Source organism: Perca flavescens, chromosome 5 (assembly GCF_004354835.1).
Source record: "Perca flavescens isolate YP-PL-M2 chromosome 5, PFLA_1.0, whole genome shotgun sequence".
Taxonomy (NCBI): Eukaryota; Metazoa; Chordata; class Actinopteri; order Perciformes; family Percidae; genus Perca; species Perca flavescens.
This window is the reverse complement of record NC_041335.1, coordinates 4,614,715-4,685,538: the sequence shown is the minus strand read 5'-3', so window position 1 is coordinate 4,685,538 and position 70,824 is coordinate 4,614,715. Positions and strand designations below refer to the sequence as shown.

General features: G+C 42.4%; 4 protein-coding genes and 1 non-coding gene across 10 annotated transcripts in view; 3 read left to right on the top strand and 2 right to left on the bottom strand.

Moving 5' to 3' along the window:
* The window catches only part of LOC114556042 (mothers against decapentaplegic homolog 2), a 13,896-nt gene extending 11,359 nt beyond the window's left edge, over positions 1-2,537 (bottom strand). Inside the window, exons 1-2 of one of the 3 annotated variants that reach the window (XM_028578873.1) lie at positions 2,483-2,537; positions 474-887 (exon numbers count right to left, since the gene is read on the bottom strand). In XM_028578873.1, the coding sequence (XP_028434674.1) occupies positions 474-709 (236 nt within the window). In that variant the 5' untranslated portion in view covers positions 710-887; positions 2,483-2,537. Of the gene's footprint in view, positions 1-473; positions 888-1,993; positions 2,311-2,482 lie in introns of those variants that run through there. The other 2 variants (XM_028578874.1, XM_028578871.1) reach the window with 2 other exon arrangements.
* Positions 2,538-2,586: 49 nt separating this feature from the next.
* Positions 2,587-20,996, top strand: lrp13 (low-density lipoprotein receptor related-protein 13). Of its 4 annotated transcripts, none has more exons than XM_028578867.1 (21): positions 2,587-2,731; positions 2,909-3,055; positions 4,140-4,355; positions 4,462-4,680; positions 5,177-5,392; positions 5,484-5,713; positions 6,874-7,003; positions 9,365-9,555; positions 10,319-10,505; positions 11,639-11,851; positions 12,425-12,608; positions 13,250-13,451; positions 13,937-14,101; positions 14,462-14,662; positions 15,436-15,985; positions 16,132-16,266; positions 16,805-16,912; positions 17,099-17,332; positions 17,465-17,846; positions 20,604-20,787; positions 20,923-20,996. In XM_028578867.1, exons 1-20 carry the CDS (start codon positions 2,665-2,667, stop codon positions 20,782-20,784), a joined length of 4,158 nt encoding a protein of 1,385 aa, XP_028434668.1. In that variant the 5' UTR covers positions 2,587-2,664; the 3' UTR covers positions 20,785-20,787; positions 20,923-20,996. The 4 variants fall into 4 exon arrangements, with proteins under 4 accessions (XP_028434668.1, XP_028434671.1, XP_028434669.1 ...); XM_028578870.1 differs by having other exon boundaries at positions 2,588-2,731; positions 16,132-16,251; XM_028578868.1 differs by having other exon boundaries at positions 2,588-2,731; positions 20,604-20,754.
* A 9,633-nt stretch (positions 20,997-30,629) lies between these two features.
* On the bottom strand, positions 30,630-36,603 carry rchy1 (ring finger and CHY zinc finger domain containing 1). The gene is made up of 9 exons (XM_028577646.1): positions 36,324-36,603; positions 33,581-33,700; positions 33,308-33,423; positions 32,830-32,908; positions 32,669-32,713; positions 32,501-32,559; positions 32,065-32,094; positions 31,184-31,304; positions 30,630-30,980 (listed from the first exon to the last, which is right to left on the bottom strand). Exons 1-9 carry the CDS (start codon positions 36,372-36,374, stop codon positions 30,630-30,632), a joined length of 972 nt encoding a protein of 323 aa, XP_028433447.1. The 5' UTR covers positions 36,375-36,603.
* Positions 36,604-37,208: 605 nt separating this feature from the next.
* On the top strand, positions 37,209-37,279 carry trnag-ccc (transfer RNA glycine (anticodon CCC)). The gene has a single exon. It is a non-coding gene; the product is annotated as a tRNA-Gly (tRNA).
* A 329-nt stretch (positions 37,280-37,608) lies between these two features.
* LOC114555562 (nucleolysin TIA-1) lies at positions 37,609-50,742 on the top strand. Its single transcript, XM_028578047.1, has 12 exons — positions 37,609-37,889; positions 38,658-38,754; positions 39,002-39,100; positions 42,500-42,554; positions 43,187-43,274; positions 43,893-43,968; positions 44,398-44,506; positions 44,602-44,697; positions 46,416-46,500; positions 47,501-47,639; positions 48,694-48,848; positions 50,439-50,742. Exons 1-12 carry the CDS (start codon positions 37,861-37,863, stop codon positions 50,575-50,577), a joined length of 1,167 nt encoding a protein of 388 aa, XP_028433848.1. The 5' UTR covers positions 37,609-37,860; the 3' UTR covers positions 50,578-50,742.
* Positions 50,743-70,824: the final 20,082 nt, after the last annotated feature.

Here is a 70,824-nt window from a genome sequence, read left to right as displayed (position 1 = left end):
TGGTACTTGGCGGCACATCAGTAAGGAATTAATCTGTTAACACAGTGTTCCCACTGAACATGAGTCTGGGCCATCAAGGCCGGCTGGCTGATAAAGAGAACATCTTCTCTCACTCTTTTGAATGTCTCTCTCCCCTTGTGCGTAATACACAAATCTAACTGCAAGTACAGTTGTAAACAAACAGGGAATTGATTCATTATTAGCTCTTCTGTAATGAGCAACTCATGTTTTAATATTTCGCATCCCTGGAAAACATTTAAGTATTGTCATCAGGTTTGCATGTCAGAATTGCAGAATTATGAGAACAGAATTAAAAATAGAGAAGTGCAAGATCAGCATCTGCCATCAGCCCAAGGTTTCACTGTGTTATATGACACAGAGGTCTCAACTAAGCACACTTGCAGAGACATGTAACAGCAGCAGCCTTTTCTCTGAGCCTAGTTTGAACAGCAATCAAGTGTTGGGAGGTATACCTGGGGATGGTGACACACTTGGTGTTGCAGTTCTGTGTGGTGATAGCTTTCTCCAGCTCATCTAGCTGGCCTGTCTTCTTTAGCTTCTTCACTAAGCTCTTTACAGCCTTCTCGCACCATTTCTCCTCTTGCCCGTTCTGTTCCCCACCGCCTGCTCCACCGGGGCCACTAGTAGACTTCTTCCAGCCCAACAGCCTCTTCACCACAGGAGGGGTGAACGGCAAGATGGAGGACATCTTAGCTGGACAAGCCGGGAGTCTCCAGAGGACTCAACACAAGATCTCACACGCACACAGACAAGAAGGTACCTGGAGCTACAGTTTGGGCCCTTGCTCTGATGGGGCCCCTCTAGTGACCAATGAGTCACAGGGTGGAAGCCAGTGCTAGCAGGGTATACTCAAAAGAGATGGACACCTTGGGAGAGAGTCAGACACACACACACACACACACACACAAACACAAAGTACATCGTTACAAACAAAATATGGCACAGAAAAACAATTATATCTAGCCTCATCAAAATAATAAAAAAGGCATTGTGTTTATAATTCAATGAAACTTCGAATATTAAATCAAATAGTAATACGGTTTTGACAGCAGCGTCGTTAACGTTACATAGCGATAGTTGCCACTTGTGTGAAGTTAAGCATTTGGTGAGTTGAACAAGCAGGGATGTCCACTTGACGTTAGCTTGTCATAAAAAAAAAAAAAACACTGCTCGACATCCAAGCTAGCTAGCATGCAAACTTATAAAGTTACCACACGGGGCGTGCCACATACTGTCGCATTCCGCGCACGGAAGCAATCACGACCAGCTACTAAAGAACGTAATGAATAATACAGTGAACGCTATCTAATGAACATGAATAAGGAGAGTATTTTGTGACAACCCCCCTCAGAGCTAACACCAACTGGCTTGGGAAGGCCGGCTGCTAGCTACCTGGAGGGGGGGGCCTGCTTGACTCAAATCACAACAATAAGTTCACTAGCGTTAGCTTGCGGAGTGTTTTACAGCAAAATGCTGAAATAGTCTTGGCTAAAAACGTAAAGTGAAAAACTATAGTTAACGTAAGTAAGCAGATCAGAGGTAAATCACGGAGAAGCCCTCATCTAGCTAGCTAGGTCAGCTAACGTTAGCTAGCTTAACTGAGCTAGCTGCCAGCTTGTTATCAAAAATCCTTTTGTTGTGATCCACAAAAAACCTCCTATGCGCAACAGTCAAGTCGCGCTACTTTGCTACCTAACGTCAGCTTGTCCGGGCTATAATTAAAAGAACAACACAAAATGTCACTTCATGAATTTGCAAACATTATAATGTTTTATATCAACGTAGCTAGCTATTGAGTGTTTATGCCTTTTATTAAAATACAGACACGGCGACAAAATGAGTTAGCATCTTGGACGAACTCTTCCAAACTGAGCCCTGGCTCCCGCTGGCTAACGGACCTGACGTTACATCTCTCACACAAAACAACATGCTTCAAAGTCGAGAAAACAGCTAAAAACATTTCAATATTTACCCCAGTTTTTAAGAGTCCAAAGCTCCGCTTTTTGAGAAAAAGATTTGCGCAGCCCTCTAAGCACCTTGTTGACAAAAAAATGCCTACACTTTATTGTACTGCAGCTAATTTTTGACAAGGCTTGTGGGCTCTTCTCAAGTTGCTACCAGTGCTACTCGGTGCTACTGGAGCTAGTTTGCTAGGTTAGGTAGACCGGAACAACAAAACAAACCTAATGGCTACGTACAAGCGCTTAATCCCTCCTATTCAAAGAAAACTGATTGGAGGATTATAAAAAGACATACTCTGGATACTGGCTGGCTGAGGTCCTTATCAATCCTTATTGTTTATTTGACAGCACGGCGTCATATTTATCATTTAGAGAGATTTGGAGGCAAAAGCTTTTTTTATATAGCATATTCACAGGATATTAAATCATTCACATTTTCGAAAAAATACAACAGTAGATTAAGAGCAAAAAATGAAATAAAGAATGTCACAATTACTTACAGCTATTTATTATTTGAAGAGGTCTAGTATGAGTTTTCATGTTTTTACTTCTGCGCAGGATATGTCAAGAATCAAGCTCCGCCCTTCACTCAGGTGTGTCATTAGGTTGTATTGGGCTCACCTGGTACCATTATAAAATGCTACACTTCGGAACATTCGTTCGTTTTATTTAATCTGTGGCGATGGGAGGATGTTGGCTTGTTTGTGCCATCTTAGTGCAGTTGTCATGGCCCTTGCAAGGTGAGCCAGGTATACCAAAACTGTTTTTGCACCTACATCTACAAAAATATACTGATTAAACTGTACGCATTCTAATTTATTCAGAGTTTTGTTTCTCAGTTCAGACACAGAGTGAGAGATGCATTATTAGCTGTAATTGTAACTTTAGCAGTAAGTGACATTTTGTGATCCAAACGGTTGTTTTAGCTGGAACAAATCCTTTGAGCTGTGGATTGGGCTTTACACAGTGCAAGTGGGACTCAGAGTGTGTCCTCTACAACCATGTGTGTGATGGTAAGCCGGACTGCAAGGATGGTTCAGATGAAGAGGACTGTGCATTAGAATGCAATACAGGTAGGCTTACTGGACTGGAAGTCCTACTACTTGGTATTACTTTCTGAAGTTTGCTTTGACCTAAGACAGATAAATAGTGTGTGCCACTTACAGTTCTGTGAATTACTAAAATGTATTGCTGTTATGACAGTTTGGAAATCAGATTAAATGTGACCATTGGAGTTGGCATAATGTCTTGTATGATATTGATAAATGCAACCCTTCACAAAATAAGCAAATTACTTAGAATCAAAATCGGATGTAATCTCTGGGTTTCTCATGTTTAAGAACCTATCAGATTTAAACGGGGCAAAAACACTCAGTTGCCAGTTTATTAGGTACACCTTACTAAAACTAATGCAATAAAGCCCACCTTTTTTAATGTTTAGTTTTTGTAATACCATTGCGGGTAGGCTCTCTGTATTATGCAATACAGTTCAACAGCACTCCAGCCTGCAAAATGATCATACAGTTGACTCAACAACTCTCTAAAACATTAGGACCTTCAAGAAGGTATTAGGATTTCTTGCAAGATTTTTGTATCAGACTGCATTAGTTTTAGCTACAGTGGCTTGCATAAGTTTACACATCCATGCTAAAGTTGACTAAAAAGAGGAATAAAAAAATTTATCTTGACCTAGAGATTGGCATGGTTTTATTTCAGTTAGCCTAATAGCTGGTTTGATTTGCATTGAGAGATGATTTTATGGAAAGTACCCCATGCCAATCTCTAGGTATGGTGAAGGGTATGTGGGTCTATTTTAATTCCAAAGGCCAAGGGAACTTTATCAGGATGCATAGTATCCTGGATCCATGAAATAAATGGCCTTTAAAAATCTGCCTGCCTCTATGGGAATTTAAAATGGGGGAGTTTATCATGCTTTTATAGTCAACTTTAGCATGGGTGTGTAAACTTGTGCAAGCCACTGTAGGTGTACCTAAAACAAATTGGCACCTGATTTTCCATTATCACATTATGTCATTAAGTCGGTTTCACAGTTTCCATATTCTATTTGGCATCCAGTCAAACATAGGAGTAATTTAAATGCAAGCAAACCATAACTTGTCTTTTAACAGTAAAATTTCAAATGCCTCAAATGAACAGATCAGTTCCAGTGTGCTCATGGGAAAAAGTGTCTACCAAAGGACCAGATGTGTGATGGTGTAACTCAGTGTCAGGACCGTTCTGATGAAATGCATTGTACGGAGCGAACTGACGACTGTGTTCACCACTGTGACGGCAAGAGTCGCTGCTTACCTGCAAACCTGATCTGTGATGGAGAGCGGGACTGTTTAGACGGCACAGATGAAGCCAACTGTGGTAGGTTGAAATGATTCTGAGAATCTCATGCCCACATTTGACACGTGCATAGTATGCAGTCTTGCATTATTGAGGTTTACCCATTTTTATTTGGCACCTGCATCAGAGGACCAAGAGGAAGACGGATATGAAAAGGAAGAAGGGGCTAGTACAACCTCTGTGCCCGCTTCCTCTGTTGGCTCACCTACGCCCATCAAGTGTTCTTTGGGCTCCAAACCCTGCAAGGACAACACAGAGTGTGTCCTTTACAACCATGTGTGTGATGGAGAAGCAGACTGCAGGGATGGCTCGGATGAGAAAGAATGTGTATCAGCGTGTGAAACAGGTAATGTGGTTGTTTAAGGTGTCTGTGTGGTATTCTGTTTCTGGGTTAAGAATATTACTTTATACTGCCCTCCAGTGGTTAGTTTATTTTATGTTGAGTACATCAGTCAAATACATTTTCTTCCAAATGCATTAAATGTTCTGTTTGTGCAGAGACGGTTAGCAATTTGGCTTCACACTATGTATTGACATTCATTGAGGATCATTGGTAAATGTAACCATATTGAACTCGAATGTGGTCGAAACACATGGGTCTGAAGGGACATTGCATTGTCACTGCAAAGAAATGTAATAGCAAATTATTAAAACCAATAGCATTATGCATATCAACAAAGAGTAAATGTAATGTATAGAGGAAGAGTCCAGATATATGAGGTATGTTAACAGGATTATTTATGGAGAACCTTAAAATCCACAAAAGCTGGGAACCAGTTTAGACAATTTTAAAGCCCAATTATAACCCCAGCATCCCGATTTATGCCATGTGTACTCTGCAGACCAGTTCCAGTGTGCGCATGGAAAGAAGTGCATAGCGCAGGGCCAGGTGTGCGACGGTGTGCCTCAGTGTCAGGACCGCTCGGATGAGCTGGGATGTGCCAAGCTGATGGAGGGCTGCGTGCACCAGTGTGATAACAAGAGCCGCTGCATTCCCAGCAGCTTCCTCTGTGACGGGGATAGGGACTGTGTGGACGGCAGTGACGAAAAAAACTGTGGTAGGTTGTCTGATCTTAATCTAGTCCCAATAATCTGCTCTGCTTGTATAGGACATCTTTTTGTGACAAAATCTTTGGCCCCCCCCTGTAGTTGACGAAGGCTGCAGTGCCATAGAGTTCAAGTGTGGTAATGGCCAGTGTGTGTCGGCCACAATGCTTTGTGATGGCCACCCAGACTGCTTGGACCGCTCCGATGAGGAGAGCTGCAGCGAGGCACCGGTCTGCGCCACCAAACACCGCTGCCCCCAGAGCAAGGAGTGTCTGGTGCAGGAGTGGTTCTGTGATGGAGATCAGGACTGCAAAGATGGCACGGATGAGAAGGTGTATGTTGGGCCAAAGTAGACATAAAAGTGGACAGATTTGTGTTGAACCCTATTCATGGGACCGTATTTACTTTGATCGATCTAATGTATGTGGAAAATTGGGGGTGAAACAACTGTACATCACCGAAAAGGGATTTTGACATGGCTGTGTATACATTTCTTCTCATACCCCTCTGCCACACGGACAAATAAAAGGCCAGTCACAAATCCAGCCCAAGGATGTATAAACACCTTGGGACAGATGTAGGGTTGGACATCGTTTGGATTTTAACAATTCAGATTCTACCTTTCGATTCCGACTCTTTTAGGGGTGGAGTTGAAATGGGTCACATGCCTATTTTCACAAATAAGAGAACTTTTTTATTTTTTTATTATTATGATTCAATGGTGGCTTCCAGTTTTACAGGGCTTTTGCAATGTAAAATAAAGCCACACTAGAGCGCTGCTTACTGTGCTCCAAGGCTGCAAAACAACAAATGCCTGGCCACTTCGGAAACCAAAACTTGTGCATGTTAAATTAGGAAGCGATGATCAGATTTGAAACCAAATCCTCTAAACGATTCCAATGAAACAATTCTACTGGAATCGTAATTTTTGGAACCATTCCAAGTAGGAATCTGTTCTCGATGCCCAATCCTAGACATATACATAGATTCAGGACTAAAACTGTGCAAGCTAGTGTTGCCACAATACCAAAATTATGACTGATACAATACCCTGCCTAAATATCTCAATACTGAAACAGTACCATGGCAAAAACCTAAAACGTCTGGAGAAGTAATAATGGATGATAGAACAATGCCTTTTTTTTTGAATTTTTCTTTTTAAATATTTTCTTTTTTTTAATATTTACATGCTAATAATCAGTCCCCTATACTTAAGTCTTTGATGGCTAACCAGATATCACTTACAGTGTTTCTTAAGACATATATATTTTTCTTTTGTGAAACGATGCCCCCACCAAAGGTCAGAACAGTAGTCACGGAGCTGGCAGTTTTCAGTTCAGCAAACCCTTGATAACATGGTGGTTTACAGCCACGCTCTCTAATGGTCTAAACGTATACGTGGCCTCCCTGTTGCCTCGATTTCCAAATCAAAAGTTGAATTTGTGAAGTACCAGTTAGGATGGCAGTGAAATAATACATTGGCTCCCCTTAGGATTGTCCTGTGGCTCCAATGAGCTGTGGGGAGTTCCAGTGGTCGTGTACATCCAAGACAAAGTGTATCCCTATATCCTGGAGGTGTGACCGCATGAAGGACTGTGACGATGGCAGTGACGAGACTGAATGTGAGTACATTATGTATAACTGAAAAAGGTGGTGTCGTTCATCCATTGAAAAGAAATTAAACAATGTTTGATTTTAAGTGGAATTAAGTTGTCGTAGCCTAGTAACTGCACATCTCTGGTCCGAATCCAGCCGGGGGGCTATTATTGCATGTAATCTCCTCTTTGAGCCTTTGTGTAAGGGTCTCTGTAATATCTAATGGAAGTCAAATGTCGAAAGTAATCTTAAGTGATGAGTATAGTGTGGAAACTGAAACGGCTGAAGATCAAAATGAAACCCATAAGAGGGGAACAGTTGAATAGCTGGAGCACCGGTCTCTTGAAGCCCCCCCTCTTGAAAAAAGCCCAGTCTGCTCTGATTGGCCAGCGTGTTTCCTGGAATCTCCGCTGCAGTTTTGTTTCACTAGTAGCAGCTGGAGCTACTGCAATGAGAGTATATAGCTAAAACAAATGCTACACAACTGGACATGTCCCAGCATTAATGTGACCTGAAATTGGGGAGAAATTACCAGCATTGGCTGCCAAGATTAAAGCTATCTGGCATCAGCATGCAGCTACTTAATAGTTAGCAGTATAATAACGTTAGATTGTAATGGAAGCGGCACTTTTTACCCATCAAAAATAAAGGCTTGTGAACCAAATACTACATAACGAAAAATATTTCAGGAGTAATGACCCGGGGAGAATTTAACATTGGCAGCCAAGAGGACATATTTTACTGCCGTTGGCATGTAACTACATGCGACAATGTCAACCCTTGTGTTGTCTTCCATAGGACCATGCGCTTGTCAACGCTTTTTCTAGGCACTTTTTAAAAATGTTTTTTTTTTTTTTTTTTTTTTTTTTTTTGGGGAGTGTTTCTTTTGGTTTTCATGTATAAACACCACTAACACTGACTCATTATTAGTTTTACACTTTTAGGATTTCATGGTCAATAAACCTCATTTATTAAGGAAATTATGTATAATCCTTGAGTTTAAAAAAAGCTGAAATTATGAATTTAGACTAATATTGAAGTAAGGACAATCACAGAAGGGTCAACATTCAGTCAGGACTGTTTTCGAAACATTTTGTTTTTCGAACACAAGAATTTAACCAAACACTCCAAAAACAAGAAAGTAGAGATTGGATAACTATAATATATTTACAGTTTGAATTTTGTCACTTGTATCACAGCTATCCCAAGGTCTTACAAAGCTAACAGTTGTGTCCGATTTCAATTTAAGCTGTTTTTGTGAACGTGAGGGGTCTTGTTAGGAGGAGCAGCTAGCTAGCTAGGTGTCCCATTCAATACAATGGGAAAAGATCAATTTAATGCTTTTTTTCTTTTTTTTGTGAATGAGAGGTTTCGTCATGCTGCTAGTGTCCCTTCAATCCAATGGGTAAAGATGGCGGCTAGCTAGCTACACTTTCGGCATAACTATAGTATATTTACACTTTGAATTTCATCACGGCATGCATATCACAGCTACCAAAAGGTCTTACAAAGCTTAGCTAACACTTGTCCGATTTCAATTTAATGCATTTTTGTGCATTTCAGTCTCATTAGGAGGAGGCTAGCTAGCTCTCATGGATGGACTCCAGCTCCCCGCGGGCTCTATCAATGAGACTTGCGGACAAGAGGAGTTTATTTCCCTGATTGTTTGTTTAAATAACTCATCACACGTCCATTATAAGATTAACTGGAACCTGCGGTAAGAGATTGCGGGCGTAACAAGACTGGCCATTTAGCAGGAAGAGGGGAGGGAGAACAGCGAGCTGCAGGCCCTGGAGCTGTGTCAGGGCAGCGGCGTTTGGTAGTCCAACGTAGCAACCCAGGCAGCACCGGCCGCTGAACTCCGACACACATTGCAATTAGCCATACATTTTCGTAAAACGGCCCATATTTGAGCTTTACATAGTTGATTTCTCGCATAAAGTTTCAGAAGTAAATTTTGTAATGGAATAGCAGAGATCTGCGCGACCTAGATTCAGAAGACTACCTGATCTCAGGTCAGTTGTGTAGCCTATGTAAATGTTGGGGCATGACAAAGACTAGAGCCAAATGAGGAGGAGCCACAGAGTTGACATCAACTCAGTGGCTCATTGAGATTTGCCTGTTTTCAGAGGCCGTTTCAAATTGTGAGATTTGCAGAGGAAAGAAGTGTCAATGGGATTTTGAGGTTCTATGTATGTACTGTTTACCCACCAAACTGTCATTTTTCAACTATGACAAGGTAAAATCGGTTTTGCATTCTATCACCCCTTTAAACATTTGTTTTGTTAACTTTGAATAAAGGGATTTTACTTTTATGTAGCCTAGCTGAATACCTCTAACATTCTGTGTTTTAAAACCAAAAAACATGGTGTGTGTGTGTGTACTAGGTAGGGTGGTGACATGCCTTCCTCACCAGTTCCAGTGTGGCAGCCAGGAGTGCCTGGATCCATCCCTGGTGTGTAACGGCATTACCAACTGTGTCGACGGCTCCGACGAGGGAGGCAGCTGCCAGATAAGCTGTGCAGAGGCAGATAACAAGCACTGCTCCCAGAGCTGCTACAGCACGCCACAGGGAACGGTGAGCACCCTTGTATTTTCCAACTTTGTGTGCACTTGACGTTAACGAACAAGGCAGTCCGTCCGTGGCTTAAAATGGAAAAATAAAGGCTTGAGACGGTGGAAGATGTATTCAGTTCCTTTTTTACTTAACTAAAGGTGCTAATACCACAGTGTAAAAATACGGTTACAAGAAAAGCCCTGCATTGAAAATGTTACTTAAGTAAAAGTGTGTATCATCAGGAACATGTACCTGAAAGTATCAAAAGTAAAAGTACTCGATGCAAATAAATCTTTATTTTTAGAAACTGGAAACACTCTAAAAAGTTTGGTGTTTTTAATTGACTGATTTCAGCTGTACTTGTAGGCCTATATATTGTTACATAGTTTAATTTATAATAAAACATTGTATTGTGTTTTTGTGTGCAAGATGAATGTAGGAGTAAAATGTACAATATTTTTCTGAAATGTAGAAAGTGGCATGAAAAGACTCAAGTAAAGTACATGTAGCCTACCTCCAATTTGTATTGAAGTACAGTAGTACTTGAGTAAATGTACTTTATAACATTCCACCACTAGTAGAAGAAATGCAGTAGAAACTGAATTGTGACTGTAGCAGTGAATGTAAAGTTTCTGAAAGACCCTTCTGGATAAACGAGCATTTTTTTTTTCTTCTATCAACGAAAAGTGTGTTGTGTATCATGACTCTATGATGGCGTACCCTCTTAAGTGTGTAATGTGAATGTTGCAGCTCCTCTGACTAATGCTCTGTTCTTGCTGTGTAGCGTTGTGGCTGTGAGGCAGGCTTCCAGTTCACAGCGGACGGGCTGACCTGTGCCGATATCGACGAGTGTGAAGGCCGGAGCCCAGGCGTGTGCAGTCAGCTGTGCATCAACAATCAAGGCTCATACCAATGTGACTGTCACCCAGGCTACGTAAAAGAGGCAGATGGACACAGCTGCAAGATCACCGGTAAAGCCCTTTGGTATATCATTTAGTGGGCCATAGAACCGTGTTTTGGAGGGGACGCATTATGGAAACTTAAAGGAACACGCTGACTTACTGGGACGTTAGCTTATTCACCGTAACCCCCAGAGTTAGACAAGTCCATACATACCCTTCTCATCTCCGTGCGTGTTGTAACTCTGACGCCCCCACCGCTAGCTAAGCCTAGCACAGATCCTGGAGGTAACCGGTTCCAACTAGCCTACTGCTCCCAATAAGTGACAAAATAACGCCAACATTTTCCTATTTACAATTTGTGATTTGTATAGTCACAGGGTGTACAAATAACAAGGTCACTATGCTTTTACTATCTAGTAATTGTTGACTCTATTACTCAAACTGAGCGAACTCTCTGCTCCTCGCCACAGGGCTTCAGGTGCTGCGAGCAAATTACTCTGCCCAAGTAGCAGAGAGTAGCAGTGCTTCGCCTCTCTGAGAATATAGTTCCCAGTTTGTATACGTTAGAAGATGGCTGTGTCTCATGTGACCTTATTTCTTCACCCTGTGACTATGCAAATCGCAACATGTTAATGGGAACATGTTGCTGTTTTGTCACTTATTGGGAGCAGTAGGCTAGTTGGAGATGGTTACCTCCAGGATCTGTGCTAGGCTTAGCTAGCGCTGGGGACGTCAGACAGAGTTACAACACGCACGGACAGTGAATAAGCTGAAGTCTCAATAAATTGGCGTGTTCCTTTTTTTTTTTTTTTTTTTTTTTTTGTTTAAAGAATTAGTTTGACATTTTGGGAAATACTTTTCATACAATTCACTTTCTTGCAGAGAGTTGGATGAGAACACTTTTGCCAAGAAAGTAAATAAGGGCGTTTCCAAAAATGTTGGAACATTCCAACACACCCCCTTTTTTTTTTACTTGTATGAACATTTGTCCTGTATCTGCATGGTTACTTACTTACCTAAAAAGATGAAGACTGCAATAATGTTTATAAAACATATAGGAAATAAATCTAGGGTAACATTTTTGCAGTGTGGTTCAATAAATGCATCCACTCAGTAAGACCATCCTTCATTTAATCCATTTTTAACATTAATAGTCTATATCCATAGTCCTTTTTGATCATCATCCTTTTCTCACCCCTCAGGTGAACCCTTCCTGTTGTCGTCCGTCCAAACGGACCTCTTCTCGTTTGGCCTGCGCAGCCACAGCCTTGATGTGTTGTCCTCCTCTGCCAAGAAGGCCATCCTCTCCCTGGACTACGACTGGAGGAAGCAGAGGGTCTATTGGGTCAGTCTGGATGCTGAAAGCATCAGGTGGTCCTCACTGGACCAGAAGACCACAGGAACTCTGACTAAAGGTTGGGAGCCACGTGAGCCACACAGGCAATTATCCAAGTTTACAAGAAATGTACAGTCACTCAGAGTCCTGGCATCAATCGTTCAGGCCTCCTGTTTCCACTTTATCAGGTGCCGCTGAAAAAAAGAGCCGTGAGCGTCCTGTGCTCGTCCGCCATAAATCCGGGCGCGCCTGCAAGATATTATGTCATTTTGACGTCACGATGGCGCGCGCCACCTTGGATGCGGCTAGTATACTTATGTTTAAGGGTCCCTCCTCAAGACGTGACACAATTTCAATTTTATTGTCATCTGCACAATGTGCAGGCACATATGTAACGAAATCTAGGTCAGTGGCGTCCAACAAACGGTGCAGGTGGTGGGCACATACACAGCAGATTTTACAAAAACAACCAGAAATTAGACAATATTTATTAACATTATAAACAGTATTTACAGACTCAGAATTGTATTGATGATAAACTGTGCAAGTGAGGTAAGATATATCTAAGGAGTAGGAAAAGAAACCGGACAGCAGACGGGACTACTAACATGAGCAAATGACATATTATGAACCTGGGCAAATGTTTCCACAGGTGTCCGGGCTGATTCCATTGCCGTGGACTGGCTTGGGAGGAACCTGTACTGGATCGACGGAGTGAACAGTCAGATTGTTGCAGTCGGACTGTCCACAGCCACTGTGGAGTCCTCGGACCACAGCGTCATCCTGGATGAAGACCTGGAACAGCCTCGCTCTCTGGCACTGCTGCCACAAAAAGGGTCAGCATGATGATTTCACCCTCCAAACTCTACAATGTTTGTAAAAAGCCTTTTTTTTTTTTTTTTTTTTTTTTTTTTTTTTTTTTTTTTGGGTGCTCATTATGCTTTTTGGCTTTTTCCCTTTCCTTTATTGTGTTATGTATCTTTTTTTTTTTTTTTTTTTTTTTTTTGTGCACATTATAGGTTTACAAAGTGAAAAAGCCCAAAATCCACCCCAAAGGGACTTACCATCTCCAACAGAAAACACTGTTCACCAACTGCTCCAAACAGCTCTATTGTAGTCCAGCCTTTACTTCATAGACAAACGTGGTCACTTTGTAACACACGTTATAATGCTTGCCTAGCTGCTAGCGTGGCACGCCCTCATATTCTGCTTCTGACTGGCTAGTAGTCCTTACCTAGCTACTGTGCATGTGCGACTCCCAACAAAGATGGAACAGAAGTGAGATGCCTCACTCTTTAGCTAAAACGGAGAGCTCAACACAGGGTGAAAAGAGGAGCTGCAGTACAACAAAAATGTCTTTTGAAAATTAAACCATGTAAACCTATTCTGATATAACCCCCTTAATAAAATTTATGAACCTGATAATAAGCATAATATGAGCACTTTAAAGACCAGTTGAGTCTTGTTTTTCTACCAGGTTGATGTTCTGGACAGAGATTGGTACTGTAGTGAAGATAGAGCGCGCTGGCATGGACGGGTCCGAGAGGAAGGCAGTGGTAAACTCCAGTCTGGGCTGGCCGGGTGGTGTGGCTGTCGACCCAATCTCTGACAGGGTCTACTGGACAGATGAAAGGCTGAGGGCCATTGGCTCTGCAACACTGGATGGAGAGGACATTCGGGTAACTCTTTTTAAAAAGGGGATGTCATAGGGCTGGCCAATATATTGATATATGAGGCTAAATATCATCGATTTTGGATATCGTAATATGACAAGTGTTGCCTTTTCCTGTGTTTTTTTTTTTTTTTTTTTTTTTTTTTTTTTCCCAGGGTTACATTACAGTAAAGTGATGTGTATTTTCTGTTCAGTTTGCTTTTACCCACTTAAGTCATTATATTCCACTGATTATTTGTCACAAATGTCATTGTGTAAATACTTTGTGAAAGCCTCAATTGTCAACCCTACAATATCACCACAATATCCAGGTATTTGGCCAAATATCGTGATATCCTGCCCTCCTTTAACTAGGAGTACCCCACAAGTGACACTTAATGGGTTTGTTTTTCCAAAATGGCCTGAGCATAGATGATGGCTCATTTGAAAACGGTAAGACTCTAAAGTCACAGACCTGAATAAAACATGGGTCTATTTAAATGTAATTTTCAGATTCTACAGATGAAAGAGACCACCAACCCATTCTCCCTGGCACTGTTCAATGACATGCTCTACTGGTCTGATGCCAAAAAGCGAGTGGTGCTGACTGCTCATAAAATCTCTGGCAAAAACTGTCAAGTTCTCCTGAAAAGACTCCGACAACCTTTTGGTGTGAAGGTGAGTAAAATGTTGACTGAAGGATGTTGGGACACAGGTGGATATGGGGCTGGTATTTTATAATGGAGGAACTGTAACTACATTTTGGATCACTCCTTGTGTTCTTGAAGTGCTCTCAGCATATTGCCCGTGTACTGCTATGACACTGCATGTTTTAGCTTATGAAGATACTAACCGTTTTGGGAAATTATCAAAACCCCGGGGTCGTTGATGGAAATGATCCCGAACTGCTGTTAATGAAATTATACATTCCATGTGCTGAAAGGAATATTTCAATTTCTATTTTATTTTTATCAGCATGAATTGTAAGGTGCAAAAAGAGCATTATTAAAACCCTCTTGTTCGCTGCTTGGTTTGCAGGTCATCCACCCATTGCTCCAGATGGGCATTGATAGCCCCTGCGAGAACATGGACTGTTCCCACATGTGTGTGTTGGCCCTGGGACCCAAGGCTGTGTGCAAGTGTCCCTCTGGTCTCTTACTGGCTGAGGATGGCCTGACATGCTCCAGCCTTGTCAATTCAGCGTTCCTGCTGATGCTGTCTCCCTCCACAGTCACTCAGGTTTTGTAATAATGCATAGTTTCGCTTGGTCTAATTTGCCTTAAGGGCAGGGGTGCCAAACTCATTTTAGTTCATGGGGCCACATCGCCCTAATTTGATCTCAAGTAGGCCAGACCAGTAAACCACTCCAGACAAACTTTATCTGCCACAGCTTGATGTTGGCAAACGCAAGTTGCTTCTGCTACGACGGCGTTCTAAGGCCATTGCAGGAAACAAATTATGTTACGAACCTGGGAGAGAGGAGTAATATTCAGAGGAAAAAAAACTTAGATTTTTAAGATTTAAAGTTGTACATTTATGGAAAAATAACTCTTATATTCAGAGATTAAAGTGGTAAATTTGGAATTGGACTACTTCTCTGCAATTTTCACATTTTGCAAAGTCATCCAGTGGACCGGATTGGACACTTTGGCGGGCTGTTTCTGGCCCATGGGCTGTATGTTTGACACCCCTGCTTTAGGGTAACTTTTTCCAACCTGGACCCTATTTTTGGTGATTTCTGAGCAGTTTCTGGTGGGGAAAAAAAGGTATATCTCTCTTCTTAAAATAAATGATCTGAACCTTTTTTAGTGGACAAAATTCATGATTTTTCCCTATGATTACCTGGTTATAGTACATAGTTGCTTAATACTGGACTAATTTCAAAGATATTTGTTTACATTAGTCAAATAGACACCAATGCATGGGAAAAATAGGGTCAAAATTAAAAAATACCCTTTTAACAGAATGTAGGCCTAATTGTGTTGAGACCACTTTAATCTATTCTCTCATAGATCTACTTGCAGTCCCGACACACAGCAGGAGAGTTGAAGGGCTGGCCTGAACACGTGGCCCTGCAGGTACCCAGCGTCAATGAAGCAGCCATCATGGACTACTGCCTACGTGACCACACCCTGTTCTTGACGGACGACGGCACAACCTCACTAAGCTCCTTTAAGCTAAAGGACTCTGACTTGTCCTCTAAGGGCCAGCTTCTGAAACTCCTGGGCAACACCATCACCGCCATGGCTCTGGACTGGGTGACACTTAACATCTACTGGAGCAGCAACAAACAGCCCCGCCTGCAGGTCACCTCCAGCACCGGCGCACACACTGCCGTTCTCATAAAAGAAGGTATTGGGAGAGTGCGATCCATCGCCCTCCACCCTCCCAACGGAAGGGTTTGTTTTGCCAACATGGGCCAGCAGGGTACGAGTACCGTGGCTACTGTAGAGTGTGCCAACATGGACGGTGCTGGGCGGAGTGTGGTGTGCAAGGATGCTGTCCAGCCCACATCTCTGGTCTTCTCCAGTAATGGGGATACAATTTACTGGGCTGACACAGGTATGACTTATTACAAATTTTCGGTATAGTCGGGTAAGTTTTCTTAAAGATGTGTTTTTTTTTTTTTTTTAATGCATTGAAAGTAAATTATGTGGAATAAAAAATTTGTTTATAAAAGAAATAACCAAGCTTGGATTCTTGCCCAGGTTTAGGGACCATTGGCTCTGTCAAGCTTGATGGCTCTGGATACAGAGAGGTGAAGACAGGTGATGGCCTGGTTGCTGTGGCTCTGAGTGATGGCGCACTGCTCTGGATTACTGTCAGTGGTAATGGCTCATATAGTATGTACATACAAATTACATCTAATGCAATGTTGTGTGTACCAATTACCAGGATTTGGTGCTGTTCAGCAACATCATAACTATAGTGTTTGTTTGCTGCATAAGTTATCCAATACATCAGGAGTTCAAAACCTTCACAATTCACAAATGGGCAACTGGTAGCTAGTGGCGCTTCTAGACCATATCAAATGGAGGGGCCAGTCTGGGGGCCACAGGTGATTTTTTTTTTTTTTGCTGCATACCACCAACCCTCCATAGATTTGTTTCTATAAAAGACAACAAACACAACAATATTAATTCAGTGTTAACCTACAGTTTTATCACTGCACATAAATAATATCCCCTCTTTGGGGTTAAAGGTGGGGTTAAAATGTATGAATATTTGTCAGTTAGGGGGGCCAGAGGGGGGTTCGAGGCTTATTACGGGGGCACTAGAACAGCACTAGTAACATCCTATAGTGGATGGGTAAACATCTTGCAATGTTTCCTTGGATTTCTAATGTAGCTACATTTACTTTGTGTTGGCCCTTTTCTTCAGACAAGACGAGGCTCTGGTACAGAGATGAGCAACATCAAAACAAGTTGTGGTTTGAGGTCGACTCAGAAGTGATCAGCTTAAAGGCTTTCAGCAAGTCCAGTCAAATTGGTACGTAAGAATACACGCCATAACTGTTTTGATGGCAGTTTAGAGGGCTCCTCCAAATAAGAGCGTAATGAGGTGGTAAATGTTATCTCGCGGTGAATGTCGCAAACTCCAGTTGACTTATTATTATTATTATTATTATTATTATTATAATATAGATTATTATTATTTTTTTTTTTTTAAATACAGGGTCAAACGAGTGCACAGAAAACAACGGCCACTGCCAGCACTTATGCCTCGCCACCCCAAGAAGTCGGACATGCAAGTGTGCCCATGACCACATCCTTGTGAATTCCACCCACTGTAGCCCGGAGCAAAGCTGCCCCAGTGGCAGCAGGCCCTGCCTGGATCAATTCCAATGCCAGCCTGTTGAGAAGTTCTGTAACGGTCATGTTGACTGCTATGACCACTCAGATGAGAACTGTGAGTCTTTATTTTTTTTTTTTTTTTTTTTTTTTTTAAAGTAGTAAGAAATGGAAAATAGATGTAATGTCCTTGATCTAAAATAGCCCAGTTTTGTTAGTTTTTTTTGGCTGAAGTTGTCAATTTTCTTAGGTGTCCATCTGAAGCAGTTGTCAAAAGCCATTGTCCCAGCTTCCACCCAGCCCCGCTCCTCTTTTCCTCGTCCGTCCACTCTAACTCCTCTCTCTGGAGACGCTGGCCTGAACACCACCCTGAATGTAAACGGTCAGCTCAGTAACCTGGACGTCCAGCAGTGCAGCGAAAGACGCTGCAGTGGCAACGGGCACTGCGTGGAGACCGATGGAAAGCCTGCGTGTGTGTGTTCACTGGCCTACAGGGGGGAGTCCTGTCAAGATCATCTCCTGAAGACCATGAAGGGTCCCATTGTCTACGCTGCTGCGGGGCTCTGTGCAGTAGTGGTGTTGATTGCTGTGATGGCAGTGGTGATTAGGAGGAAGAAGAGTGCCAACCAAAGGTTTGTCTAATTTACTAATTAGAAGTAACCTTCCTGTACCAACATTAATAGATTTAGTCTTCAGCTTGCAAATTAAAATTTCTCTGCAAGACCTCAACATTACGGCCATGCTAGTTCCTCTGTGAGACTGTTCTTGGGCAGTAGCTTTGAACTAAATAACATGCTGACAGTGACAATGCTAGCATTTTAAGCTGGTGTAAATCGGTTCACAAGCTAACATTTGCTAATTGGGATTTTGAGATTAGAAGCATTCTGGTTTCCATTTGAGACCAGTCATGTCTAAGCGTGCTTTAGTTGCACGCAGGTTAGTCTAGATCCCGTAAGTAAATTTTTAGGATGGAGCCGGACATCCCTTTGCTTAGACTCTGTGTTGCTGTTCTCAAAATGCCTTCCCTACAAGAAACTACAGCCTTCGCTAGCAAGCACGCTGTTAATTTTGATCATGCAACAAGGCAGGGCTGCTTGGTTTTTTTCGGTGGATATTAGTAAATGCTGAAAGGCGATACACTGGTAATGTATACAGTGGGGAAAATAAGTATTTGATACACTGCATGATTTTGCAGGTTTTCCTACTTTACAAAGCATGTAGAGGTCTGTAATTTTTATCATACGTACACTTCAACTGTGACATGTATGATTTTGTTTTTTAAATAATTAATTTGCATTTTATTGCATGAAATAAGTATTTGATCACCTACCAACCAGTAAGAATTCCATCTCTCACAAACCTGTTAGTTTTTCGTTAAGAAGCCCTCCTGTTCTCCACTACCTTTATTAACTGCCCCCGTTTGAACTTGTTACCTGTATAAAAGATACCTGTCCACAAACTCGATCAGACTCCAACCTCTCCACAATGGCCAAGACCAGAGAGCTGTGTAAGGACATCAGGGATAAAATTGTAGACCTGCACAAGGCTGGGATGGGCTACAGGACAATAGGCAAGCAGCTTGGTGAGAAGGCAACAAATGATGATGCAATTATTAGAAAATGGAAGAAGTTCAAGATGATGGTCAATCTCCCTCGGTCTGGGGCACCATGTAAGCTCTCAACTTGTGGGGCATCAATGATGATGAGGAACATGAGGGATCAGCCCAGAACTACATGGCAGGACCTGCTCAATGACCTGAAGAGAGCTAGGACCACAGTCTGAAAGAAAACAATTAGTAACATACTACACAGTCATGGATTAAAATCCTGCAGCGCACGCAAGGTCCCCCTGCTCAAGCCAGCACATGTCCAGGCCCATCTGAAGTTTGCCAATGACCATCTGGATGATCTATGATCGTGAAGCATGGAGGTGGAAACATAATTTTTTGGGGATGCTTTTCTGCAAAGGGGACAGGACGACTGCACTGTATTGAGGGGAGGATGGATGGGGCCATGTATCGCGAGATCTTGGCCAACAACCTCCTTCCCTCAGTAAGAACATTGAATATGGGTCGTGGCTGGGTCTTCCAGCATGACAACAACCCAAAACACACAGCCAGGGCAACTAAAGAGTAAGAAGCATCTCAAGGTCCTGGAGTGGCCTAGCCAGTCTCCAGACCTGAACCAAATAGAAAATCTTTGGAGGGAGCTGAAAGTCTGTATTGCCCAGCGACCCAAAACCTGAAGGATCTGGAGAAGGTCTGTATGGAGGAGTGGGCCAAAATCCCTGCTGCAGTGTGCAAACCTGGTCAAGAACTACTAAGTTCTGCTTTTCTGATGTATCAAATACTTATGTCATGCAATAAAATGTAAATTAGTTATTTAAAAACCATACAATGTGATTTTTCTGGAATTTTGTTTGATTCCGTCACACACAGTTTAAGTGTACCTATGATAAAAATTACAGACTTCTACATGCTTTGTAAGTAGGAAAACCTGCAAAATCGGCAGTGTATCAAATACTTGTTCTCCCCACTGTACATAGTTAAATGTTAATTAAAATGGCTCATGCTACTGTATTGTGTGAACGGTTAACTTGTATTATGTACTAATATTTTATGTGGCATTTTCTTTTGCTGGGTGCAAATGTTCCATCAAAACAAGTTCCTTCCTGAGGCTGTTTTGCAGAGCCACCGTCGCGGAGTTGGGAGCTTGACACCGCAAAAGACTGATTGGTTTAAAGAAATGCAAACGACACAGAATGTTGTGTTTTTTTTTTTTTTTTTTCTTCTTTCACCTATCCCACAATGTATCAGTGGTGACTCATTGGCTATCATCTGATTTAATTTTTTTTTATTTTCACTTTATCTTCGATAATATGCAGATCTGTTTACAGAAATTAGCTGAAATTTTGTCTGGACCGCCTAAAAGTATCAACCTTGGACTGTAAACATTGACCCGGTGCACAGAGAGCAAGTCTTGGCCCGGATAAGAGTTATCTGCTGGCTACACCGGAACCCAAGACATATTAGCTGTTTTCCCCCAGGGACTAAATTGTTATCAGACAAATAGCCAATGGGTTCCCAGATTTAGGGACCACCGAAGCTTCTACCACTTATCCTGTTGGGACCATATGTGTCGGATCAAATTTAATGGCAATCCATCATAGTTGTTTCTTTGGTTAAAAACTAATTTCACAGTCATGATGGTGCCAAAGGAAAAGTCAGGACACAAATCCAGTATGCTTGGTCTTGGAGGACCAGGAAGACCATGAATACCTATCACTACATTTGGTGTCTGTGCAGATGGTGTTAAATGTGTTTGCCAAATCTCCACATATTGCAACAGTTGACGAGCACAGGCCTGCGGTTTTGTATTTCTGTCCTGCAGGAGAGCTAGACCAGTAGCATTAAAAGAAACTAGTATGACTGATCTGGAGAACGGAGCGAAGACCAGTGTAGAAAATGGAACTTCAACCGATCGGGAAAACGGAGCTGAGACCTGTACACAAACTGTCCCAGCCGACACAGACAAACCAGAGGTGAACCTCTCCAAAAACTCCACAAACTAGCAGGTTCCCAATTTATGTTTCTATGTTACTGTGCTTGTGGAATGGTCGGTCCTTCAAAAACTCCATAAACTAGCAGGTTCCCAATTTATCTTACTGTGCTTGTGGGATGGCCGTCTGACTTACTTTCTTTCTTTGCAGGAAGTGGCATCTTCGGTGGACTGAGGTTGCTTCCTATGCACACAATGTTTTAAATAAACAGTTTGCATTTTCCAGTTTCCTGTGAAGTTATTTCAGCACGTTTGTTTACTGTCAGTTAAACCACAGATGTTTAACTTCTAAGATAGACTAACAGATGGCTGCCTGAGTTATGGCACGGACTTGAACATTGTTCACTGATCAAAAGAACCTTTTCATGGTGGATACTAGTGTTGGAGGGTAACGAGAGGTTAGTGACCACCAGGTGGGCTCTCCTTTTTATGCTAATTTTCTGCTGATTGATTAATAAACCAATTGTTGCAGCTTCACAAAAGACAAATAAAAAAAAAAAATAAAAAAGCAATAAGTTATGATTCAGTCCTCTGCCTTGCTAGCAGCATGGCTCAAGTGATTGCAATGATGTCAGTTGGTCCAGACTGAAATATCTAAACAAATATTGGATGTATTGCATTCACACTTATTTTACTGTAGCACCAGCGTGGGATCACATATTTAAACTTCTGAATACCTTGGGTTTATACCTGCAAAAGTGACATTCCTATCTGCTGCATTTTCTGCTAAATGTTAGCATGCTAACAAGCTGAACTAAGGGAGTGAACATGGTAAACTTCACATCAGCATTGTCATTCTGAGCATATTAGCATGCTGATGCTAGCATGTAGTTCAAAGGGCTGTTGTGCAGCCTGGATTTATTTCAGTTACCCGGCTTCAACCAAACCTAACAAAAGCGGTCCCGCATAAGCTGTGTTACGATGGTGGTTAACAAGTTCAATCAACCCAGGGTTTCCCAATCCAGCGGTGCGCGTTCACATAACAGAGTCTGTGTTTGCACAGCACGACCAATCGCAAACATGGACCAGGCTACCATTCTACATAAGAGCAAACTATAATTCTACATAAATATGAAGAACACAGACACAATTTTAAAGGCAAAACGCAATACAGTTGCTGCTTCCTAACTCAGGAAGGAAAACTGGTAAAAAAAAAAAAACAGACGCTGTAAATGCGTGAATTACAATGCATATCAATATCCCTTCCCCATCAGTCAGGACCAAGATCTGACCATAATTACACTTGTGCTTTCCATAAACTGATTACTTTAGCCTATTATTTCAGTTTCATCCTTGGCACTGGTAAGTGATCGTGAGCGCAAATAAAAACATAATTAAAACCGACAAATAGCCTATATGTAATTCCCTCTGCTCAAAATGTCATAAAAATACCCATCAGGGAATATTAACAGGGTTGTCTGTCTCTAAATGTTTTAACTTTTCTGAGCGTACGTCTCTCTGCACACCAAGCTCCACATGATCTAAGAACGGTGACGCGGTTATCAATCGAGTATTGATTGGTCAGTAGGCAGTGCTTTAACACCGGTTGATCTCTAATCTCCAACGTAATCAGTTGGAGAGTCTGGTTTGTGATTGGTCATGCTGTGCAAACGCCGCCTCTTTTATGTGAACGCGCGTGCCGCTGGATTGGGAAACCCTGGGTTGATTGAACTAGTTGTTAACCACCGTCGTGACACAGCTTATGCGGGACTGTGGTTGTTAGGTTAGGTGAAGCCGGGTAACCGAAATAAATCCAGGGAATGTTGATCTTGATACGTAGTACAGGCCTCTAGCCTGGCTCTGCCCTCCTACGTACATCCGCTCAATTTTTATTTCCCTTCAGTACTCCGTCTGGGTTCGTGGTATAGTCTTGGGTTTTCTCTGGCCAAATATTTGGCTGTCCAATCAGCGAACGGAGGGAGTGGTTGAGAACGATGACGTTGAGGACGTGCGCTAGAAAGATGCGAGCGAAGCCATTCGTTCCGTTGTGGCAACGCTGCCGAATATCCAGAAGTTAAAGCCCGAGCAAGAACAATCTTTGCTGAGTTGTGTTGGTGGCCATGATGTTGTGGCCCTCCACCCCACGGGGGTTTGGGAACAGTTTGATTTTCCAGCTCGCTCCGTTAGTGGTGAAGGAGTTGGCTAAGGCTAACGCTAGCGATGCTAATGCTAAATATAAGCAGACAGTTGTCTGTCCATCCTCTTGTTGCACATGTGCATGACATACAGTACGTCACGACCAAACGTTAGCGATTGGTTACGGCAGATCCAATAGTTTTAAACTTCAACAGAGTACCCGCCTTCAAGGAAGTTAACACTTGTCAATGGTGAGTGGCCAGACTCTGGACAAATGAAATCAGTCCTTCCAGAAAAATTTTGAGTTTTTTTGTGATTGTTGCGGGCAAAAATCCTTGATTATACGGCACGTTTTCTTAAAAAATGCGATGGAATATGCAGGATTTTTATGCGCTGAAACTGCGGGAACTTGCAAAAACTACAGTTTGATGGAAAAGAGAGAAAAAAAAAGTGATCTCCCCAACACCCTGCTTTTCAATGATGTTCATGTCGCGTAATTACATCACTTCATAACGTTTCCATGGCAACAGGGGGAAATGGCTGCTGTAAACGCAACATTTTTCAACTTTCTACTAAGATATATGTGACTTTTTTGCAACGAAAATGTGGGGATTATGAAATCATGAAAAAAAATTGTGTTTTTCTGGAGGGACTGTGAAATGGACCAGTTTGCTAGGACCAGGCTAACAGGCCACTGCTATCGTAGCTGAAATCTTGAATTACTGCAGCTAACGCCAAAGTGCTGTGGCTGGAATGTAATTAAGTAAATTTTTATCAAGCACCAAATTAGTTTGAAGTATTGTCATTTTTTTCAACTTAATACTTCTACTAGATTTCAGAGGGAAATTCTACACTTCTTGTGCCATATTTGACAGCTTGTTACTTTGTTGATTAGTGTGGCCTGTTAGGCCTATAGATGAAACAAAGTAGTTAAAAGCTCCACCTCAAGGCAACCACAATATTAAAATGCTGCTTACATGTTGCAACAATAATCCCATGAATAGAGTAAGTACTTTTAAATACATATTGGTGGTATGAGTAATTTTACCCAAGGTTCTACACGCCTTATGTCCCCAAATTGCACATTTATCATTCTTATTAGGACATGGAGCTATGTAGAGTCTAAGCCACTATAATTGAAACAATTGTGTTGCCTTAAATCCACTGCTTTGTTGCTCATATTCTTGACTTGTAAATTTGGTGAAGAATGGTCTTTCTTGGCTGTTTTAACTGTAAATTATGAGAATAAATGTAGATATGGGGGCATGTAACTGGTGTGATTTCAGTAGGATATGTAGTAGTGGAAGTCCATATTCGTTTCTATTTCATATTTAACTTTGCTGGAAGAAATGCTATGAAATTAGTGTATACTTTGGCAGGATATTGAAGAAAAAAATATATCTCCCACCCCGAATAATGTAGCCTTTGTTGCAGTCACTGTAATGAGTAGCATTGACATTACCAAGAAATTCTGACATGTATTTAAAGTCTAAACCGGATTCTTCCCATTGTTCACACCCAAACCACAAAACACATGTTTGTGTACATATTCTTTTATTATCCTCTAAGAATTTTAGCACTCTCTAATTTAGCGGTGTCTGGGGTTATTTAATGATTTAGTTAGAATTGTTAGTGAGGCAGGGTTGGAGTTGAATAATGCTAACAACATAAGTCAGATGATGAATTATTGGTTTATTGTACCCACACATATCAACAGCCTTATAAAAAGATGTCCAATGCAAGAAGAAATGAGCATATCTGCTGTGTCCCTATTGTGTGCAGGAATAAGAGGATACTCAACATATCGAGGTAGGACTTGAAGCAGGAATGCTATATTATCCAAAATACTACAGCTTAAATAATCTACCATGTACTATTTCAAGTATGTTGATATTTCTTTGTAGCTCATGCCAAAGTTCTAGAATATTGTAAGAGAGGTCTTCATTTATTTAAAATGTGCTTTAGTTTGAAATAAAACATTTCAATTGAGCTGAGTGGTGGAATTAAAATCCCTACTTAAAATTCTGGTTTTATCTATATAAAGTATTGGGTAGTTTGATATGGAAAACCCTCAATGTTATACAGACATTTCTTTCTATAAATGAGTTACAATATTTCAACCTGAAAAAGTGGATTTTTTGAAAATTGTTGAAAAAACTATATTTACATTGAAAAGGTGTTGACATATTCTTACCCACCTGGCAGATTTTGGCAGAAAATACAAATTTCGACTCAATTCCGGACTAAAATTACTTTTCTCACCGAACAATGCATCATGTTTTAGGAGGGGATCATATGTTTTGTATAAAGAATAATCTGCAAAATAACTAGTAACTGGAGCGATCAGGTGAAGGTAATGAAGATAAAAGTACAACATTTCCCTCTTAAATGCAGTGGAATAGATGGAAAAACATACATTCCACCAATTTACCAATCTAGTGCTTACGGCTAGTTTGTTTCAGCGAATAAAGGAGAGACAGCAATGGCAATTCTGAGGACTACGCTTTGTGCTTTCCTCATGGTGACCGTGGCGTTGACCAAACCAGTGAGTAGCTCTGCTGTTCTGCTACTAGCACTATAAAGGAATCTAAAAAGGTCTTGTAGGAAAATGTTAAGATCATTCCTTATTATGAAAACAGATCTGCCTGAGTGAGGGTGAGGATTCATCCAAGTCATCCGAATCCAGTGAGACAAATTCGTCAGAGGAGACCGCCGCCCACGTCGAGCCTTCACAGGAACCCGTGCAGCCGGCGCCAACCGAGCCAGACGTGCCTACTGCTACGGAGGGTGCTGCTGTCCTACTTCCCTCTGCAGAAGCAGGGCCTTCTCCAGCCACCCTAGACACTTCGGCCCTGCCATACCCTGAGGACCCGCAAACCTCCACCAATGCCGACCCTTTGCAACTCATTCCGGATGACCCTTCCCAAACTGCTCTGGGCGTAGACATTTCTCAGGACATGCCGAATTCGGATCCTGCGCAGGACTCAATTAACGCCGACACAGTGCCCGTCCTGCCAGATCCAGAGGTCTCACTAGTTGTTAGTGGCACAAACCAACCACCATCCACCGCCACCGCATACCAAAGATTCCCCCAGGGTACCACTCCACCCTCTCCTCCAAATGTCATCAACCCAACACCTCAGTCATTCTCCACAGGTCAGCCCCTGACGATCCCCGTCGATACCGCCCTGACTAGTGCCCCTGTCTGTTTCACTTTCCAGTTTTCCACCCCCGAGCCGAAACCCCCTAGAGGAGACAGCATTTGATCCTACCAGACGCAGCTATCCATTCTCACTTTTATAGTCCTACTCCAAGTTGCTGGTTCTGTCCATGTTATTGCTGTACATATAGGTCATGCTGTGTTGCTACTTTTTCATTCGTCACTGCTTGGTAAAAACCTTATCTCTATACTTTGTCATTTTCATTTCTTTTCATGAATTCCATTTTCTTTATAGTATCAAATCATAAGAGTTATCACAAGACACTTTACAGATAGAGTAGGTCTAGACCACACTCTATAATTTACAAAGACTCTAACAATTCCTTTTAGGCAGAGACCTCGGCCGGATCTTGGCTCTTTGTTTTCTAAACTGTAAATCAATTGTTTTGGTCACCCTTTACATCTGTGTGTCCATTTTAACAATTATTTCAACACTGAAGAGGCAATTTCATATGACATTATCAAGGTAAATAGCTAAATGTGTATTTCCTGAAAAGCGACAGTTTTGGACGTACAAGGTTTTCGCCCAGCTGCGACAAAATGCATTATCAAGTCGAAAATATCCCGACCACACTGGAATTTTACTTTCATCCAACATGTCCTTCATCGGTTCCAATGTTGTTATAATGGTGCAAGTGTACATGACTGCTTTACAAATACAATGGAAATGTAACCCCTTAAATGTATTCATATGGAGCAGCTGAAAATGTCATGTGATAAAATGTTCTGATCTCTTAATTCAATTATTGGTTCAGAAGACAACACAATTGTTAACAGTAGTTTAGTAAAATGTTTATTGGGAGTTTGTAATACTGTCATTGTTAAGGTAACCAGACTTTATCTCCGCAAGTAACACAGACACAAAAAGCAAATGGTACCACAATCAAGGCCTTTGTGTAACAGCAGCCACACCAGAAATTACGGTACTGTCTACTCAATATGTGCATGTGTTGCAGTTGAAATTAAGTCACATTAGATTATTAAAACGAATAAGCAAGGCTGCGCATATTTCCAATGCTACAGACCGTACTGACATCTTAGCTAGTTTTAGAAACTGAGCAGGTTAAAGGCCCAATCGGCAATTTTTGAACCATCTAAATTAAAAAGTACAGTCACATTAATAATTGTTTGACTTTGCCCATGAAAAATACATATTTCTAAAATCCCCCAGCTATTATCATGACTCAAGAGTACTTGCCTGTTATACTTCAGTTTTTACAAACATAACTGATATAAAAAAATTTTTTAAAATGACATGACAGGTTTCAATCCTGTTTTGAATAATGCTCATGGGGCTATCCTTTTGTTTATATTTAAATTGCAGCTTTTGACTTTTAAGAATTTGATAGGTAATATGACAGGGGGTTTAAGAATTTCCCTTTTAGTGGTGATTATTAATAGAACATTCAAGAGTGGGGTCCACACTCAGTAATTAAAATATGGACTAAGAAGTCACATTTAGAAAGGTGCCATCTCTTTATTGTTTGACTGACAGGGCATCTATGCAACAAATATAAAGCAGCGAAACTGACAAGTGCAAGGGGATAGTCCACACATGCACCTTTTAGGAATTTTCTGCACAAATGCCCTATGCCCCTTTTTAGGGATTTGTATGACTCGTTTTAAATGCCCTGCGTGTGGGTTCCTGAATCTTTCTGAATACTATGCACATGGTTTGCACATCGCCTTGTGCCATGCTGCCAGCGTGTCAGTTAACGTGCAAACTTACCATTTACACGGTGACTTCTGCCTGAGGCTCATTTTATTTCCTATTAGTGTCTGACACATTTGCAAAACTGGCAGAGGGTTATTTGCACGGCCAGATACAGCACTGCATATAATAAAGCTGACACACCTTTATTAACACAATGTCTCACTTAGAGCCTTTAAAGGAACACGCTGACTTATTGGGACTTTAGCTTATTCACAGTAACCCCCAGAGTTAGATAAGTCCATACATACCCTTCTCACCTCCGTGCGTGTTGTAACTCTGTCTGACGCACCCACTGCTAGCTAAGCCTAGCACAGATCCTGGAGGTAACCGGTTCCAACTAGCCTAATGGTCCCAATAAGTGACAAAATAACGCCAACATGTTCCTATTTACATGTTCTGATTTGTATAGTCACAGATAACAAGGTCATATGAGACACAGCCGTCTTCTAACCGTATACAAACTGAAAGGCGAAGCACTGCTACTCTCTGCTACTTGGGCGGAGCGATTTGCTCGCAGCACCTGAAGCCCTGTGGTGAGGAGCAGAGAGTTCGCTCAGAGTTTGAGTAATAGAGTCAACAATTACTAGATAGTAAAAGCATAGTGACCTTGTTATCTGTACACCCTGTGACTATACAAATCACAACATGTAAATAGGAAAATGTTGGCGTTATTTTGTCACTTATTGGGAGCAGTAGGCTAGTTGAAACCGGTTACCTCCAGGATCTGTGCTAGGCTTAGCTAGCACGGAGATGAGAAGGGTATGTATGGACTTGTCTAACTCTGGGGGTTACGGTGAATAAGCTAAAGTCCCAATAAGTCGGCGTGTTCCTTTAAATAGCACCTATGGCACAGTCCCTGAACTTAACAGAAAACAATCACAATTGGTCTGATACTGTACAACTTCCAACACCCAGTAGTAGTAAACCTGCCCACACAGAGGCTCAGTGGTTGGACTGTCACCTCCCCATCGAGACCTTCCTGGGTGGTCAGATGGACCATGACTCGATATACCTCTTTCACACCAGCGACTAGGGTCGGACCCGCGTCATCTGACCCGCGTTCAACCCTTCTTTTGTCAATTCAAACAAAAGGTTTTCAGACACAACCTGGGTCACAAGCCCGGAAGCAATGCAAACCAATTACCCCAGGTGTTGGAAATGCGCATGAGGCTTAGACTCTTATGCAGTGAACAGCTAACGTTGTCACATACTGTACTCCAGCCCAGCTGAACACCACCAGAACGAGTGTGTCGTAGCTACTTGAATTCCTCGGCGCACAGTGTGACCTGGGTTGTGCAGCCGAGTCGATCGACGCAAATTAATTAACCGTTTAACCCTCAAACACAAAGTCAACCCTGGTTTAATCCTTGATGAGCCCTCAGAGGGAAAGTTTTTTTTTTTTTTTTTCTTTTAGCTTGATGTATACTTCTGCGTAAAATCTACGCCATTGCTTCGTATGTAGGTACGTGGAGACACGGACCTACGCCGGACCCTACGCCGTAGCCTGATGTGCACCTTTCGAAAAAAGGTTAAAGCGTAACTCTCGCCAAAATGCATCCTAGGGTATTTTTGTGAATGTACGTGAGTCAAACTTTAGTTTAAAAGCATATTTAGGACCGAATCGCCATTTTTAAGATTCACCATATTCTGGTTTTTGGGTCAAATGGCCTTCTGAATGGGATTGCTAGGGGCACTTTTATGCTAGTCTCAAAATAGCTATTTTTGAAATACTAAGAAGGCTCGACACAACATGAAACTATGCTCGAAGTATCACCAGGGGCTCTACACATGAACGAAAGCATTGACAACATTGTTTGTGTACACAGATTTACTAAAAAGAAAGGTTTTGAACAACCCACCGCAGCTGTTGTTGTTTCCGGTCACTACCACTTCGGCAGCCAAAACGAGTCGATATCCGAATACAAATGAACAGACTCCATATGAGGCTCTTTTTTCAACTACAAGGTCAATATTGTTTTTCCAATAACGACAAAACAACGACTTATCTGTGCATTTATATGGAACTAAGCTTTAGGAGCTTTCCGTCTTTACTCTCCTCCCTGTTACGTTGCATTCGGAAATCGATTGTTTTTTACTGATAAAATGGCTGCTAAATATGCTTTTGTTTGACTCACGTACATTGACAAAAATACCCTAGGATGCATTTTGGCGAGAGTTACGCTTTAACTACGTGTCGCAGCGTCTCCCACCTTGGTCGGAAGGCACAGGGGAGACACTTTGTTTCTCTCACTATGAATCTAGAGTCGCTACTCGCGCCGAAGCTAATCGCCGTCATTCTCTCTCTCGCTCTATCACCCACTCCCCACACAGCTCAATGTTGTTTTTTACCCCCAACGTCTCCTTCCAGGCAGCGCTGCGACCGCTGCCTTCAAGGCACCTAACCCTAACCTTAACCTTAACCATAACCATAACCATAACCATAACCAGTGCCTCCCAACGGTGCCTTCCAGGCAGCGCTGTCTGGAAGGCACAGTAGGGGGCAAAAAACACAGATAAACCCCCCACACACCAAATATAAACATCGGGCCACTTACGTAGGCTACGGCGAAAGCTCTGCGTAGAGCCTCCGCAGAACCATAAATCAAGCTGTTAGGTTAGTCCTGTGAAAGCCTGAAACCCTTCATCTCACCCAATGTATGCTGGGATAGGTTGCCTTGCCCTGAAGAGGATAAGCAGGTACAGAAAATAGATGGATTTTTTTGGTATTTTGTACAATCTAGGAATATTGGCTCAGTCTACCGTTACACTCAATGTAAGTTAGTACGAGTAAGTGCACCAACCAAATGTCTATATGCACAAGTGTCCCCCAGTGTGGTTGGCTGCAATCTTAATGTGGCGTGGGTGACTGAGGCGGATCTTGCTGCTCTGGCTCTGTGTCTGTTTCTGCCTCGCTCTCCGCGTCCTGCTCTGGCTGCTGCTGTTGCTCAGGCTGTTGTTGCTCAGGCTGTTGTTGCTCAGGCTGTTGTTGCTCAGGCTGTTGTTGCTCAGGCTGTTGTTGCTCAGGCTGCTGTTGCTCAGGCTGCTGTTGCTCAGGCTGCTGTTGCTCAGGCTGCTGTTGCTCAGGCTGCTGGATCAGTCCTCCGTCCTGTGCTGTGTTGTACGAGCCACAGCTGCTGCACTTCATCCCCAGTACATGGAAAGGCACCGTGCAATGGGCTTGGCAGTCGTTACATATAATCTGTAGTAAGAAAAAAACAAAATGGATTAAATATAAAGCTAGACCCCACAATCACCAAAGCCCATCTTTTTTGTACAAATTGGAAGGAATTAAACGCAAAAATTGGGCATGTCTAAAAAATGAGATTCTGATCAATCAGTAATTCAACCCTTCTTTTACCTAAAGTATTACTTGTGCAGGTTATTGTATTATTGAGGTCTTACTTTGACAGTAGCACCCTGGTATTCAGTGGGCATCGGTGACTGGGCAATGTCTTTGTCGATTTGATCCCAGTGGTCCTCCATGTTCCAGGCAGAGTGCATACACAGGGGGCAGCGATACGCTCTAAACCAAATGAGGAAAATGTACAGTTAGTGGAAGAGCTCAGGTCAGTGATCAGATTTACAGCATCACCTAACCCAGACCTGATTTTGGAACCATGGCTGACTTATTTTAAAGGGATGCTTTGCCGATTTTAAACCAGCTCTGTGTCATCTTTGTGTGGGCGGTATGTTTAGATGAACGGTGTTTGTCCAGTGCGTGGAGCTAAAATCAGCAAAATTTCTCTTTAAATGTAATGACAGAATACGCCGCTTCCTAGGGCTAGGTATCGTTCAAAAATATTCAATACTAGTACCGATACGAATACCGTGACTTTGATACCGGTTCCTAAACGATACTTTTTTCGATACCACTTTTATAAAACAAAAAGAAATTACAAACATTTCACATTACGGCACAAATCTATTTATTTATTTTCAGCTCCTGCTAAGTGTTTTTCCTGCGTGTCTCTACGACGTAATGTTAGACAGCCAATCACAAACATTATTAGATCTTGGTAGAAGCATGCTGCGTGCTTATTGGATCACTGACGCTGATTAGATTTACTCCTTAGGTATTAAAATTGGGCATTTTTAGATACTCAATACTTTTGAGGCAATTTGGTCGGTGCAAAAAATGTATTGAATTCGGTACCTAAAAACTCACTGACTGATGCAATCAAATGAAATGTATTGAAATGGTCTTGCAAAACAAACAATAAATAATCCATTAACCTGGAACCAGACCGTATTTTTTTTTAGGAAAACGGACTGATAAGACATACCCTGTTCTGACCATGTCATCGAAGCAGGTCCTGCGGAGAATGTGAACAAACACGTTAATTGTTACCTTTATGTCATAACACATCTTGAACTATGATTACTAAATAAATATAACCTATATTTAAGTATAATGTAGGGCTTGAAAATATAACATTTAGATTTATTAGTCTACATCATCGACAATATTTTAATGCCTTTTCAATTCCCTTCATCTTTGTAATTATATTTCTATTTTTGTTTTACATATACTATGACTATTTTTTTTTAAAACATGGCATATAGAGTAAACAATCTGTATAGAAATCTTTTAGGCCACATTCCTACAGTCATGTATTTTTCCTGCAGTGTGATAGAAATTGGGATATATATACAAACAGCAAAATATGCACAAGTCAATCCCACTGACCAACACTGAGCTACTAGTCTTTAGAGTCATACTTGTGTAAAAGATGGCCGCATGGAAGAACGTGAGCTCCAATTCTGGACGTGTGAATATCCTGTAAATGCAAAAGAGAATCATGTCAAATTGTGGAGAAAATAATGGATTGCATAAAAAGCCAACAACCCTAGCAATACTGTCCCCTAATGTAATATAGGTTTTGTTACCTCCATACACACTGGGCAGTTCTGCCTCGAAACATTTTCAACACACTGAAACATAAAAGGCAGTTGTAAATGACAGCAGCGTGGACGCTCATTTGCTCGTCAAACAGAATACATACATGTGATGTATGCGGGTCAGAAAACAGATGCAGGCTAATAATCACCTTGTGGTTTCCCCGCAGATCCTGGGCTAGACACAGATTGCACTTTTCACAATGGAAATAATTCCCCCTGGGCCCAATCCTGTAGGGGTCAAAACACAGTGTCACTGATGACAATTACCTCATGTATGGGTATGTGTAACATGACATAACAAGCGTCAACAGCAGTATGGTGGATACTAAAACCCACTGCATTTTTGTCTGTAGTTTTAGACAATTTAGAAACACTGAAATCTAATACTAGGTTGATAAATTTTAAAAACTTGAATTACTGTTGCAAAAAAAGGAAACTTTAAGAAGGTACCTTGAGACATTTATACTTTTATTTTGAAATATCCATATCATTGATACTTAATCATTAATCATAATTATAGCCTTAGTAGAAGACACTAAGTCTTCTACTAAGGCTATAATTATGAGAAGATTTGAGAAGCCGGGTGACGTGTATATAAAAAGAAATATGAATTCTACTATTGCTCACCTGCATATTCCACAGGGCAGACAGTGGTACTGCTTCTTATCCTTGTCAAACAAGTGGCAAATGTCACAGTAATACTCCCCAAACTGCACATGACACTGCTGGCAAGTCTGCTTCGCCTAAAAGAGTGATATCTGTACTTAACCACTACATACACAAATGCAACAGAAACACCAAAAGGGAAACAATTGCCATTTAAGATCACTGAGTGGTCCTGCGGCTACAGCTGAACATTGGAGTTGAAACATATCAGCTGCCGTTGTTTGTCTCAGTTACCTGTTGCACTGTTTGACACTCGGAGCACTGCACCTCTCGGACTTTGAATCGATCCATCTGGTGGTTCTCCTCCGCATCGTGGCACAGCCGACACACATACAGTTTACCACAGCAGGGTGCCTGCAGTGCACGGACACGTGATTACACACAGGTATTATGGTTGCACGATATTGACAAAATGTGATATTGCGATATCAATTATGAATATTGTGATATCAATATTAATTTCGATATTTTTTAAACATATGTAAAATTACAAAAGTTACGGGGAAACGCATCAAAATAGATTCAAACAAGTTTTCTTACAACTCAAGGTTTATTTCAAGTCATATTGGACTGGTACAACATGTCGACCATGTCTACAGAACAGGACATGTTTTACTGGTTGTACAGTAGGATTGGGCATTGAGAACCGATTCCTACTTGGAATCGTTTCAAAAATTACGATTCCATCGGAATCGTTTTTTTATTGGAATCGTTTGGAGGATTTGGTTTCAAATCTGATCATGGGTTACAAATTTATTCTGTCGAAATATGCACACACACGTGGTATGCTCCATAGGGTTTGTCATGTAGTGGACCCGTGCGCTGACGTGCACCAGAGATGGGGACTCGAGTCTGAGACTCGGACTCGAGTCGCACTTAAGTCGCACAAACAGCTGACTTCAGACTTGACTTGCGAATCGACCCAAAAGACTTCAGACTCGAGCTTCGAGACTCATCAACAACTTGTTTTCATGCAATTATGCTTTTTAAATCTAAATTTATTCATGTATTTCCATTTTCTTTTATTGGTGCATATACCTTGGGGAAACGTATGACGAGCTGCATGTCCCCTGCCCTTCGCCATAATGTGCAATGTAACGCATGCGTTATGCCTTAGGCCGGTTACACCCCATTTATATTTCGGCTCCCATGTTAACAGGTTAGAGCTTACACATTGCCGGCGTGAGACGCGTGCCTGCTATAAATAGAACCGACGCCTATTTTTCACGCAAGACGCAAGCGTGTTGGAAGCGTTTCCAGGCAAAATAGAATAGGAAAATATGTTTATATGTCATTTAGACACGAATGCATATTAATAAATGACATCTTGATGTTTGAAAGTCTAGGATTTGACATCAATGTAGATATAAATGTAATACAAAATTTCAGAGAAAATATTTTCAAATACAGATCGAAATATTCTGTAACATATTTTGCAGTCAATACTGCCGATGTGGTCTTGCTTTAATCAAATCAGTAGGCTGTATTTAAAGGGTAGTAGGATAGGCTACGATAACAACGTGAGTGACGGTCCAACATCAGATAGGCTGTATAGGCTCTTTACAGCTACACAGACAGCCCACTTACCCATTTTTCAGAGTCTGAATCTGTCGGCGCTATGTCCCGAGATCAGCCCTCCCTGTACCTAGCAGCAGGAGCAGCGCCGCGCCAGACACGCTTCTGGTGTGTAGGACACAGAAAAATCCACGCAGCTGAGACGCAACAGAAACGCCACGCTCGCGAGACGCGTGCAGTGTGTAACCGGCCTTATGTGCGCGCACTCGCATATCAAAAAAGTACATTGACGATGGCGACACAAAGTCCTCCCAGAGTTGTGCCTTTTGTCATTAGTTTTGCTTTTAATAACTTGGTAAACAGTGGAAGTAAGTGAACAGCTACATGCAAGGTGTGTGGCACCAAGATAAATGATGCCCGATCAACGCCAAACTTGATCAGACATCTCAAAACGCACCTAAATATGTGAGTCACTCTCACGCTAATGTGAAAGAGACATTAAATTTAGCATATATTATCACAGGTAACAAGCCAACCATCGCAAAGTTCTGTGCTAATGCTGGGAACAGGCACATTGTATCTTTATAGTTAGTAGTTGCTGAGGCTCAGACATCCATGGCACACAGGAGGCGGGACGCACGGATCCATCTCCCCAGGAAGAAACGCTGTGCCGGGTGGGCAAACTCATATGATGCGTAATTGATCCCGTGGATCAATTTGTAGGCTATTAAGTGAACATTAAGCAGTATCGGCTCCAAATATCGGCTCAAGAAAATCGGCAGCCCGTATCGGTCATCGGCTAAGGCTGATGAAGAAAAGAAAGAAATCGGTATCGGCACTAAAAAAATCCATATCAGTCGATCCCTAATACTTATTGCAACACTTTCAATATATTGCGATAACGATATTATATATCTTGCACTCCTAGATATAATATTGCGCAACGTGATATTGCGATAACGATATTGAGTCGATGTATCTTGCACCCCTAGGTATGTCAACCATAGTCATATCACAGTTTATGCTTACACTTAAGGGTAGCCTCAACAACACATTGAATATGGCTACAACAAAAAGAAGTTTATAGAAATGTAAAATGAAAGCCTCAATTCCCTTTTTGTAGGCATGAATGTAGTAAATTAAATAAACAATAACTGAGTAATGACATACTCACTAAACTCTTAAACCCTCGCCCTTCCCCTAATGTTTTACAGCTAACATATAAGAAACGTATAGGACACTAACGTTAACTAATATGTCGTAACCACACCCGGCTAGCGTTTAACGTGAAGTAACGTAACGTTAAAGTTAACTAGCTAGGTTAGCTGTGAGTGGTTGCTACTAGAGCTATACAGTAGCAGCACTACTCGTTATAGCAGTCACATTGAGGCATATTCAACACCAATATGCATCCATCATGTATTTATGGCAAATATGTATACAACACATTTCAAGAACTCACTTTCAATAAGCAGCTGCGCACATAATGCTCACAACCGGCAGGCGAAGCCATGTTTGCTCCAAAATTGGCTCTTCTTCTAGTGCGATGACGGGGTCGCCCTCTTTTCTTTTTCTCTTCCTTTTTGACGGCGTAGACGCAGCATTACCGCCCTCTTCCGTTTGAGAATCATAACCGTTTCATATTCATATTAGTTATGTACAGGGCTCAAAATAAGCACCAGAACAGCCAGAAGTGCTGGTAGAATATTCAGATGTCTGTTATATTCCCTTCGCTCAACCGGCCAAAAACTATTGTTAAACTATTGAGTGGCTATCAATTTGAACATTCACTAGCCATTTGGCTGATGGACAAAAAAAGTTAATTTTGTGCCCTGTTTATGTATTGAAAATAAATTGCTGAAGCAAATCGATGTGGCAGAATGTCAGTGGCTCCATTCCCTTACTCTCTTCCTCTGTTCAATTTTGGGATTTTGAAATCAGATAATTTTCACGTTCAGATGAATCCATATAAATATGGGTGAACCATAGGTGAAACTGGAATCATCAACATTTAAGGAAAACTACTATTTCATTTCTTGCTGTGACTGTTTATTGTTTTACCTAGCTACCTGCACAGGGACTACGGGCGGGAAATATCAATTGTACTACCTGGTAATGAATCTCTCCTTGTTCTTATCCAAAGTGAATATTAAATTGTGCATTGTCCCTGATTAAATTAAAATTACATTACGTTACTATTTAATACACCGCAGTATTAGATGTTTGCCACTGCTTTTTAATGCACCGCAGTATTAAATGTTTGTCACTGCTTTTGTTCTCATCCTTTGCCTTCCCTTTTCATATATCGGTTTATAAATGTCATACCCCACGTTAGTTAATCAGGACGGCGCCGCTGGTGTAGTGGTATCATGCAAGATTCCCATTCTTGCGACCCGGGTTCGATTCCCGGGCGGCGCACGTATTTTGCTTAGGTAATCAAAATACATTAAAATGTTTCAATGTCGCACAAGTAGCTATCTAGTTGATGAACTGTAGCTAATAACGATGAAGTTCTAATAAACTCCTTTGCAAGTAACCTTCTTCTGCAACTTGCTGGGTTACATGCATTTCCCAGATGTTTCCAGTTGTAATTTCCCTAACGTTGTTGCACCTTGGTCGATTAAGCTATGACCACGACTAGGCTGATGAGAAATTATTATTATTATATTATTATGCAAAGCTACAAAACTCGCTGTTTTTACAGCTTATGCCATAAAGATGTGAAGCACATCTTTGTGTGTGGGAGTAAAGAGCGCTTGATTCTGGCTTCATTTCAGCGCGCAGGTTGACGCTGCTGACGCCGCTCCTCCGCCATCTTCAACTTCCTATTGTTTGCATCAGACTGAGGCTGTCTGCGGTGTGTGTGAGAGCAGAATCGGCCACCGATTTATCATTAAATAGTAGATATAGTCTTTACGTTCGCGGTCGCTCAAGTTCAGCACAAACCATTTGTATGTCATTGGATTAAAGACCTCTCAGGACGCGACCACTAAACCTTGATGATGGAGGACGATCAACCCAGAACCTTGTGAGTAACAGTGGCCTTGTCTATGTCCTGGAATGGGAAGGCTCTGTGTAATACGGCGCGTCCGAAATGTTTCCACGTTGTTGTTTCAATTAAAAACTGTAAAACCCTTTAATTTAGTCGCAAGTGGGCATTTAATTCGCTTTATCACTTAATGGCGTCAATAGTGACGTTTGTAAATACAATGAGACATATTGAATTTTTTATTTGAACGTAAAATTCTGTTTGATTTAGTCATATAAATAGACGGAACCATAACTAGCCTGAAAATGAAACTGAATGGCTAGCTAATGCTAAGTATCATTAGCCAAAGATGCAAACGCAGCTAACGTTAGCCGGTCACTTCTTGTAAAATGCTCACGTTTTCATTGAATCATATCGATATTCGCTAAAAGAGTCGCCTTTTATTAGCAATAGAACGGCGTTAGCCAGACTCTCGCGGAAGGGATGTAATTTTAGTGCCGTTAGCAGCCAACCCACATAACATGAGGCCCGTTTGAACCGGCTAGCTTTATCTTTAGCTAGCTGGCAGACGAGCCACGTCAACGCTCGAAGAGACGGCCCGGGACAGCTCCAGTAAGACTGACCATACTCGAGTTGTCTGTGTAAAATTGAGACCATTCCCACTCATATGTAGTCTACTATACTTGTTTTTATGTAAATCTAAGGAATTGTTGTGGGTCGTAGCTAGCCCGGTTAACTAGCCTTTGTTTGCATGCTACTTCCTGTTTGACAAAGACTCAATTACCCAATCTCTCTCCTTGTTTGCAGGTATGTGGGGAATCTGTCCAGGGATGTCACCGAGCCCCTCATTCTGCAGGTCTTCACACAAATAGGACCCTGCAAGAGCTGTAAAATGATAGTTGATGTGAGTGTTATCCTCTCTGGTATATATTGTTTCACAATAGGAAATGGCATTCAACACTGGCCTGAAAGGTGGTGGTGCTACTTGTGGAAATCTCAATCTACATTTGTGCTTGATATTGATTTTCCTCTCTCAGTCTATTATATCAGGCCTGACACTCCAAACTACAGTAGGTGGCTCTTGTCATCTGCGGTGATTAAATTGTCAACCTTGCTGTGGACTTAATATCAGTCTTGTTTCCCGTTGACAGACGGCTGGAAATGATCCGTACTGCTTTGTGGAGTTCTATGACCACAGGCATGCTGCTGCCTCATTGGCAGCCATGAATGGAAGGAAAATAATGGGTAAGGTAAGCTATCGTGTCTACAGGGTGAGTGGGGATGGGTGGGCTTCTGGTGTGGGAAATTTAGGATGTGTGCCTTCTTAAAATAAATAACTAATATTAATAAAAAATTAAAAAACAGTGGACTTCTGGCATTTATATTCAATGAATTACATAGGATAGGGTATTCCAAATGAAAAGGGGAAGCTGCTGGAGCCAGGGCCCAAATCAGATCTTGAATATTTGAGACTGCTGGAAAGTTATCTCTCTGTCTGTAATTTTGGTTCCATTAGGACCACTTTATCCCTCTGGTCTTGAAATATATGAAGCTGTGGTGTTAGGTGTGAGGAATGATGTAATTATGTGGCTTGAGTTAGGGATCCTCTGAATGAGAGCTGTACTGTCAGTCTAAGACCATGTAAGCTCCATTGGAAGGATAGCAAAACAAAGTCTGGGAGGATCTGGATGAAGTCAGGTTATCTAGAACAATAGAGCAAACACTAACATTTTAATCTGCAACATTTAAAAGACCACAGTGCCTTTTTTTATTATTATAAAAGAATATTAAAGTGGTGCAAGATGTTTTATTGAGTTGAGTTTCTGGGTTCAGTGCTAAGACATAAACCAGAAAATCAAATGACTGCGCGCTGAATTGCACAACCAAACTAGTTGAGGTGCATTTCATTGGCAACAACCACAGATAAGTTGTGTAACTTTCACTAGTATCTGCATTTGTTGTTATTGGCTTATGCCTCCCATTATGTTTTAACATGGCATTGATGCCCCCCTTTGTACATATCGTGATCATACTCTTTGCTTTTTGCAAGAAAATACCAAATCCAATTAGAAAATTGTTTTGTCACAAATGGAGGCCAGTTGCAGTCTATTTTCTGTTAAGTTAATTAAGATCTGAGAGGAGATTAATTTTCTTGCATTACGTCACTGGACATACACAGGGCAGAAGTGAGTGAGAAGGCACCACATCATGTTGCATTTAAAGTCTCAGTCAACTTGACGTTTTTAAATACTTTAAAGTCAGCCTTTAAATAGTGCTGGGCGGTATGACCGAAACTTTGAATCAGGGCCTGATATATCTCAGTTTTTTTTTTTTCTTTTCTGCGTACCGAAGGATTTGATTACTGTAGGGTTTGCTTTGCCCTACAGAATTGTACAATATAAGACGGTATCAGGATGCACGAATCAGTTGCAGAATGTAAACAATTTCTATTGTGAAAACAACGAAAGTAGCAACAAAAAAAAAATTGATACGCCAAAAACTTGCTTTCTTTCTCTTCAAAACAAACTATTTTAGTCGTATAAACACTATAAGCGGACCACAGGTCTGTTATTGTAGAAAAGTGGGCGACTGTACACTTCTTCGCTTCAATAGGCCCATTCCATCAAGCAACCTTACCAAATAAGCCAGGCTTAATTTTCAGTTTATTTAGTTGCATAAAGCAAATTCAGTATAGTTAAAGCTCAGTTACTATGGCAACTTAGGCTGGCAGACTAAACTGGTCCGGGGTACTCTCGCTTTGCCAGACCTTCCTCCACAACGCTGCGGAGGAGGAGGAGGGTCTGGCTAGTCCACACAGCATTCCCGGATGGAATGGTCTCTGCGTTGTAGGTTAACGGCTGACAGTTGGACCCCAACGGAAGTACCACAGACTGCTCCGATGTCGTTAATCGTATTGCTAACAAGCCTTCGGGATCTGATTTAAAAAGCCCGGTCTCAGTAAAACTACTCAATATAAAATAAAGTAATAATAAATGGAAACATACAATATTGATTTCTGTTGCCAAAATCAACAACTATTTAAAAAAAAAAAACTAGGAAACAACTACTGAATGACAATTGATTAACGGTACAGGATTAAATGGGCTACTTTTTAACGTTACAAATTAATTCACAATTCACGCAACAATACTATTTACAAAGATGGATATTTACACATAGATAATTACTCTGGATGTACTGTCTCATTAAAACTTTACATTCATTACCTTTCACCTGAGGGATACAAGCCCGGTCTGACTTGTTTCCCCAGGGATGGAAGTTTTATAGCTGGAATGTAACATTGCATACTTTAATCTAGTAACTTATTTAATGTGGAATAACAGTCTTAAAAATACGTAAGTATGACAAATATGTACACGTTACAACTACCAAATAAAAGTGCCGCTGCAAACTAGCCTCGGGAAGGAACTTTGGTGGAACGTGTGTATGTTCAGAAGTAGTTTTAGTCGTGCAACAGAAAACTCAGATTGGACAGATAGTCAGGCTAGCTGTCTGGATTTATAAGGAGCAGTTAACCATAGTCCTCCATAAATCCTCCGGAGTTTAAAATTCCAACACAAAGAAAGAGGAAGGAAACGGACATTGGCCGAAAATACATGCATCCGGCGAAATTTCCTGCTGAACCGGAGCAATCCCAGAAGTGGAACGTCGTGGATATAGACTAGGTCAGGGGCAGTAACCCATGTAAATCCACATGCCACGGGTATGGAACCGCTTTAGCCCTGACCGATTTTGTTAGGTTCATTTAAGTCAGGCGTTGAACTTTAATCTATGCTATTCTTAGCCTGCTTTTATGAGGATCTTTGAAGTATTTTCGCCCCGGCACAACGTACCTCAAATCCAGTGTTTTAATCATTGTTCTGAACCCGTCTTTCTGCACTGTCTGTAGCGTGACCATGTACTTGCATAGGTTGATCGTTATTCCATTCGTAGTGTCGCTCCACCGGTTGCTTTAGGTGACCGAGTAACGGTAAGTTGTTTGCACCAGAGACGACAACACTGACTTTGTCAAAAAAAAATTTAAACAAAAATTCCAAAACCGCAGACAGCCCCTCTATTGGGCACACGTTCTTCTGGTGCGTCTCGGTGTCTCTTTCTTCATTCTCTTTTCTGTTGTTGAATGAAGCGACGGAGCTTCTCCCAGCTTTTAACAGACTGGCTAGCTAGTAGCTGTAACGTTACCCAGCATTCCGTTAGGCAGTGTAAATTTGTAAATGTAGAATTATTAGTGTCCCAAGTTGTTGGGTACCATGGTGTTTTACCCTGTTCAAAGAGAGTTAGTTGTGTTGGTTGCGGCTTCTAGCTCACCCAGTAGAGTGTGTGCCCCATGTAGGCAGAGTCCTTTGCAGCGGCCCGAGTTCGAATCCGGCCTGCGGCCCTTTGTTGCGTGTCACCCCCTCTTTCTCTCCCCCTTTTCCTGTCCATCTAGCAGTAGTGCTCTTCGCGGGTATAACACCGCTGTGGCGTTATGTGAAAAAATGTATACTGTACGGGAAATTAAAACCAGTATACCGGATTAATCGGTATACCGCCCAGCACTACTACTTATAGTTGAGGTTACCAGGTTTTAATGTAAATGATGTAAACATACCCCACCTGGCCTGTTCTTTCTCCGCCCCTCTCCACAGGAGGTCAAAGTCAACTGGGCCACGACGCCAACCAGCCAGAAAAAAGACACAAGTAGTAAGTACAAGGGCTTGTCACTGGGGATAATTGCAATTCATGACATTAATACACTGGACACCTCTAATTTATAAGTAATATGTTAATGAGTTGGGGAAAAAAAAATTACATGGAAAAGATTTGCATATATGTTTACATACTATTATGTAGTCCCAAAATTCCCTTCATTCACTTGTGTGGAATGTGGTTTTTGCCAACCTGACTCTCCTGTCGTCCTTCCCCGATACAATCAGCACTTCTAGACAGGAAGTCACAATCTGGAAAAAAGTATAAAGCTACAGTTTTGCGGTTGCAAAACTGTAGTTTGAATGAGACATAATGGGACAATTCTGCTTCCAACCTGTAGGGGGACCGAAGAGGGGAAAGTTCTCTAGTGTTTCTTTAAGTTAAATAATTGCAACATCATTGCAGAAGTTTCAATATATATATATATATATATATATATATATATATATATATATATATATATATATATATATATATATATATATATATATATATATATATATATATAAAATAAATAAATAAATAAATAACAATATAAATAACAATTCTTTATTTTTTTTCATAATCGAGCATCCCTAGTAACACCCAGCATGTCTAAACCATGTCAACCCCCCCCATCCCAATAGATCACTTTCACGTCTTCGTTGGAGACCTCAGCCCAGAAATAACTACAGAAGACGTCAAAGCTGCCTTCGGTCCATTTGGCAGGATATCGTAAGTATCAAGAGTTACTGATGAAGATACTTGAATCACGGATTGACAATAGAAAATGAACGGGATGCATTGTTATCCACTGTTCTGCCTCATACCTATAAAACCTATAAAGAAAGTGATCATAGAATTCTTAAATGTTTACATACATTGAGGGTAATGACATATACTGTATATAGGGTTGGGTATCGCTTGGATTTTTACCGGATACCAGTGTTAAAACGATACTTTTAAAATGGTGCCGATGACAAAAACGACTAGATGGGAAAGGGGCATTTTACAATAACCTTGAATGCACTACGAGACTGGCGAGGCAAGTTTTAAGTAAACATACTGTCGGTGTTGTTTTTCCGACAGCAGCAGCTGCACACTGTTACATCACACTTTACACCGTTTAGCTGTCAGCATTTAAACCGTGTTTAATCCAGCTGCTGGCTAACGGTAGGCTAACGTTACCCGCTGCCAAGTGTAACGTTAACTAGCGGCACATGCAGCAACGTTTCTGTTGTTTCTTAACGTCCGTTTCAGAGCATCAGAGAGCAGCGCACCTTTTTAGTACTGTCAAGCTTTGTGTTGTGCTGCATGTTTATAATGTACTCCTATTGGTGTGTTTGTTCACAGAGATGCTCGTGTTGTGAAAGATATGGCTACAGGGAAATCTAAAGGCTATGGCTTTGTCTCTTTCTTCAACAAATGGGCAAGTACAAAGACACGACTGACCTAACGATACACCTTAGTGCAACGTCCCTGTAATTGGGAAGCCTCTGCTATTCAAGCAGGCTTTTAGTTGAGGGGTTTTTATGGCTGTTTGTTTTCTATTTGTATTTACATTTTCTTGTATTTTAATTTGTTGTATTGCATTACATTTTATTGTGAAGCACTTTGTGACTTTAATCTGTGAAAGGTGCTATACAAATAAACGTACTTACTTCTGCTGTTACTGTATGGGAATTATCAAAGCAACATGCTCCAAAAACAGAACCGTTTTCCTTCTTTGCGTTGCATTAGACATTTTCAGGCCTCACAAATGACCGGGTTCTGTGCTTCCCAAGGGATATATGTGAGATTGTTTTACGTTATTACACTCCAGCTCGATGGAATAACCCCGTTCCTTTCTGCGTTCCAGGATGCAGAGAACGCCATTCAGCAGATGGGCGGTCAGTGGTTAGGAGGCAGACAGATTCGAACCAACTGGGCCACAAGGAAGCCCCCCGCCCCAAAGACCACCTATGAAAGTGCGTTATCGTGACTGCGCATGCTCTGCTTGTTTACACAGGATGTTGGACCGATGTATTCACGGTAGATAAATGTCTCCCGTCTCTCCCGGCAGGTAACTCCAAGCACCTATCCTTTGATGAAGTAGTGAATCAGTCCAGTCCCAGTAACTGCACTGTGTATTGTGGCGGAGTCAGCACAGGACTGACAGGTAATGAATACTACAAGTATGATAACGATACTGACAGCGGTAGCATCAGGTAAATGCAGCAGAAGGGTTCAAAGAGATATGAATGAATGTTTTTATTTGATCTTTTTATCATTATTCAGCATTCTTTCAGTGAAGCCAAAGCCAACAAAAAATGTATCCTACTATTAAGTATAATTTGTGTAGCCACATCTTATAACTCGATAGAACTCCATTGTTGTCGTAGAAAAAGAGCCATACCATAACAGCGGATGATATATTCCCTCATGAAAATGAACACGGCCACTGTGCTGTATCGGTGTTTCCGCTTGTGTACATTTTGCGGCGGCAAGGTTAAATGTCACGAAGTCACAAGAACACGGCTCTCGGCGCTCTCTCTCCACTTTGAGGATGAGTAACTGGAACCGTGATGGGACGTCAATCACACGCAAAGCCGTGGCTAATGGGAAAAACAATGGCAAGTTTTCCTCTCGTGCATAGGATTGGGCATCGAGAACCGATTTCAAATCATCGCTTCCCAATTTAATATGCTCAACTTTTGGTTTCCGAAGTGGCCAGACAGGCGCTTGTTGTGTTGCAGCCTTGGAGCACAGTAAGCAGCGCTCTAGTGTGGCTTTATTTTACATTGAAAAAGCCCTGTAAACTGCAAACTGCAACAACTTTTCTCTTATTTGTGAAAATAGGCATGTGACCCCGTTTTGACTCCACCCCTCAAAGAATTGGAATCGATAAGAACCTGATTTGAAAGGAAGAATCGGAATATGGAATCAGAATTGTTAAAATCCCAACGATGCCCAACACGTGCAGCGTGACAGCAGTTCAAAAGCCTTGACGGCTGCGTTCGCCTGGAAGCCGCGCTCGCGCCGTCACGCAACAAATATAAGCGCTACAGTAGCCTGGAGCCGAGCGATACGGGGCACTTAATTTGCTAAATGTACTGTTAAATTAGACAAGAAGTAGCTGTCTAACAACCCCGCGGTCCATCTGCCTCACTGTCCGGAGCTAGGAGACTACTACGCCTGGCAGCAGCTCTAGACACGGACCTTCATTGAGCAGCTGTAGTAACTCCAAGTCAGCCAGGACCAGGGCTCACGGCGGCAGCGCTGGGTCTAACCTCTAACAGCAGCAACAGAAAGTTAGAATAAACACTGCATCCTCTCAGCTTGTCATACTGACGAGGCAAAAATCTAATTGGAGCAATGCTCCAATCAGAGCATGCTCCGATATGCTGTATTTGGAATCCAAAGATGATAAAGTCACATTTCCGAATAAACTTTACTGGCTGTGTTCATCTGTGTGAAAATATGTCTCCCAGTGTGTTAGTATGTCTTCAAAGAGTTTGGAGTTCTATTGTATGTAGACGTAAGCTATTTCAAGCTGTGGCTACACAGACAATACCTGGTGGCGGTATTCATTCATTCATTCATTCATTGGGAATTGTTGATTAAACTGAAAAGATAAGATAATGCCCGTGTTATCTATTTATTACAAAATCTTAGCACAGTTTATTCTGCTCAGAGAGCTCATTCTAAAGCCCAATAGTAGTGTTAGCAAAATTGTGATGGAGCTATGAATTTAACTTGCAACCACCAGGAGACTCGAACCTGAGAATTTTGGTTTGCAACGTTTCTTATGCAGCAAAAGTTTTTATTTTGTATTTTTATGACTCATCAATCCACGTAGAAACAATATCTGATGTACCCTTTCTGTTTGGCCTTCAGAGCAACTGATGAGACAGACTTTCTCTCCCTTTGGACAAATCATGGAAATCAGAGTTTTCCCCGACAAAGGCTATTCATTTGTGAGGTATGTGGAAGTCTTGTGTTTACGTAACCTTTTTCCTTTAAAGCAAGCTCAAAGAATGGTGCACCATTTGTTTTTCAATCCGGTCCTCAGCCATCTGCGGTCCTGCTGAATTATGTTCTAGGCCATATAATCAAGGGCTGCCACTGTGAATGTAGGGAGATTATAATTTACCACAAGGTAGGAGAGAACCTGCAGTGCTCTGGGCACTGAGGCCCTCGTTGAGAACTGCTGGAAATAACATGTTTTCAAACATATAAACGGCGTGCATTTTATCCACATACATTGTTTGTGGTCTCCTGTTTGCAGACGGCAAGAATAATTGGAATGATTACTTACATTCCCCGGGTATTTAGATAAAATGTCTGTTAGATGCTTGCATTGTAGAATGAATTGTTTTGTGTATGTAGGGTTGGGTACCAAAACCTGGTGCTAATACGGCACCGGCGCCTAAACGACCGGTATCTACGGGACCGAATTGTAACGCGGATTTCGGTGCTACTTAAATGCCTGCGCTTCTCTCTGATGCTCTGAAACAGACGTTGGAGGCAACCGGAGCATCGCCGCACGTGACGCTAGTTAACGCTTCGCTTGACGGCAGTTAAAGTTAGCCTACCGTTAGCTAGCAGCTGAATTAAACATTTTTATCACGTTAAAATGCTGACAGCTAAACGGTGTTAAGGGTGTCTGTATTACACTGTAGAGGAGTCTCAACAGCGGGACGTTGAGCAACTGTGCAGCTGCCGTTGTCGGAAAAACACCTGAAACTAGCAAGCCTCGTGGTGCATTCAAAGCGATTGTAAAATACCCTATTCCCCTATTTTTTTTCAAGCATCTGTTCAGGCACCGTTTAGACACCGACACCGTTTTTAAAAGTATCGTTTTAGCACCGGTATTGGAAAAAACCAAACGATACCCAACCCTATGTATAAGTAACTACATACTGTAGTCTTTCTAATAAATGTATGAATCCTCTACTCACGCACCCCCTGTCTTTGTCCAGGTTTAACTCCCATGAGTCAGCAGCCCATGCCATTGTGTCAGTGAATGGCACCTCAATAGAGGGCCACATAGTCAAATGCTACTGGGGAAAAGAGACCCCGGACATGATGAACCCGATGCAGCAGATGCCTATACCCCAGGTAAGGACACCTGTGCTGTACACGCTGTATACAGACAGCCAACCATTAGATGACAAATGTAAGTTGGTGCTGCTGTGTATCCCTGGTCTGTATAACGTATAGCATCAGCTGATACCATAACCCAGGAAGTGATGGACCTCATAATGTACGTATGAGCTTTACATGAAGCATTTCGATGGGACATTAGCCATGTCAAATATTAGTGCATGTATTTTGAACATAAAACAAGTATTTTATTTTTTCCCCCATTTTATTGTGACTTTAAAGCTTCGGCTTTAAAGCCGAAGCTTTTTTTTTATACAGTAAAAATGTGACGAATACATTGTCCCTGAATACTGAAGACTGCTCTATCAGTAAATGGTGCGTCTGAACATGGTGACCTAATGTTTGTCCAGTTGGTTATCCATTTAGAAATGCTGCAAGTTCCTAGCAGGAAATGAAAGTCATGAAATTTCCCTGTATGGATAAACACCAGAATGGCATGTGAAAGATCTAATTATTATATATTTATTCTTTATGATTTACAGATATATTGGTTAATTCATAAGAAAACACAGGCTTCTTGTATTTGAGCAGTTTTCCTTTTCTTCCGTTATCATATAGTTTGCGTCAAATTTGACCCCAATGTTTCTATCTATATCAGAAATTTGGGTTTAGCATTTGGAGAAAGAAAATGTATAAAAGAACGTTGAAAAGAGAAATGGCTTCAAAAACGTGGGGGGAAAAGTTGCACGGTCGACGGAAAGACAACACAAGTGTTAAATAACTTTTATCATTTATTTAATTAGTTTATTTGTCAGGGACAATGTACAAAAAGATGTTTTGTACCAGAGTTGGCTAATGCTTCCTTCTGCAGTCCCCATGGGGGGGGGGGGGGGGGTGGGTGTGGGTGTGTGTATATATGTGTGTATATATATATATATATATATATATATATATATATATATATATATATATATATATATATATATATATATATATATATATATATATATATAAAAACATATAAACTAACTGCTGTCTTAAACCGTACTTGTTGTACTTGACCCTGCAGCAGAGCAAGATGAGCTTCCCTGCGGCAGCCCAGCACTATGGCCAGTGGGGCCAGTGGTACGGCAACGGGCCCCAGATCAGCCAGTACGTCCCGAATGGGTGGCAGGTCCCCACCTACGGCGTCTACGGCCAGGCCTGGAACCAGCAGGGCTTCAAGTAAGTAGCACGGTGTGCACAGGGCTCCCCATTCACCGCCTCCTTCTACTCCAGCACCACCAGAGTCCCCCCTGCAAGACCGGTGCAGCGAGAACCACACCAGGGAGCTGTGCCCCCAACCCCACAGCCCCTCAATTCACTCATCTCGAGGAGATTGAGAAATAAGTCCCCTCCCACACACACACACACACACACACACACACACACACACACACACACACACACACACACACACACACACACAGGACAATCTGAACTTTAATTTTGTTGTAAATCATGTTTCAGTGTGTCACAACTGCTCACTGTGCACATCACATCCTAGGGGTCTGTTCCAAAAATGTTTTTGTCACTTGAATTATAGCCCATAATGGTTCAAAACTGTAGTCTGTTCCAAAAATGATTGTAAGAAGAAAAGGAAAAAAAACAAAACTGGCTTGAACTTGCTAAAGCTTTATTTCGTGAATTTTAGATTTAAAGGTAACAGACTACAGTGGCTCAACAAGATAAATGCTTAAAAGCCCAGAACAAAGTTGTCCCTTCCTGTCCACACCTGGCTAAATTTGTTAATGAAGAATTCACTTCCCTTTTTGTACGATTGCCTACTGTGTGTAAGGACTGTGTTCTGTAAGACTGTTCAGTTGTTGTTTTTTTGTTGGTTTCTTTTGTATGTCTACGTTCATGTCATAGCTTTTTACATTATTTTCCTTTTTGATTTCGTTGATTTCTATTTCTACATTTATCTTGAGGATTTCATCTGTATATGAATGTCAGTAGGACATGTTAAATATCTTTTTGTAGGTTGTTATCAAATTTTGTTTTTATTTAGACAACCTATGTGCAGTGACATATTGTGCACCCAAGACAAATAAAGGAGAGGCCATATGTTGTTGACAGTCTAAACTTCTTGGTGACCAGCTGTATAAATAGGCTCTGTACAAAGGTGTGATTTTTGAATGTACAGTAAATGCACAATTCCAGAGAAAGAGGCTAGGCCTCGCTTGACTTGAAATTTGGAGAGTTTCTATCCTATATAAGCTGCCTTCTCTCCACACTGAACTTAGAATTTAGTTTAATTACATGAATCCTAAAAGACAACGTGTGAATTGGGTGGGAATTTACGTTCCTTTTTGTTGCTCCACTTTGTGGCCAAATGTAGAAGTGTTGCAAAAGGAGTCAAGATAAGCCACACTGTTGTATACAGTGTGGATTATCAGTCTGTAGGCTGGTTGTTGGGAGTGGGAGGGGGGGTTAGGAAGGAATATTTAGCTTGCTGCGCTTAGCCTCTATGCTCTATGTCTGCTTGTCCACCCATGTTTAATCAAATGACCTCCAAAGAGCCCTCCACTTTCTTTGCTAGCCTGATGATTTTTGCCCAGCCTGCCTCACCCTCACAACCTCTGATAACTTTGTTTGCCTTCTTGTTCGCATTCTAGCCTGTCCAGATTTTAGTAGCTCTAATATAAACCGTCCCTTTGGCTCCCTTTCGCCTTGTCTCTTCTAACCTGCTGGCATTTGTCTTTCTGTCTCTCTCTCTCTCTCTCTCTCTCTCTCTCTCTCTCTCTCTCTCTCTCTTTACTTCGTTTTTTGCAGTCACTTACCGGCCAGTGCTGGGTGGACTGGCATGAGCGCCATCAGTAACGGTGGGGTTATGGAGCCTACACAGGGATTGAATGGGAGTATGCTAGCCAACCAGCCCGGTATGGGAGCCGCAGGATACCCCACACACTGATAAGTGGGCAGGGTGGGAGATTTGTCAACCCGCAGCCTCTTATTGGCTGTACGGTACCCTGCGGGGCTGTGTAACACCGCCTCCACTTGTGGCAGGACTAAGACTTTTACTGGGACGTGGAACCTAATGGGAAGGTTGGCGTCTTATAGGAGATGTAAATGGGATTTCGTGGGGGTGGGGGGTGGGTCAGGGTGGGGTAACGGGAGTCAAGGAGGAGTGATTTGACCCACACAGGTATTTACACCCTTTGTGGTAGGCAAGACTGGCAACGAACCAGGGCTCTTACCATTTTTAAGTTAACTGTAAATGAGTATAAAACTGTAAAGGAGAAACTTTTGGATTTTTTTTTTCCTGGTTTTACAAATTGCTTCCATTTTCACATCTTTCCTCTCAGACAGCCGCCGAGTTTTTTTTTTTTTTTTTTTTTTTTTTTTTTTTTAAATAAACTGTTAAAGTCTGAGTCGTGCTAAGTTATGAACTTTAGTTATTTTTTTGAGGAATGGAAATCTGTTTAATTTTTTTCTCATTTTCTCTTGGATTAAAATCAATTGCAGGGATTGTTGCCACTGCTGTTTCTCTGTAAGGGCAGATAAATATTGCACAGTTTTTTCCTCTCTTGTACTTGGACAAATTTGACTACCAAGAGGTGTTTTCCTTTTTGCATTCCATTTCTCCTTCATATCTTTCGGACAGCCTCAAATCTTTCTCGCCACGTGTAAATAACCATTCATTCATTTGAAACGATGTAAAGTAAAAATGCTACTGTTAACTGTGGGTGCTTGCTTTCTTTTTTCTTTTTCTTTTTTTGATAACTTGACAGTTAACTCCAACATTGTACGTAGCAGAGTGGCACTAACTAATGTGACACTGGCACAGTGCAACACACGATTCTTCCATGCAGGGATAAAACAGCATTGCCATGCAGTGCATACTTAAAATTTGACACAATTCAAACGTTAAAGGGTGAACATGTTTGACACTTACGATGGTTTTTAAATATCTATTGAAACGCCAGTATTTTATATATAAAAAAAAAAAAAAAAATCTGAGTGGATTCAAACTTTACACTTGCTCTTTTTGCCAGAGGAATGGGGAGGCCTACATTGTAACTGTTGCCTTATAGAGCTGGTTTCTTTTAGCTGACAAGATACTCTTTTTAATTAGGCAGTGCCTATGGACATTTTCAGACCCTTTTTGTTTGGAGAGGTGTTAGCCCTGAGAACTGATGACTCTGCTACTGTAATCAATGTTTTCTTGCTTTGTCCAATTAAAATGCTAACGCACATAAACCACACTGTTTGTCTTTTTCTCCTGGAGGGGGGTTGTTATTCTAGGAAACATTTTATGGAGCTTTAATTTAGATTAGATTAATATTTATCCATTTATTAACTTGATTGGTTTGCTTAATGCGTAACTCTCGCCAAAATGCAACCTAGGGTCTTTTTGTGAATGTACCCGGGTCAAAAACTTTCATTTAAAAGTATAATTAGGACAGAAATGCCACTTTTAAGATTGACCGTATTTTCGTTTTCAGTCAGATGGCCTCTTGAATGGGAGTGCTAGGGACGCTACTTTGATAGCATCAAAATTGCTATTTTTAAAACGCTAAGGCCGGCCACACGATGGCTGCATGGCGTGAGCGTGGCGTTTCTGTTGCGTGTCAGCTGCGTGGATTTTTCTGTCTTTTCACACCAGAAACATGTCTTGCTAGCCTGTCTCTACACATGAATGTTTCCCATTGATTTACTGCACTCGAGCAGTAGTATAATTCATGTTAAACATAAATATATACTGATCTGATTACAGCAAAGACAACGTCAGCAGAATTGACGGCAAAATAGGCTACGGAGTATTCCGTTCGGTATTGACAGGTGCGATATTTGAAAATCAATTCTTTTTTTAAATTACATTTATATCTGCATTTATGTCAAAACCTAGAGACTTTCAAACCTCAAAATGTAATTTATTAAATTATGTATTTGTGTCAAAACGACAAACATCGCAGCGCGTTTTCGGCGGTGAAGACGTGCGTGTCACGCAGGCAGTGTGTAAGCTCTAACCTGTTAACACGGGAGCCGATCACAGCCTTTGGTAGGGCTGTGATCGATTGAAGAAATTCTTAGTCGACTAACACTCATTCAATTGTATCGACAAATCGATTAGTTGATTTAATCGACAGACCTGGAAATGTGAGTTTCTCCGCAAAGAGTCATGCAAAAGCACCACTTTAATTCTTGTGTTTACCAGAGATGTGCTCGTACGTTTCTTGGAAATAAGTCATTCAGCATGAAAAAAAGCATCAAACATGACTAATCGACTAAAGAAATCTAAGTTGACTAAGACCAAAACGACCGATTAGTCGACTAATCGACTAAGAGGGATCAGCCCTACTCTTTGGTACAAAACTGAATGTATGTGCTTAATGACTGAGGACTACTGACCAACTACAATCAGCAAAATGATCATTGTGTTTCTGTGATTTGGTGGTTATGACTTAAATTTTAACAAAGGGATAACTGAAATACTAATGGTGCAACAACACAGGAACACAGGGTGAAAAGAGGAGCTGCAGCAATGTGTGCAGTACAACAAAAATATGGTGTTTTTTGAAACTTAAACCATGTAAACCTATTCTGGTACAACCTCAAAATACAATTATGAACTTAAAAATAAGCATGATATGTCTGCTTTAACACCTGGCTTGACTCCTATACCTGCAAAGAGTTGATTAATGAGGCAATTTATATTAAGTTGGATAGAATGTATTTTCCCCTGCATTGCAATTTCAAGATTTTATAGAGAGATGGAGTCATGTAGATTAACATCATGTGTATATATATAATATTCAGTGTAATGCTGTGCATTTAATATTGTTGTTGTCACCTCCCTCCAAAAAAACACCAATATGGTTTGGAAATATAAACCCTGTCATTATAATTGAAAACAGCAGTGTTATTGTTGGAGTTGTAATGCAATATCATATAAATGTAAAAACACAGCACATTGACCTCAGGATAATTGATAACTGTGATAGTTTCTGTGAAAATGGTTGAGTATGGTTTTGTAGTGTTGAAATTTAAAAATAAAAAATAAAAATCCTAGAAGACTTTAGTTGTTAAAGACAAGAGTTCTAAAAAGTTAATTCCAATGATTCAATCAGAATCGTTCTTAATATACTCTTCAGCCTGAACATGTACTGTTCATTTGTGCTTGTTGAATTAACTGTGTTTGAGTACTCTCTACTCTCCAGTCTACTGTTAGAAATCGTTGGAAATTTTTCATTGTCACTACATACAGCCTGACAACAACCTACCAACGGAGTTCGTTGAAGGAAGCTGAGGCATCTACAGACCCATCAGGGTGTTGTTCGACACGACCATATACGAGCGCGCTTTGCAGCTCTGCTGGCATATGAAGTCTTACAAGACCAATATTGCATTGGTGATTGAACTTTTGAGGCTTCAGCGGGAAAGTAGTATCCCATCTAAGGTGACTGTTGAAGATATGACAGACCTGCTGGTAGAGCAAAGCAAAGCTACGGTGAGAGTGCAGCTCTGGGAGTTTGAATTGGAGGACTTTGATGAGGAAGATGCCAAGCCTCTTCTCATGCTGGTTTGGGAGGTAATCAACAGCATGAAAATGAGAGACATTGAGTTTGAAGCCAGAAGGCTACTCCAGTCGCCAGAAGACATCCCTCCTTGTTTTCAACATCCAAAGCTTGTTAATTTGGCTCAGGAGTACGGCAAGACCCGGACACAGCAGCTGCAGTTGGCCCCCAGCTCCAAACTGCTTGGCCCAAGAGATGTGGTGATGGAGGTGCTTCCAAAAGTCTTGCAGGGCTTCTGGTTACCTCCTCCAAGCACCTTCCTCAACATGCCCTCCCAGCAGCTCAGTGAAATGGCTGTTGGTGTCACAAAGTTTGTTTTGGACCGGGTCTCCACTGCTTTGTCCACTGTGCACCATCGGGTCAACTTCTCCCGGTCCATCAGAGACAACATGGTCCTGTCTGTCCAGGAAACGGTTAGGCAGATGTACCCTCAAGACGTCCTGAGGAGAGGGCTTAATTGCTTTGCAGCGGAGGTGCTGAACACTATTGTTGATGCTGCAGTGAAAGAGATCCTTGTGCTGTTTCAGCCTCAGACTGGTACTCATGTGCCTGCAAATTCAAGCACCAAAAATGATTGCACCCAGCACACCCAGGCGGGAGATTTGAATGAGGAGCCTGGTTTGGAGGAAGATGGTGAACCAATCCAAGATCCAGAATCTTCTGTTTTGTCTTCTCCACCCACTCCCAGTGCTGCCAATATTTTCTTGGATGAAACAGTATCCTCTGCCTCTATGCCCCGCCTAGAAGCTGACTCTGCTGTGGTTCCAGCTCTGCCATCTTCTGTTCCCCCTACTGATGAACCTCTTGCCATCACTGTCATTCGGGATGGTTTGACAATCAGCCAGATTGAACCAGCGGAGCAGTTTACCCCAGAGACAGACGTTACCGAGGTGTCATCACCACCACTTCCTCTGACCCCTGCCACTGAACATCCAGTCACGACATCAGTCCTGGATAGTAACGATATGAATGAAAAGACCACCAGAAAACCTGACTCTTATGTCTTGTCTCCTCCACACGCTTCTCCGACTTGTTCTAAATCTTCTCCAAATATTGACTTGGATGAAACGGAGGATTTTTTCCTCCCCGCCCAGCCTAAAAGCTCCTGTGGCTACAGCTCATCCACCCCCTCCGACACCTCCTGCTGAACCCACAGTGACTGCATCAGCCCTGAATAGTGAGGACTTGAGCGAGAAGATGACCAGAGAACCAGACTCTCTTCTGGCTTCAGCTCCAACGCCTACCGTGACCCCTGCTGATAAACCTCCTACCATCACTGTTGTCCAGGGTGGTTTGACAATCAGCCAGATTGAACCAGCTGAGCAGCCTGCACCAAAGGCCGACTTTGCTAAGAGGACATCTCCACCACTTCCCATGACTCCCCCTGCTGAACCGCCAGTCATTACTTTAGTCCTGAATGGTGAGGATGTGATCGAGGAGCTCAGCAGAGAACCAGACTCAGCTGTGACTGCGGCTCTACAGGCTCTTCCAATCACCCATGATGCACCGCAGGATGACCTGACAATCAGCCAGGTTAAGGTTGAAAAGAAGAGCGGAGTCCAGCGCTTGTTCAGTTGGTTCAGGAAAACACTATGCTGCTGTTGCCTGCCTGAAGACGCAGACTGAGGGCCAGATGTACTATCGCAAGGGGGAAGTGGGAGTTTCCCATAAAGAGATGGGAGGGGGAAGCGTAAAGTGCGCCTGTGATGCCCTTCGGTGTCATTTAAGTGTTAACTTGTGCTTCCTGTTTGCAGGTTACTAATTAGCTCAGCTGGGTCTGGCTGCAGTGTCCTCGGTCTCTTCTCTCTGCTCTGGCTGTACTCACAGGCCCACCAAGGTTTGGTTACGTTTGGTTAGGTTGTCCTAGGTTTGCTTTTTGCTGAGTTTACACTTTACAGCACCAACACACGCGCACCTATTTCACTCATGCACACCCTACGCCACTGTCGCTACTGATTTCCACATCCCATTCTGTATATAGTTAATTTGGTCTAATTTGGTTTAATTTGGAAGTCACTGTTCCATTATCTTTAATGTGAATATTATTGCCACTGTTCATCACACCCCCAACAGGCACCGTCAGACACCGCCTACCAAGAGCCTGGGTCTTGTCTGTTTCTTCCTAATATGGAGTTTTGCACTTGGGGGAACTACTGGAATTGTTGGGGCTTTGTAAATTATAGAGTGTGGTCTAGACCTACTCTATCTGTAAAGTGTCTCGAGATAACTCTTGTTATGATTTGATACATAAAATTGAATTGAATTTGGTTTAATAAAGTATTGTTTAAACCTTTAACATGGTGTTGTCCCCCTCTTTGTTATGACCACCTGAGCCAGGTCATGAAGGCGCCTAATTATGTATTTTGCGGTATGTACAAAAACCGCACCTGTGACAGCACACCTAAAAGCAGGTGTAATCGAATCTCCGACTCAGCGTTCACATTCCACTCCAGCAGTTGTTAAACGCCTCGCTACGTTACAAATATTGACATCAGGATCATTTCAAACAGTCATAGCATCAGCAGTGGGGATATTACTTAACGCTTTGCTACAGCGCACTAGTCAATACATACATTTCCCCACCACTAATGCCGAAATAACACGCATCAAGCTGTTACCTCACGAACAAGCAGATCAACTTTCTTATTGCTAAATCTTGGTTTTGACTGACTTGGTGGCTGATCCATGATAGAAAGAGAGAAGGAGGCCCATTCAATTGTGCTTTTAAATGCGCACAATTTATGGTATAGTGGGCAGAAAAAGGCGCTGATTACCCGATGAACTGCAGGTTTGGTAAATCTGACATAAGCTTATGTATCACAGCGTGCGCTTTCTGCGGGTTGGCCATGGCGCAGATAACGCTACTTTAAGCAAATGTACGTACATCTGGCCCTGAGAGTATTCCTCAGTTTGATTATTTCTTCTTTCGTATTGTTTAACAATTTTTTTTTTGAATGTCTAATCTCAGTGCCAGAAAAGTGTGAAAAATCATAACATTTATTTTTGTGTAAGGATATACAAACAGCCAGCAATAATAACAGATGTAAGAAATGAGCACTTTGAAGTGCAGAGAAATTATTAAGATGACAAAGTTTTTACTACATCCACAAAGAATAAACAAAGGAATGCATCAGAACAATCATAAAGTACAATACTCTTGAGTTACTAAGAAACTTTCTAATTATAAATGATTGAGGGTAAGGTACTTAAGGTATTTTCTTTTATTGGGGACATTAGTCCTATTAAATGTGCAAAGTTGAACGTGAGATAAAACTGCACTTCAAATGTTGGCTAATAATAAAAAGGTGAAAAGGGAGAGTATACAGTAATTAATGGTTTATAGGATAGCACTGGTAAGGTACTCCAATTTGACACTACTGAATGATAGACATTTACATTTCATTAATGTAAACTTTACTCACTCTAAACACTAAATTGATTTTAAATAATAGGCTACAATGTATTACTATGAGAATTGTAATACACTAGGATCCATGAAAAAAATGTCAGTGAGTGACCAGCAATTATTAAGTATTATGATACTTTCTGGCCTCCCATCCTCTCTGCTCTTCCTCTCATCCTGACATAAAATAGTCATTAGGTGTAGTGGTATGAATACAGTCTTCATGAATACAGTATCTGGAACCCTGTGGATGCATGCGTCAGCATTCTGAAGTGTGTGATTCTGTCAGGACTATCGTGTGTGTGTGTGTGTGTGTGTGTGTGTGTGTGTGTGTGTGTGGTTCACATGACGAGGTTTTCTGTTCTATGGTCAACAGGTGCTAAATAATAAAAGGCAAAGCACCAAGAACACGTGAGAGATAGAAAATACAAGACAGAAAGTACACGAATGGAAGAGGAGAAGCAAGAATAGAAGAGAGTGGTGGAGGAAGAGAAGAAAAACACGGGAGAAGGAAACACAGGAAGGAAGAGGACGAGACTTGTGAAGAGAAAAGTGCAGCTTGTTCAACTCTGAAACTAAACATCACTTCCTCCTCTCAATGTCCTTCCTTTGTTAAAGTGATCTCTCCTTCGCTCTTCATACCTCCTCCTCCTCCCTGCTACTGTTGGAGATCAGTGCCAAGCAATAGAGCTCTTCTGATTATGGAAGAGAGCGCAGGTTTGGAGACAGGGAGGGAAAAGCAGCGCTGTAGGGCATGACCGATGGTTTGTTGGTATTGTGTGTCTTGTGTATGAATAAAAACCAAGGCCTGTAAAATATTTCTGTTCAAATCCTATGTCTTCATATTTTAGCCCTTGAAATGACTTCAGTTTTACAGCCTGAAAATCACATTATCTGGGAAGCAATATTTGGATATTTATTCATAGGCAGTCCAAACTTTGTAGGGTGGAAGACAAACATGTCAATGTGACTGAACCATTACAAGTTTGTACGGCATGCCCTAGATTTGGAAAAAAGTGTGAAAAGACTGAAATTAAGGGTAGCATAAACTTTGAGCAAAATCTAAGAGGGTGCAGCAACAGTTTTCCTGGATTTTGACCCAGAATGACCTAGCTGCAAAAACACTAAATAATAATTTTGACTATGTATTGGTATATATTTTACGGTGGTGTAAGGTGCTGGAAAAAGCTTTAAAATGGACCTTGAAAGAGCTTGAAAAGTGCTTGAATTTGACCTTGGAAAAGGTGTACGAACCCTGATTTATAACCCTGTTACGTTGCTATTAGCTAAAAACAACGTATATTTCCACGGACAAATTGAGCCTTTGGTATCTTTTCCACTAAACAGTTATGTGATTTGAACCCATCTCAGTCTATACTATACTAATATTACTAATATTCGCTCTGCTTCTGACTTGTCAGTTTTCAAGTCACTCTTGAAAACACACTTCTATTCAATTGCTTTTAATAGTGTTTAATTTGTTCTTACATTTTTCTTGTTTTGTCTGTCGTGTGATATTCTATTGCTCAGTAAAGCACATTGGTCAGCTTGTCTGTATAAATAGTGCTGTATAAATAAACTTTGACTTGACTTGACTTGACTAATATTGGTCTGCAACGCTGGCTTTACATTCAAACCAAATACTACAGACTCATTTCACAGAGAAATAGATCACCAGAAACATTCTTTTTCTTCAAACACTGATTTTAAGTTTAGTCCTCTGGGTCTCAGCGGGCTGAGGTGTGGTCTACAGCGCTGTGGAGACAGGTCTGGTGGTGCGTGGATTAACAACAGTACATTTACAGGATAATAACCTGACATCTGTGAGCCGGGCGCCGGATGTCCCTCACCTTCCGCTCTCTGTGTGCTGCCGTTCTTGTTCGCTTCGGGAAACAACAACAACAAACTTCGAGCCAGCGAACTACACGCTGAAAAAGGCCAGTTCTGAAGAAAATTTGAATCGTGCGACAAGGCAGGCCTGCTTGGTTCTTTCGGGGAACGATTGTAAAGATTTACAAAGAATATGTTCGGGACATTTCCTCTCTAACTGGGACGTTTTGGGACTGGTTGGTGGGATTGCTGGACGAAGTACACACGGAGATACACTGGTAAGAGCAAATGACGTTTAAGCATGTATCCAGCTCATTTAAATATCTCACTTTACTGTATTGTGTAGCTTACTTTATTTAATATTGTACGTGATGTTTTTTTTTTTTTTTTTTTGCGCGTCACCAAAACAAGTTCCTTCCCCGAGACGATTTAGCAGAGCCACCGTCGCTGCTTCCGGAGCTTAGCCCCGCCCAAGACGATTGTGATTGGTTTAAAGAAATGCAAAAAAACTGTGTTTTTTTTCCCCCTCCTATCCCAGAATGTAGCCAGACCTTCCTCCACAACACTGTGGAGACAGGTCTGGCAATGCGAGACTAATTGCATATTCACATTGAGGTCTATGGGAAAGCAGCAGTTTGCCCTGCAGGGACCACATAAAGGCCCGTAAAAGGCATGCAGACCTGGATATTTTCCTGGTATCTTTGGGGATCGGGGACTGGAAAACGTCTTCATGATTAAAGAGAAGATGCTGGCTCTTATGCATTACACACTCTGTGATTGTGGGTTTGTGCACTAGATGGCGCCCTGGGTCCAAGTTTCCTGCATGGCTGCTGTGGAGCAGGTGGCTGGCTTTGCTCTTTATTTCGCCCAGTGTCGCTCAGACCATCGGCATGTCTGTCAGCATGTTAACTGACTGTCTGTCTGTCTTTCACATTGAGGTGTGTTTGTGAGCAGACAGAACTGTCTGTGTGCAAGCTTGTTGTTTCTGTGTCTTGTTATCAGCGCCACCTCTTATTATAAACTTGTGTGTCAGGCGCCTGGGTAGCTCACCTGGTAGAGCGCAAGCACGTGTGTAGAGGTTAACTCCTCAATGCAGCGGCTGCAGGTTGGACCTGCAGCCCTCTGATACATGTCCAACCCCCCTCCCCCCTCCCCTCTCTCCCCTTTCATTCCTTCAGCTGACCCATAAAAGTAAAGGCCTTAAAAAAAGTCTTTTAACGTATATATTAAACAATGGTTGCATCTCATAAACCCTGAAATGGCCTCCTCGAGTCCTCCACTTGCTTCCTTTCCTCTTAGTCCCTCCGAACCGAGGAGGCCCGGGAGGAGGGCGAGGAAACGAACAAACGCGTTTTAGAGCAGTGGTTCTCAAAGTGGGGTCCTTGAAGGGGTTCCAGGGGGTCACCAACAAAAAGGGGAATCATTTGTTTTCACTATAATTTCATCCATAAGTAACATCATTCACTTTTCTGTAATAAAACATCTAAAAGGAAAAATTATATCAGGTAGGGCAGTGGTTCTCAAGCTTTTTTCAATCATGTTCCCCCTTCGAACTGTTTTTTTTTTAAGCATGTACCCCCTAATAATTTTTGGTAGAAAAAAAAAAAAAACTCTACATAAAGAGGAACAATACAGCGATGTCAGTGATAGATTTACTAAACAACAGCCTTGGAAATCATTTAAATGCTGATGAAAAAAGGCGACAAAAACTTTAAAAACTTTGGAAAAAGATGGTAGAAAGAAGGAAGTAAGGCAAGAATAGGTCGAAAATAGTAATAAACACTTAGAAAAAAAAACATGTTAGAAAGAAGGAAGGCGACACTAGGGCGACAAAAGTGACAAACAAATTCAAATAAGCGACAAACTTCGAAAAAAGAGACAAAAACTTTCCATCCATCCATCCATCTTCGTCCGCTTATCCGGTGTCGGGTCGCGGGGGGAGCAGCTCCAGCAGGGGACCCCAAACTTCCCTTTCCCGAGCAACATTAACCAGCTCCGACTGGGGATCGGCGTTCCCAGGCCAGGTTGGAGATATAATCCCTCCACCTAGTCCTGGGTCTTCCCCGAGGCCTCCTCCCAGCTGGACGTGCCTGGAACACCTCCCTAGGGAGGCGCCCAGGGGGCTTCCTTACTAGATGCCCGAACCACCTCAACTGGCTCCTTTCGACGCAAAGGAGCAGCGGCTCTACTCCGAGCTCCTCACGGATGACTGAGCTTCTCACCCTATCTCTAAGGGAGACGCCAGCCACCCTCCTGAGGAAACCCATTTCGGCCGCTTGTACCCTGGATCTCGTTCTTTCGGTCATGACCCAGCCTTCATAACCATAGGTGAGGGTAGGAACGAAAACTGACCGGTAGATCGAGAGCTTTGCCTTCTGGCTCAGCTCTCTTTTCGTCACAACGGTGCGATAGATTGAATGCAATACCGCACCCGCTGCGCCAATTCTCCGACCAATCTCCCGCTCCATTGTCCCCTCACTCGCGAACACAACCCCAAGGTACTTGAACTCCTTCACTTGGGGTAAGGACTCACTCCCTACCTGGAGAAGGCATTCCATCGGTTTCCTGCTGAGAACCATGGCCTCAGATTTAGAGGTGCTGATCCTCATCCCAACCGCTTCACACTCAGTTGCGAACCGATCCACTGAGTGCTGAAGACCTGGGCAGTTTTATCTCACTGGGCTGAGACCCCCTCACCCCATACTCCCGCAGCACCTCCCACAGTATCTCCCGGGGGACCCGGTCATACGCCTTCTCCAAATCTACAAAACACATGTAGACCGGTTGGGCATACTCCCAGGCTCCCTCCAGGATCCTTGCGAGAGTGAAGAGCTGGTCCGTTGTTCCACGACCAGGACGGAATCCGCATTGTTCCTCCTCAACCCGAGGTTCGACTATCGGCCGAACCCTCCTTTCCAGCACCTTGGAGTAGACTTTACCAGGGAGGCTGAGAAGTGTGATACCCCTATAATTGGCACACACCCTCTGGTCCCCCTTTTTAAAAAGGGGAACCACCACCCCAGTCTGCCACTCCTTTGGCACCATCCCAGACTTCCACGCAATGTTGAAAAGGCGTGTCAACCAGGACAGCCCCTCCACACCCAGAGCCTTGAGCATTTCTGGACGGATCTCATCAATCCCCGGGGCTTTGCCACTGTGTAGTTGTTTGACTACATCAATGACTTCCGCCTGGGAAATCGACGACAATCCCCCATTATCCTCCAGCTCTGCCTCTAAGATAGAGGGCGTATTAGTCGGATTCAGGAGTTCCTCAAAGTGCTCCTTCCACCGCCCTATTACCTCCTCAGTTGAGGTCAACAGTGTCCCATCCTTACTGTACACAGCTTGGATGGTTCCCCCCCCCTCCTGAGGTGGCGAACAGTTTTCCAGAAGCACTTTGGTGCTGACCGAAAGTCCTTCTCCATGTCTTCTCCAAACTTCTCCCACACCCGCTGCTTTGCCTCTTTCACGGCAGAGGCTGCAGCCCTTCGGCCCTTCGGTACCCTGCAACTGCCTCCGAGTCCTCCGGGATAACATATCCCGGAAAGACTCCTTCTTCAGTCGGACGGCTTCCCTGACCACCGGTGTCCACCACGGTGTTCGTGGGTTACCGCCCCTTGAGGCACCTAAGACCCTAAGACCACAGCTCCTCGCCGCAGCTTCAGCAATGGAAACTTTGAACATTGTCCACTCGGGTTCAATGCCCCCAGCCTCCACAGGGATGCACGAAAAGCTCCGCCGGAGGTGTGAGTTGAAAGTCTGTTGGACAGGGGCCTCCTCCAGACGTTCCCAATTTACCCGCACTACACGTTTGGGCTTACCAGGTCTGTCCAGAGTCTTCCCCCACCCTCTGACCCAACTCACCACCAGATGGTGATCAGTTGACAGCTCTGCCCCTCTCTTCACCCGAGTGTCCAAAACATACGGCCTCAGATCAGATGAAACGATTATAAAATCGATCATTGACCTTCGGCCTAGGGTGCTCTGGTACCAGGTACACTTATGAGCATCCCTATGTTCGAACATGGTGTTTGTTATAGACAATCCATGACTAGCACAGAAGTCCAACAACAAACAACCACTCTGGTTTAGATCAGGGAGGCCGTTCCTCCCAATCACGCCTCTCCAGGTGTCTCCATCATTGCCCACGTGTGCGTTGAAGTCCCCCAGCAGAACAATGGAGTCCCCCACTGGAGCCCCATGCAGGACTCCAGTCAAGGTCTCCAAGAAGGCCGAATACTCCGAACTCCTGTTTGGTGCATATGCACAAACAACAGAGTTTTCCCCCCCACAACTCGCAGGCGTAGGGAGGCGACCCTCTCGTCCACCGGGGTAAACTCCAACACAGCGGCGCTCAGCCGGGGGCTTGTGAGTATACCCACACCCGCCCGGCGCCTCACACCCTGGGCAACTCTGGAGAAGAAAAGAGTCCAACCCCTATCCAGGAGTATGGTTCCAGAACCAAGACTGTGCGTAGAGGTAAGCCCCACCAGATCTAACGGTAGCGCTCCACCTCCCGCACCAGTTCCGGCTCCTTCCCCACAGAGAGGTGACGTTCCACGTCCCCAGAGCCAGCGTCTGCCGCCCGGGTCTGGTCCGTCGAGGCCCCTGACCTTCACTGCCACCCATGTGGCATTGCACCCGACCCCAACGGTTCCTCCCACAGGTGGTGGGCCCATGGGATGGAGGGAGTTGCCACGTAGCTTGTTCGGGCTGTGCCCGGCGGGCTCCGTGGCAAACCCGCCACCAGGCGCTTCGCCCGACGAGCCCGCCGTCTGGGCCTGGCTCCAGGCGGGGCCCCGGGCTTCCTCCGGGCAGGGTCACTCCATCTCTGCTTAGCTTTTTCATTGGGGTTTTTGAACCATTCTTTGTCTGGCCCCTCACCTGAGACCACTTTGCCTTGGGAGACCCTACCAGGAGCACAAAGCTCCAGACAACACAGCCCTCAGGTTCACAGAGACACACAAACCTCTCCACCACGATAAGGTGATGGTTCACGGAGAGGCAAAAACTTTCAGAAGAAAAAAAAGACAGAAGAAAAATGTAAGGAAGAAAGGCAAGAATAGGTCAAAACAAGCGACAAAACCTTAAAAAAAAGGTGACAGACTTCAAAAACAGCGACAAGTAAGTAAGACAGTACAAGTAACTACAGCCTTTTAACTGAAAAATATTAAGCAAATAAAATGTCACGTACCCCCTGCAGTCCTCCAAAATAACCCTAGGGGTACACGTAGGCTACCTCTGAGAAACACTGAGGTAGGGGGCCAGTGGTCTAATTTGTGTCGGTTTAGAGGTCCTTGATGTGAAAAAGTTTGAGAAACACTGTTTTTGGGGGATGACGTCCTTTCCTCTGAAGCGTCAGCTGTATGGGCGGAGTTAGGAACTCCTCCAGCTGCACGTCTTCCAGGAAGGCTGCTCTGGTGTATCCTCATGGCTCCTCGGTCCTCGGTCCTCGGTCCTCGGGGCAGAAGTAAGAGCTTTGAGACGGCATTCACCGAGGAGGGACAGAACAACTTCCGGTTCAGCCAAGGACCGAGGAATCGAGGAGCTGTCATATAAGGGCTATGAGATGCAGCCACTGTGTATATGGACTGAATGTGTGTGTGTGTGTGTGTGTGTGTGTGTGTATTTGTGTCATGTAGTGCCAGCTCTCCTCAGTCAGAGTTATTGGGTCTGGGACAGCTCCACAGTCTGTCTGGAATAACAGGCAGCAAGAGCTGACAAGCTGATAAATGCTTTGTCTCTTCACAGCTGCTCAGCCAGGACCCGACTGGGCTTTAATGGACGGAGAGTCTGTTAGAGAGAGAGATGGAGAGATGGAGAGATGGAGAGATGGAGAGCGAGAGAGAGAGAGATGTCAGGAGATGAGTTAGTGAGATTACAGCTGAAATCAATCACAGCTGGCTTTCACTCTCTGTCTGTCCTGCTTCCTTTCTCTTATCGTTTTTTCTTCTGAGTATCCATATTCTGTGACAGAGGTGTGACTGGATTCATTTCGCAAAAGTAGGTTGGGTTTATATTAGTCTATATCGACGGCGTTTCACTTCCAGGATTGTTCAGGTGCCGCCTGAAATTCTGCCAGATGTCCGTTACCTCCCGCTTCCTCTGTGTTGGCGTTCTAACCTCTGGTGGATTTGTGAGGACTATGGTTACCTGCTCCTCAGATCTCTGCAGGGTAAATCCAGACAGCTAGACCAGACTTATGGCGGTATTTCCATTACATGGTACCTGCTCCACTCGCCTCGACTTTTTAGTATCACCTCCGTCGAGGTTCCAAGCGAGCTGAGGCGATACCAAAAGGTGACGTGGAAACTAATCACTGCGTCATCATTGCTAGCGACAGACGGGGGTCCTGAACGCAAAATTACGAATCCTACTATGGTCCACGTCAAGACCCGCCCTTCAATAGCAGCTCGATTGGTTGGGGTTAGGCATTGGACCTCGAGTGGTTATGGTTAGGATAGCCGATTGGTCAGGGGATAGGACCTGTACAAATTGGGCTACGTTACCTTGCGTAAGCATGGACGCCTGGCCAATAGTAGTGTGTCTTGGCGTGGTCATTTTTGCGTCCTGAATTAACCCGCCATTTTTAAATAGTTTAGCCAGCTGTGTTTTTTTATGCTGCCTCCAGCTTCTTTTGAAACAAAATTGGTACTAGCAGTGGGTAAACACCATATCTGTCCAATCTGAGTTTTCTGTCGTACGACTAAAACAACCTTTAAACGTAACCGTTCCACCAAAACAAGTTCCTTCCCGAGGCTATTTTGCAGAGGCGCCGTCATTGTGTCCAGTGCTAAGCACCGCCCATGACGATTGTGATTGGTATATAGAAATGGCAATAAACCAGAGCACGTTTTTCTCCCATCCCGGAACGCTGTGTGGACTAGCCAGACCCTCCTCCGCAGCGCTGTGGAGGAGGGTCTGGCAATGCGAGACTATTATATAAATGTAATAATCATTGTCAACTTATCGGTGCTGCAATGCTGTGTTCATTTTTTTAGTAGTATCTATTGTCATTGTTTGTCAATTGTCTTTTTTATTTCTTTTTTTTTATTTGTGGGAAAGACCCTAACCCTTTGGCTCGTTGACTCCGGTCACATCTGTTTAACATCTGTTAACTGCTTTCAAGCTGCCTGTTTAAGTGCAGATTAATGTTAATAATACAAAGGAATAAAATAAAAAATAAAATTCGAAAAGTAATATATGCAATGTTTTTTTTTTATGAAATAAGTTTCATTTTATTCATTTTATTTAGCACGTTACTGGCCTAGTTTTGTAATGTAGTGTCACCCTCCTGAGTGTTGCTGATGTATAAAAATCTTTTCGCTCTGCAGCCATTGTTTATTCCGACTCATCCTATACAATATTCATCTTTTTTTGGGGGCATTTTTGGGCCTTTATTGACAGGATAGCTGAAGAAATGAAAGGGGAGAGGGGGGAATGACACGCAGCAATGGGCCACAGGTTGGAGTCGAGCCCGGGCCCGCTGCATCGAGGAGGAACCCTCTATATATAGGCACCTGCTCTACCAACTGAGTTATCCGGGCGCCCATCCTATACAATATTCTACATTTATTTTTTTCTTCTTCTTAATAATTAAAGTGGCTATATGTAACTTTCACTTTGTGTTGATTTTTAGCTGTCGCTTTTGCCAAAGTGGTAGTGTATTCACCACACCTGCTGTCTTAAAGTGCCCGTATTATGAAAAAGGAATTTCATTTCTAGCCACTGGGGGACCATAGGCAGGCTAGGGGAACTCATATTAATGTTAGAAAGAAACTCATAAAGTGACATCCCATGGGACCTTTAAAACGGCCACTTATACTATTTAAGGATTTAAATTTAGTTTCGACTTGTACAATCAAAGTTGTACATATCTTGAAAAACAATTGCTACAAGTAAGAATGTTATTGTGAATATCTTTAATTACAGTTCTGACTAGTTAGAATATAATTTTGACTAGGAGAAATGCTATTATAAACATCTAAAATGTAAATACAGACAGGAGTGTGGTTCGATTAAATGTTAAGACGGCCTGCCATAGAACCTAAGACATTTTTCCTGTTTTCATCTATAGTTGCAGAGCTTTCTTCTTGCAATAAGAATAACTTTAGTTGTTTGTGTTGTAAGTTGCCATTATTTTTTAAAGCCCAATTTCAATACTGACAACACATGTTGTATAATCTATCTGAAAGAGTCAAACAACAATAATTGATAAGTGTAGGGTATTAATTAAAATTCTGAACATTTCTCGAGAGCTGACAGCCTTCCTCATGTCCGAGCACGTCTCCATGACCCCCTGGTACACTGCAGCAGCAACAACAGGCCTCCATGTAGACCACTACCTAGTGCCGTGACACAGAAGGGCCACTAGATGGATCACAAGACAAAGGAATGATTAGACAAAGTTACTGTACTGCTGCCACGCTGACCACCAAAACAAACTAAATTGCAGCACCAGCCTTTTTTTCAGTTTAGTGCGATGATTTTTGTTGAGATTAAAATAAAGCAGTTGTTGAACACAAGGCCTGAGTAAGCAGTGACTTGAGCACCAAAACACCAAACACTGAAGCTGGTTTACACACAAGTTGTATTTCAGTCGAGGATGATCTTCATTTATAGTGAATTTTAAAAACATTCATAATGTCGAGGATAAAGTTATAAGAAATAGAAAAAATGTGCAATATTGAAAATAGGTTGAAATATCAGGGAACAATGTTGAAAGATCTACCTCTTATTTTTTTCCCTTTTTGGTCTTCTATGGAAACGTCGCCTGTTTTAGTGTGTGTTTGCAGAGCTTTACAGAGGCCCGGAACCATCACAGAAAGAACAAATATGATTGCATGGCCTCGAGTTATTATTTCATGGCGTACTGTGGCCTATATGGAAAAATGCTGCGTTTTCAGATGACTTGTTAATGCTTACTGCGCAATCATCAAGTAGTTTCTGGCGTTTTCCGAAGTAGCCCGTGCAATGAGGACGTTCCCTGTCTGTGCAATCGATGCAGTTCTTACAGCGTTTTGTCATCACACCAAGGGCCAGACATGTATCGACATGCTTTTATTTCATCGAAAAAAATATAAAAAATATCTTTGACTCAGTTATTGCATGTATCATATAGTCTTCCCACTTACAATTTGGTCCACATAAAGCCCTGAAAAAGTGAGCAAAAAAGTTCCAAAGCCATTCTGAAATTTAGCAAATCGAGCAAAACAATGATTACATTTTCTAAGTAGGCTACGACCCAGCTGACTCACAACAACCTCTTTTACAGCCTGAATATTAAACTCTCTGCTTCTGTGGGAATTTTTGGGTCTCAAAGTCTGCAAATTTGCCAAATTCTGCTTTGAGTGTCAAAAAACAGTTGCCCATGTTTTTGGTTTGGCGCACAACTGGGTGGGCCAAAATGTATTGTGAACCTAAATTGATATGCGGGCCGGATCAGAATGTGCGAGGGGCCGGATCTGGCCCGCGGCCCTTGAGTTTGACACATGTGCTCTACGTGGACCGTGGACCACTTTTCTCTTTTGAACTTTTGTGTTCTTCTTCCAAAGAGCCCTTTTTTGATTTTGTTTGAACTTGAGCACGCCAGACTTTTATCTTTCTATGTTTTTAGCAAACTAGACTAATTGAGTGCCTTTGTTAATAAGCACACTTCATAATTTTCAGATAGGAAGCTGCACCGCCTGTATCTCGGCCACTTGGATGGGGCGAAACTGCAGGATCACGGTGTGTTTGTATTTCAGGTGACTGACTGAGAACTGTACAAAGTGCGCTGTAGTAGAAACAAAAAAAAGAGCAGAGGGAAACGTTGGGGGGGTGGGGGGTGGTGGTTGAGGGACACGAGGTGCCCTGTGAATTGTTTGAGTGAACAGCATCTGCGTGTGTTTGTCTGTGTTTCCATGCAAGTGACAGCTTGCGACAGTGGCTGACAGCAAATAAACATGTTCCAGTAATTAACCTTGACAGGCCCAATGTGGTGGCAACAGCAGAAACCTGCTAATGACACAATTAATCCATAATTAAGGCATTCTGTCACACCGCACTCACACTCTCACACACATACTCAGTCAATGAACACTGTGTGTCTATGTGTATGTGTATGTGTTGGAGGGATTGGTGCATGCCTGCACAGGGAAAGACTTTAGGCACTACAGTCAGAGCATAAAAGTCACATTGTATGATAATGCTTCTTTTTAAGCTTCTCTCGCATGAACTGAAATAACGTGTGTGTTCCCTCCATTGCGTTTCATTGTGTCTACAAGTAACAAGTGGCATAACTAAACTACTGTACGGTATGGGCTAATTACAATGGACAGCAGACAGCACAGCTGCAGTCTTTAAAGACGGTATAGCAGCGTTTGCTGAAGATGATGAACTCTTAAACTGTGTGCAGTCAAACAGTGACATTTCTTTTATGCAGGTTTTAATGAATCTGTTTTACTTTAGTTTTTATTGCAGCCTGGCTTAGCTCGAGCTTTGAATTTGGATTTCTGTTGCGAGTCAGGGACTCCACCTCTCAGTACTTTCTAACTTACCTACTCTGTCTGTGGCACTCAAGCCCATTGGTTCCTACTGAATATTGTAATAATTAATTAAGTCATTCTTAAATCTTTAAGAACAGGTCACAAATGGATAGTTTCATTTTTCATAAAGGCTCAGTAGTTTCCAAAAACAGCTTGGGCACTGCAGTTACTCAAACAGGAGAGAAAACATTTTAGTCGGGGACTATTTTCAATTAGGATTAGGACACGCTCTTTGCTCTCGTGAGTATTTACTGCAGCAGGATGGTATATGTAGGATTGAATTTAAAAAAAACAACACCAAAATTACATTGTGTGTTCATGGCAGCGAAGGAAGGTGTCACCCCACGCAGCAGTGTGGCTCATTGCAGGCTTCGTACGTAAAGGTGTATGGCAGCGTTGCATTCCCGACTCATTTCCTGGTTCTCCTTCTCCATAAACAACCTTGACAAGGAGAGGGTTAACTTTTCCTGCTCCAGATTTCCCACCTTGGCCACACTGTGTGGTAGAGCGAGCGAGAGAGTGACAGCGGTTGGCCACGCCGACATTTGAACTAACCATCGTATCAGGCCAACTCTTCGCTACACAAACTTTACCGTGCCAAGTGTTGTTCAGGGCTCTGCCACCCTGTTTATAACTTTGACAGCTTTATTATGTAGAGCTTCAGCAGCAAGTCAAATTCCTGGCATGTGTAAATAGACTCGCAGGTCATTTTGTGGCTGCCACGGTTTTCGCTAGACAGTCGTGACTGATTTATAGGCAGTACGTCAAACACAGCCTGAATAATCCAGCAGGTGAATGAAGATGAATCTGTGCTCTTGGGTACACTCAAACTTGCAACTGCTTCCAATGTAAACACACACACACACACACACACACACACA

What these genes read in the sequence shown, in the direction of transcription:
- lrp13 (XM_028578867.1), top strand. Translation starts at nt 2,665, where the DNA reads ATGGGAGGATGTTGGCTTGTTTGTGCCATCTTAGTGCAGTTGTCATGG. An exon ending in GACAACCTTTTGGTGTGAAG is followed by an intron (nt 14,102 to 14,461) that starts GTGAGTAAAATG and finishes CTTGGTTTGCAG; the next exon opens with GTCATCCACCCATTGCTCCA. An exon ending in AATTTACTGGGCTGACACAG is followed by an intron (nt 15,986 to 16,131) that starts GTATGACTTATT and finishes ATTCTTGCCCAG; the next exon opens with GTTTAGGGACCATTGGCTCT.
- rchy1 (XM_028577646.1), bottom strand. Translation starts at nt 36,374, where the DNA reads ATGGCTTCGCCTGCCGGTTGTGAGCATTATGTGCGCAGCTGCTTATTG. An exon ending in ACTGCCCAGTGTGTATGGAG is followed by an intron (nt 32,560 to 32,668) that starts GTAACAAAACCT and finishes TTGCATTTACAG; the next exon opens with GATATTCACACGTCCAGAAT. An exon ending in GATGACATGGTCAGAACAGG is followed by an intron (nt 31,305 to 32,064) that starts GTATGTCTTATC and finishes CATTTGGTTTAG; the next exon opens with AGCGTATCGCTGCCCCCTGT.
- LOC114555562 (XM_028578047.1), top strand. Translation starts at nt 37,861, where the DNA reads ATGATGGAGGACGATCAACCCAGAACCTT. An exon ending in GACGATCAACCCAGAACCTT is followed by an intron (nt 37,890 to 38,657) that starts GTGAGTAACAGT and finishes CCTTGTTTGCAG; the next exon opens with GTATGTGGGGAATCTGTCCA. An exon ending in AGTCAGCACAGGACTGACAG is followed by an intron (nt 44,698 to 46,415) that starts GTAATGAATACT and finishes TTTGGCCTTCAG; the next exon opens with AGCAACTGATGAGACAGACT.